This window comes from Miscanthus floridulus, chromosome 5 (genome assembly GCF_019320115.1).
Source record: "Miscanthus floridulus cultivar M001 chromosome 5, ASM1932011v1, whole genome shotgun sequence".
Classification (NCBI taxonomy): Eukaryota; Viridiplantae; Streptophyta; class Magnoliopsida; order Poales; family Poaceae; genus Miscanthus; species Miscanthus floridulus.
In genome coordinates this window covers 4453292-4524014 of record NC_089584.1, presented here as the reverse complement: position 1 = coordinate 4524014, position 70723 = coordinate 4453292, and the positions used below count along the sequence as shown (strand labels likewise).

At 46.9% G+C, this 70723-nt stretch overlaps 5 protein-coding genes and 1 pseudogene across 5 annotated transcripts; 1 reads left to right on the top strand and 5 right to left on the bottom strand.

The window, feature by feature from the left end:
• Window positions 1-16192: 16192 nt before the first annotated feature.
• Window positions 16193-17608, bottom strand: LOC136454155 (uncharacterized). Its single transcript, XM_066454690.1, has 4 exons — window positions 17503-17608; window positions 17275-17433; window positions 17074-17198; window positions 16193-16384 (listed from the first exon to the last, which is right to left on the bottom strand). The coding sequence occupies exons 1-4, from the start codon at window positions 17606-17608 to the stop codon at window positions 16193-16195; spliced, it is 582 nt and encodes a 193-aa protein (XP_066310787.1).
• Window positions 17609-27331: 9723 nt separating this feature from the next.
• Window positions 27332-28967, bottom strand: LOC136451375 (GDSL esterase/lipase At5g45910-like; annotated as a pseudogene).
• Window positions 28968-30988: 2021 nt separating this feature from the next.
• On the top strand, window positions 30989-36230 carry LOC136454154 (UDP-glycosyltransferase 86A2-like). The gene is made up of 4 exons (XM_066454689.1): window positions 30989-31033; window positions 32373-32384; window positions 35722-35868; window positions 35961-36230. The coding sequence occupies exons 1-4, from the start codon at window positions 30989-30991 to the stop codon at window positions 36228-36230; spliced, it is 474 nt and encodes a 157-aa protein (XP_066310786.1).
• A 219-nt stretch (window positions 36231-36449) lies between these two features.
• Window positions 36450-38360, bottom strand: LOC136451374 (sinapine esterase-like). The gene is made up of 5 exons (XM_066452081.1): window positions 37915-38360; window positions 37585-37809; window positions 37311-37456; window positions 36927-37203; window positions 36450-36770 (listed from the first exon to the last, which is right to left on the bottom strand). Exons 1-5 carry the CDS (start codon window positions 38204-38206, stop codon window positions 36568-36570), a joined length of 1143 nt encoding a protein of 380 aa, XP_066308178.1. The 5' UTR covers window positions 38207-38360; the 3' UTR covers window positions 36450-36567.
• A 4536-nt stretch (window positions 38361-42896) lies between these two features.
• LOC136449396 (GDSL esterase/lipase At5g45910-like) lies at window positions 42897-45371 on the bottom strand. Its single transcript, XM_066449422.1, has 4 exons — window positions 44984-45371; window positions 44668-44883; window positions 44156-44581; window positions 42897-43445 (listed from the first exon to the last, which is right to left on the bottom strand). The coding sequence occupies exons 1-4, from the start codon at window positions 45228-45230 to the stop codon at window positions 43222-43224; spliced, it is 1113 nt and encodes a 370-aa protein (XP_066305519.1). The 5' UTR covers window positions 45231-45371; the 3' UTR covers window positions 42897-43221.
• Window positions 45372-45505: 134 nt separating this feature from the next.
• On the bottom strand, window positions 45506-55436 carry LOC136449394 (histone-lysine N-methyltransferase ATX4-like). Its single transcript, XM_066449418.1, has 23 exons — window positions 54269-55436; window positions 53966-54021; window positions 53686-53893; window positions 53476-53589; window positions 53303-53371; window positions 53154-53219; window positions 52953-53047; window positions 52778-52867; window positions 52231-52366; window positions 52071-52146; window positions 51875-51977; window positions 51621-51745; window positions 51229-51374; window positions 51017-51121; window positions 50558-50622; window positions 50103-50301; window positions 49553-49639; window positions 49411-49467; window positions 49241-49330; window positions 46558-46644; window positions 46163-46237; window positions 45974-46074; window positions 45506-45861 (listed from the first exon to the last, which is right to left on the bottom strand). The coding sequence occupies exons 1-23, from the start codon at window positions 55073-55075 to the stop codon at window positions 45771-45773; spliced, it is 3048 nt and encodes a 1015-aa protein (XP_066305515.1). The 5' UTR covers window positions 55076-55436; the 3' UTR covers window positions 45506-45770.
• Between the last annotated feature and the right edge of the window lie 15287 nt (window positions 55437-70723).

Here is a 70723-nt window from a genome sequence, read left to right as displayed (position 1 = left end):
TCACAGTGAGTGTTTACGAAAGTATCACTGGACACTCGTTTACCGAGTAATTAGTTCTATTCAAACCACTTTAAGCATGTATCTACTTAACTTATAGACAAGATCAACTTACCTAACTTGCATAACCTAAGGTAAAGATGCTCATCTTCAGTTAAAGGCCTAACACCTAGGAACATTACCACAACTTAGAAATAATAAAGGTATATATAATTTAACATTTAAGTTTCATATGCATACAAGTAGTCCCTTAAGTAAATGACAACTAAAGTTCTACAATTCCAAATGACTTGCATGAGGACATGCTGAAAAGCTTATGAAATTCTCTACAATTCATTTGTAAACATCACAGCATGATTCTTACGTGAATCAAACTGAATTCCAGTAAATCTAGAATCTGTCCAGAAATGACAGGGTTACTAACTTAATTATTTAATGACGATGCAAAAGCCTAATTTGACCAAACCAAGTTTACCAACTTGTTGCACACCCCAGAGGAACACTAGAAAGTATAGTGCCAACTTCTAAATAAATTATTTAATACCATTTTCTAATTTATTTAGTTAATTAGGTGATTAAAGCAATATATAGTAAAACTATTTATAAAAATCTACAAAAATTACAGTAGCTATCTCATGCTGCACATAGACCATCATAAAAATTTCAAAGCCATTGAGTAAGTATAACAGTCTACACAAAAATGATAAGGCATACTGGCTTAAAATGGCATAATTAAGAGATCCTAATGAAAAGTGTCAAGCAATAGATTTCACATTTTTCCTAGCATCATTCTAGCATAAGAATAGTACCCACCAAATTTTACCTTCACTAGATCTATAGAAAAATTATGAAAATTCACACAAGATCCACCCATTAATAAAAGGAAATTCTATAACTTAAAAACTACACATGCACTAGCTCTGAAATTTTAACCAGAGACTCTACTAAACCAAAATAGAGGACCCACAAAATTTCATAATTTTTGGACCACAGGAACTCAAGATAAAATTCAAACAAGTTTGCATGCTTCTAAAAACACATTTCAAACTCCTATTTAATTCATCCAATTTTTTCTAAAACATGTGCTCATATACTATTTTTGTTAAATACTAGACAATACTAGGAACTCAACAAAATTAGAACCATGGCATTTGGATCTATATACTAAGAAATACAGATTTTTGAATATCAATACAAATCTATGAAATAATAAAACAAAATAAATAAGGAAACAAAACTCAGCCACAGTTGGGCCGGCCCGAAGGAACAGCGGCCCGCGAAGCGCACTGGCGTGGCCCAAGATGCGGCGTGGCCCGAACTAGGCTCCCGCCTCAGCCTCGATGGCTGACAAGGCAGACCCGCTCGTCAGCGAGACAGGCAGGGGAGCGGAGGACGACGACGGCGCAACTCGCCGCCGGTGGCTCCTCCGGCAAAACCATCTACGCTATGACGTTCGCCATGACCATGCGCATCTAGTGGTGACCTCAATCGGTGCTATGGTGGTGGCTAGAGGGGTTGGCGACTGACACGGTGGCGCACGGCCATGGCATGGCCGGCTCCGACGATGATACGACGTCGCAGCCCTAATGGTTGGCGCTACGGGCTTCGGTGGTGGTCACCGGACCTAGCTATAGGCAGAGGAGGGGTGGAAAGGTCACGCGGATAGCTGGCCGCGTGGAGCGCCAACTCCGGCGAGGTCCCGCCATGGCTGCGGTGGGGGAAAACGGCGAATACGCCCTTACCGAGGCTCAATCGACTCGATTGAACGGTGGAGGTGATGGAGGGGAACACGGCGAGGCTCTGGGCGAACGGAGCAACGCGTTTTTGCAAAGGTGAGCAAGCGAGGCGAAGGCGAAGGTGCGGCTGGCAATGGCGGACGGCTGCGGTGGGAGGCGAGAATGCGAAATGGGACGGCGAGTGCGTCGGGCAGGCGCTGGGGTGGCTTCAAGACGCGGCTGCAATGCCAGGACGTCCATGGCGCATGGCCTGCATGACAGAAGGCCGGCGACGAGTGGCAGACACGCGGCGTCAAGCCTCTAAGCCGGTCGGCCACGGCGACTGACCGTTTTCTGAAAACAAACGCGATTCAGTGTTTATCGGTGATGACTGACAGCACGTATCCGACGATCATCAACTCCTAATCCGTGGTGATCTAGGCCATGCCATAGTTAACAAAGTTGCTCATCTACACGTGAACTACAACTCTTTCCACTGGAGCTCAAGCTGGTTTGGCTCGGTTATGGAGATACATGGCTCCAAACATGTGTACACAAAACTGTACTACACTTTAGGACTTAGAAAAATTTGCTAAATATGAAATCAGCATGTACTTCTGACTTGTGGGCCATGTTTGAGCATGTTCTAGCCATTTTCATGAGTTGGTCATAAACAACTTTTGTTCCTTGCTAAATTAGCTACAACTTTTGTAAAGAGTATACAGCCATGCAAAGCTTCCAAGTTGGACTTTTTAAATAGTCAAACTATGACACTCCTAGGGTCAATTCAAGTCAAACATGCAATTAAGGGCATTTTGGTCATTTTGATCTACATGAACAATGTCCAAACAAGTAACCTAAGTGTAGTTAAGGTGTAATAGACCATGATCAACCATTTTACAAAATTGTTATACCACTTCTAATGATCACATGTGATAAAGAAAGTAAAACAAGCAATTTATTCATATGTTTCAATGAAATGTCTCACATGTTTCAAGACCTTGTTGTCATTTTATAATTGCCACATTACTACCATATTGCCATGTTTCCATGTATGAGAGTTTCATGTTACATTCACAGGTTTCACTACTTCCACTCTAAGCAATCAAGCATGAAACACATACAATTTAAAAATGTTGCATATGTATGTTTCAATGATAATGGCATGATGACATGGATAATGCACATGTTTATGAAATGACATGAAATTTCATGGAAGCCTAAACACCTAGGGTGTTATAGCCCTCCCCCCTTAGAAAAATCTCATCCCGAGATTTGGAAAGCGTACCATTTAGTATAGAAAGTTGGATGATTTTCCTTTAGATAATCTTCCCGCTCCCAGGTTGCATCCCGTTCACTATGATTACTCCAAACTACCTTGTATAATTTAACTATTCATGTACGAGTCACTCTTTCTTGAGTATCCAGGACTTGCACGGGCTTTTCTTCATAAGAAAGATCAGATTTCAAGTTGACTTTCCTTGTTGCTATTCTCTCCTCAGGAATACGAAGACACTTCTTAAGCTGGGACACATGGAATACCGGGAATATAGCCCCCATCTCCCGTGGTAGATCGAGCTTATAGGCTACTCTTCCACTTTTCTTGATAATGCGGTAGGGTCCAACATATCGAGGCTCAAGTTTCCTTTTAATTCCAAAACGCTTGACTCCTTTCATAGGGGATACCTTCAAATAAACATGATCACCTACTTCAAACTCAATAGGTTTTCTTCTCTTGTCAGCATAGCTCTTTTGTCTAGCCTGTGCGGCAGTCATATTCTTCTGTATAGTTCGGACTTGCTCTTCGGCTTCTTTTACAAAATCAATTCCATAGAATCTTCTTTCTCCGGGTTCCACCCAGTTCAAAGGAGTTCTACACTTGCGGCCATAAAGAGCTTCAAAAGGAGCCATTTTGATACTCTCTTGATAACTGTTGTTATAAGAGAATTCCGCGAGAGGTAACCAGTCTTCCCAAGAGCCTTTGCAAGAGATAAGACAAGCTCTAAGCATGTCTTCAAGAATTTGATTCACACGCTCAGTCTGTCCTGATGTTTGCGGATGATAGGCAGAACTGCGGATTAGATGAGTGCCAAGATTCCGATGTAAGCACTCCCAAAAGCGAGCCATGAATTGCGGCCCTCGATCAGAAACAATGGATTTGGGTACACCATGGAGACGCACCACTTGTTGAAAATAAATCTCAGCATAATTGTGAGGATGATAGGTAGACTTGACTGGAATAAAGTGAGCAGATTTAGTTAGACGATCTACGATAACCCAGATGGAATCACAACCCCTTTTGGTAGTGGGTAATCCAACAATAAAATCCATGCTAATTTCTTCCCACTTCCAGCCAGGAATAGAGAGTGGCTGTAATAGTCCAGGCCTTATGTGAATAGCCTTGACTCTGCAACAGTTATCACACCTTGCCACGTAAGCTGCGATTTCTTTCTTCATCTTGGTCCACCAATAATACAGCTTGAGATCTTGATACATTTTACTGCTACCAGGATGGATGGACAATTTTGAAGAATGGGCTTCATCCATAATTTGATTTCTAAGTTCTTTATCTTTGGGTACCACAAGCCTATCATTAAACCAGAGAATTCCCTTGTCATCGACCTTAAAGTGCTTGGTCTCTTTTTCTTTCATTTTCCGTTTGATGTGAAATACACCCACATCCGTCTTCTGGAGTTCGATAATTCGACTTCTAAGAGAGCAATCCACAGTGATATTGTGGAGTACTACAGGATGAAGGAGGTGTGCCAGATGAAAGTCTTCACTAACTAAGGAATTGCAATGGGCCTTTCTGCTTAAGGCATCAGCAACCACATTTGCCTTACCAGGATGGTAGTGCACTTGAAGGTTGTAGTCTTTGATTAATTCTAACCATCGTCGTTGACGCATGTTCAACTCAGGCTGCGTAAAGATGTACTTGAGACTCTTATGGTCAGTATAGATGTTGCACACATTACCAAGCAAGTAATGTCTCCAGATCTTCAGGGCATGAACAACTGCGGCTAGCTCTAAGTCATGGGTAGGATAGTTGACTTCATGCTTTCGGAGCTGGCGCGAAGCATAAGCAATTACTCGGCCTTCCTGCATAAGAACACACCCCAAACCGGTGCCACATGCGTCACAGTAGACATCAAAAGGCTTCTCGATGTCAGGTTGTGCCAATACAGGAGCAGAGGTTAGTAAGGTCCGCAAAGTGTGGAAAGCCTCTTCACACTTCGGAGTCCACACAAACTTCTCATCCTTTTGCAGTAGCCGAGTCATGGGCTTGGCGATCTTTGAGAATTCCGGGATAAAGCGACGATAATAGCCCGCCAATCCCAGGAAACTTCGGACTTCTGTGACCGTAGTAGGTGCCTTCCACTCAAGGACTTCTTGCACCTTAGTAGGGTCAACCGAAATTCCATCACCAGATAATACATGACCTAGAAAAGGTATCTTATTCAACCAGAATTCGCACTTGCTGAACTTAGCATAAAGCTGGTTGTCACGTAACCGAGTTAAAACAATTCTCAGATGTTCAGCATGCTCTTCTTCATTCTGAGAATATACCAGGATATCATCAATGAACACGACGACAAATTTGTCCAATTCCGGCATGAATACAGAATTCATCAGGTACATAAAGTGTGCCGGAGCATTTGTCAACCCAAATGACATGACGAGGTATTCGAACAAGCCATAACGAGTAGAGAAAGCTGTCTTAGGTATATCTTCAGGACGAATTTTGATCTGATGGTAGCCAGACCTCAAATCGATCTTGGAGAATACCTTAGCCTTGGAGAGCTGATCAAACAGAATATCGATGCGAGGAAGAGGGTATTTGTTCTTGATAGTAACAGCGTTTAGGGGACGATAATCCACGCACATGCGTAGAGACTCGTCCTTCTTCTTCACAAATATAGCCGGACAACCCCAAGGAGAAGAACTAGGCCGAATCAACCCTTTCTTCAATAGCTCATTCAACTGACTCTTCAGCTCGGCCAACTCATTGGGTGGCATTCTATAGGGCCTTCGAGAAATAGGGAGCCGTACCCGAAATGAGTTCTATCTTGAATTCTACATCACGGTCCGGAGGTAATCCAGGCAAGTCATCAGGAAAGACATCTAGAAACTCACAGACAACTAGGTAGATCCTTAATGGCTTTGGCTAAGGTAGCATTGGCTGTACTGTGGATAGCAATATCATGAGGTAACTGCACTAGAAAACCTTTCTTATCCACAAGATCCCTCAACATAACCACACGGGTTGATGTATCAATCAACACTCCATTCCCTGCTCATCCACTTCATTCCTAGGATTACATCGATTCCTACCCCCGGTAGAACTACAAGATCCACAAGGAACTCTCGATCCCCGATCTCAATCTTTACATCTTTAACTACTTGGTTAGTCATGATATTATTCCCAGCAGCACTAATACAATAACCCCCCTTGACAATTGTAATCACATTCATCTGATGCTTAGATGCAAAAGTAGAACTCACAAAGGAATGCGAAGCACCAGAATCAAAGAGCACAACTGCAGGGTGATCATTAACAAGGAACTTACCAGCGGTGACCACTTCACCAGCAGGAATTTCCTCCACTGTAGTATAGTGAACACGCCCCTGACGGACGTTTCCTTGAGCATTCTTGGGAGGATGGGGACATCTATTTGCCCAATGACCAGGCTGGTTACAGTTCCAGCATGGCCTGTTTGCTGGTGGAACATTGGAGCTACCCTGCCCAGAGGTATTCTTTGGCAAGGAAATTGTATACCCCTTGCGGAAACCGGTTTTAGCTTGGTTCTTCTTCTGAGGTGGGCGGTACCGGACATTAGCATTGGGTGGACTGGTACGGGGCCTTAGATACCATTGGAGCCTTGGACTGGGAAGCACCAGCCTCAAAGTTCCTTTTACGGTTCTTGGAAGCAGCATATATCTTGTCATTGTTCTCCTGAGTCAGAGTGTCACTGATAAACTCATTGAAGGTGACACACTTGTAGTTGCCCATTGACTTCATCAGTTTTGGGGAAAGTCCCCTCTTGAAGCTAGCTATTCTCTTGGCGTCAGTATCGACTGAACTCAGGAGCATATCTTGCTAGGTTGTTGAATGCCTGGAGGTACTCATTGAGACTCTTATTGCCTTGGGTGAGCTTCATAAACTCAGTATGCTTAATGGCCATGAGACCAGGAGGGATAAAGTGTCCCCGGAAGGCTGCCTGGAATTGGTTCCAAATGATCTCAACGTTAGCAGGGAAGGTGGTCCTGTGATGGGTCCACCAGATGCCTGCAGGGCCTTGGAGCTGGTGTCCTGCATACGTAGCCTTCATGCCTTCAGTCAAACGGAGCAATCCAAATCTTTGCTCTATCGTGCTCAACCATTCATCCGCTTGTAAGGGTTCTTCTGCCTCATGAAAGATAGGAGGCTTTGTGTCCATGAAGTCCTTAAAGCTGCTGTACTGGTTCGGCTCGGGTCCCTGGCGGACATGCCGATCCTCACGGTTAGCCATCTGGCGCATAGCCTCAGCTAGCATGCGCTGACTTTCCACAACTATCTGCATTAGCTCAGCTGGTGTGGGCGGTGGCGGAGGTGGTTGTTCCTCATTTCCCATGCCACGACCGCGACGAAGGTTATGAGCCATCTGCAAAAGGTATAGCCAATGAGCACTGACGATGTGGAAATTTTTGTAGATGAACTGTATAATTATGCCAAACTGAGTCCATTGGAGGGAATGCATTTAATAATCAACAGAGGCACAATCATTCATCACAATCACCCAACTCATCAAGCGCATCAATTGACATATAAATGCGATGAACTTAACCAACAACGAGATCCATAGACCGCAAAGGCGAAATTCATCAAAAGCTCACATACGTGGAGCATAATACGTTCGATAGGTTACATCCAAGCCATAGTGGTTCCAACTTACATCAAGGGTAACATAGGGTTCGATATTACATCCCAACGATTAACTTGCTACAAAGCTACTCGTTCATGCATGAGGATCAACAAAAGACTAGATCTAGCGCATTAGCTCAGTAGTAAGCTAAACTACGCATCGTCCTCGGAGTCAGTGTCGAAGATCTCTCCTCCATCTTCATCACTAGGAGGCTCTAACTCCTCATCTTCCTCCTCATCAGGTGGAGCGTCCTCAGGTCCATTGACCTCCATGTCATCATCACCTTCAGCCATGATGACACCAGAACCCATCTCATCCTCATCATCAGGTGGCAGGAGAGGGTGAAGTTGATTGTGTAACAGGTGGACCTCCTCATGGAGATTGTCATTGTACTCTTCAGCAACTGCCACTTGCTGCTCTAGCTCCATCTAGTCGCGCTCTCAACACATTCTCTTCGTGCCAGGCTTCATTCCGTTGGTTCATCACATGAATCAACATGCGTTCATAGTTGCGGTGAGCAACTGTCAACCTTTGAACCTCAAGGGTCTCTTGGTCCCTTTCCTGTGTTACTTGCTCCAAACGGTGCTGCGCTGCAGTCCTTTCAGCAGTCACCTGGGCCAGCTCCGCCCTTAGCCTTTCCACCTCAGTAGGCTCAGGACGGGGCTCACGAGGAGCCAAACGGTGACAAGGCGCCCTGCCTCCAGCGGACTTGCGAGCGGTGAGTTTCGTGCGCGCCATCTGTAGCAAAAAGTTACAACGTAAGGGGAGAATCATTTAAGGGATACGAAATTTAATTTGTCGGGACAATCAAATTTTTAAGGGAAGGAATAATGCAAGAAATGCCATGCATGCTTGAATCATGATGCATGCACGATCCGTACGTCCTCACAAACCTAAAAAAAATCTTTGGCTAGTGAAATATACGGTGGCATACATACGTTCTCTCATATACGGTAGCTAGTCAATCTACAACGATACGTTGTTAGTGTACCTGCAGAAAAATTCATTTCAGCCCAATAATTTCCCAAAAAGCATAGAAAACAAGTAGTAAACTAAATACCTTCATACATACATCCCCTGATGCATATACTCTACTATCACAGCTACCCATCAGAGATACCCATAATTAAGTACTCTCATAGATACATGATCAAACATGTAAGTATGCGAGCAACCACAACTACTCTCCCCTAGACCGACGGTTGGACGGTCATGCTCTCACAAGCTCCCACTTACCAGAGCGTAGAGGTATTTTGATCCATACATTACCACCCAAGCGGATGGCATCCATACAATAGCACGCCGTATGGACGATGAAACAGAAACAAGCAGGAACCCCCAAATTAGTACTTTAATAAGCCACCTAAGAGTCCTTATTTGGGCATAAGGGATATGACCACTGGCAATACTTAGTATTTAATTTAGGATTTTCACAAATACTTTTGTTTTAAATACACAAATGACGTGTTTAGTGTCAAATCTTGCTCTGATGCCAGCTGTAACAGAACCGACCAAATCATAAGAACGTAAGTACAAAAACAATCACCGAAGCGATCAAATTCCTGTACTTAAGCTCCCATAATCCCGGTAGTCCGGAAATCACGAAGGATTTCAACCAACCCTCGACATACAAACCAAGATCGTAGTGATTCAACACAACACATCATCTGTTACAACATTTCACAAGTAGCATTCGGATTACATCCATCAGAGTTGAAATAGAATATTACAAACCAAGTTTGAGTGTGCGGAAGCAACATAGTTTAGTACAAAACATCATGAATTTCAAATACATTGCCAAGGCTGAGTCATGTCCCACAAAAGCATTATCAGGTACGAGAACTAGTAGAGACCGTGCCCAACGGTCTAGTCTTCATCCCCAGCTGGGAGAAGGCAGTACTTGCAGCAACCAAAGTAGAACTGGTCATCTGCAACAGGTGGGAGATAAACCCTGAGTACGAGAAGGTACTCAGCTAGACTTACCCGACAAAATCAGAAATCAAGGACACCAAGGATCATGTAAGGCTTTTCAGGTGGGCTAGCTAGACACAGTTGCATAAAAGAGCTTAAGATTATAGTAACCAATTTAAACTTAGCGTCAAGCTTATCATTATTTACCTGTCCACTAGATTAGCACCTGTACTAGAGCACTCACTTATTAGGAGCAAACAATATTAACCATAGTAGGTATAATAAGGCTGTCATCATCATATCATCATTTCCTGAACCATTATGTTATTAAGTGTATCTACATTGGAGATAAGCCCGTCAAGTTCTCACTAACCGGGAGAGACGGCGATTCGAATCGAATTACAACTCAGCTGAGGGGGTATTCCTAACTCTCACCCTGGCATACTTAGCAAGAGTAGCCGTGGGTTACCTTTGGTACAACTCAGGAACCAAATTCGCGGGTTCGATCAGCGCCAGCGCTCTCAGGGATTACCCTTCTGCCAGGACGATCAGGACTTTTAAATCACCTGCCCTTGGACTCACGCCTACGGCTCCCTTCCGAGGCGTACTTTATACTTATCGACTCCCGGCCTGAGTTGAGCTACTCGGCTTCGCGGTCGGTCTCCAGACCCGGCCAACTAAGAGAGAGGCATGCGTTCAACATGAACAGGAAAGGCTCCAAGAATCAGTCCTTAAGCGACGCAGACGGAGTCACTGCAAACCGGCAAGCCTCCGTCCGGTCTTCATTTCAAATTAAGACTGGTTCTTTTCCACGATAGCAAATATAGCCAACCGTGCCACATGTATATTCCTATATCTCGCAGGTGACAGGAAATCACCCGACTTCTACCGCGTTTAAGCAGGGCTAAGCACTACTCGAGCCTGAGCTACATAGGATTCAGGGTAACAATATCTGGACAAGGAATTGGGTAACCAATGCAGCAATTGTTTGCATCCAACACCTAAACTTAATGCAACAATATATATATGTAACGATAATACTGTAACTGCATTTCAGAAATTAGGAGGCTTAATATGCTCCGGGGCTTGCCTTTCACAAAGTTGCAAGGACGGTGATCCGGGCACTCAACGGCGACCTCGTCTGGCACTTCTCCTGAAGGCTGCTCCTCCTGAACCTCCGGCGTCGACTGCTGCTGCTCGCTCGGTTCCTCGAATTCTAGCAGGGTTACTCCTTCCGGTACACCTATTGCATGCCGATGCAAAAGATAAATATCATGGATGCATAAGGAATGACATGATGCTCATGATGAATGAATCACAGTGAGTGTTTACGAAAGTATCACTGGACACTCGTTTACCGAGTAATTAGCTCTATTCAAATCACTTTAAGCATGTATCTACTTAACTTAAAGACAAGATCAACTTACCTAACTTGCATAACCTAAGGTAAAGATGCTCATCTTCAGTTAAAGGCCTAACACCTAGGAACATTACCACAACTTAGAAATAATAAAGGTATACATAATTTAACATTTAAGTTTCATATGCATACAAGTAGTCCCTTAATTAAATGACAACTAAAGTTCTACAATTCCAAATGACTTGCATGAGGACATGCTGGAAAGCTTATGAAATTCTCTACAATTCATTTGTAAACATCACAGCATGATTCTTACGTGAATCAAACTGAATTCCAGTAAATCTAGAATCTGTCCAGAAATGACAGGGTTACTAACTTAATTATTTAATGATGATGCAAAAGCCTAATTTGACCAAACCAAGTTTACCAACTTGTTGCACACCCCAGAGGAACACTAGAAAGTATAATGCCAACTTCTAAATAAATTATTTAATACCCTTTTCTAATTTATTTAGTTAATTAGGTGATTAAAGCAATATATAGTAAAACTATTTAGAAAAATCTACAAAAATTACAGTAGCTATCTCATGCTGCACATAGACTACCATAAAAATTTCAAAGCCATTGAGTAAGTATAACAGTCTACACAAAAATGATAAGGCATACTGGCTTAAAATGGCATAATTAAGAAATCCTAATGAAAAGTGTCAAGCAACAGATTTCACATTTTTCCTAGCATCATTCTAGCATAAGAATAGTACCCACCAAATTTTACCTTTACTGGATCTATAGAAAAATTATGAAAATTCACACAAGATCCACCCATTAATAAAAGGAAATTCTATAACTTAAAAACTACACATGCACTAGCTCTGAAATTTTAACCAGAGACTCTACTAAACCAAAATAGAGGACCCACAAAATTTCATAATTTTTGGACCATAGAAACTCAAGATAAAATTCAAACAAGTTTGCATGCTTCTAAAAACACATTTCAAACTCCTATTTAATTCATCCAATTTTTCTAAAACATGTGCTCATATACTATTTTTGTTAAATACTAGACAATACTAGGAACTCAACAAAATTAGAACCATGGCATTTGGATCTATATACTAAGAAATACAGATTTTTGAATATCAATACAAATCTGTGAAATAATAAAACAAAATAAATAAGGAAACAAAACTCAGCCACAGTTGGGCCGGCCTGAAGGAACAGCGGCCCGCGAAGCACACTGGCGCGGCCCAAGACGCGGCGCAGCCCGAACTGAGCTCCCGCCTCAGCCTCGACGGCTGACAAGGCAGGACCCGCTTGTCAGCGAGATAGGCAGGGGAGCGGAGGACGACGACGGCGCAACTCGCCGCCGGTGGCTCCTCCGGTGAAACCATCTACGCTACGATGTTCACCATGACCATGCGCATCTAGTGGTGACCTCAATCGGTGCTATGGTGGTGGCTAGAGGGGTTGGCGACTGACACGGCGGCGCACGGCCACGGCATGGCCGGCTCCGGCGACGATACGACGTCGCAGCCCTAACGGTTGGCGCTACGGGCTTCGATGGTGCTCACCGGACCTAGCTACAGGCAGAGGAGGGGTGGAAAGGTCACGCGGACAGCTGGCCGCGTGGAGCGCCAACTCCGGCGAGGTCCCGCCATGGCTGTGGTGGGGGAAAACGGTGAATACGCCCTTACCGACGCTCAATCGACTCGATTGAATGGTGGAGGTGATGGAGGGGAACACGGCGAGGCTCTGGGCGAACGGAGCAACGCGTTTTTGCAAAGGTGAGCAAGCGAGGCAAAGGCGAAGGTGCGGCTAGCAATGGTGGACGGCTGCGGTGGGAGGCGAGAATGTGAAATGGGACAGCGAGTGCGTCGGGCAGGCGCTGGGGTGGCTTCAAGATGCGGCTGCAACGCCAGGACGTCCGTGGCGCGTGGCCTGCGCGACAGAAGGCTGGCGACGAGTGGCGGACACGCGGCGTCAAGCCTCTAAGCCGGTCGGCCACGGCGACTGACCGTTTTCTGAAAACAAACGCGATTCAGTGTTTATCGGTGATGACTGACAGCACGTATCCGACGATCATCAACTCCTAATCCGTGGTGATCTAGGCCATGCCATAGTTAACAAAGTTGCTCATCTACACGTGAACTACAACTCTTTCCACAGGAGCTCAAGCTGGTTTGGCTCGGTTAGGGAGATACATGGCTCCAAACATGTGTACACGAAACTGTACTACACTTTAGGACTTAGAAAAATTTGCTAAATATGAAATCAGCATGTACTTCTGACTTGTGGGCCATGTTTGAGCATGTTCTAGCCATTTTCATGAGTTGGTCATAAAACAACTTTTGTTCCTTGCTAAATTAGCTACAACTTTTGTAAAGAGTGTACAGCCATGCAAAGCTTCCAAGTTGGACTTTTTAAACAGTCAAACTATGACACTCCTAGGGTCAATTCAAGTCAAACATGCAATTAAGGGCATTTTGGTCATTTTGATCTACATGAACAATGTCCAAACAAGTAACCTAAGTGTAGTTAAGGTGTAATAGACCATGATCAACCATTTTACAAAATTGTTATACCACTTCTAATGATCACATGTGATAAAGAAAGTAAAACAAGCAATTCATTCATATGTTGCAATGAAATGTCTCACATGTTTCAAGACCTTGTTGTCATTTTATAATTGCCACATTACTACCATATTGCCATGTTTCCATGTATGAGAGTTTCATGTTACATTCACAGGTTTCACTACTTCCACTCTAAGCAATCAAGCATGAAACACATACAATTTAAAAATGTTGCATATGTATGTTTCAATGATAATGGCATGATGACATGGATAATGCACATGTTTATGAAATGACATGCAATTTCGTGGAAGCCTAAACACCTAGGGTGTTACAGAATGCTAGACCATGTACTTCGATGGGTCCCTGATGAAGACCGGGGCGGGCGTGGGTCTGCTCTTCATCTCGCCCCTCGGAGTACACATGCGCTACATGATTCAGCTCCACTTTGCCACCTCCAACAACGCAGCTGAATACGAAGCCCTTGTCAACGACTTGCAGATCGCCGTGGAACTCGGAGTACGGTGCCTCGACATGCGAGGCGACTCATAGCTTATCGTCGATCAGGTGATGAAGGAGTCAAACTGCCATGACCCCAAGATGGAGGCGTACTACAAGCTGGTACGATGCCTCGAAGACAAGTTCGACAGTCTCAAACTCAACCACATCGCGCGCAAAATCAATGAGGCCATGGACGAACTAGCAAAGATGGCGTCGGTGTGGGCGCCGGTCCCCCCGAACGTCTTCGCCAAAGATCTCCACAAACCTTCCATCGACTACGCCTCGGCAGCGGAAGAGGGCCCAGCGATCAAGCCCCCCGCAGGGCTCGGGCCCCCCTCTATCGCTGAGACTCCTTTGGTCAAGCCCGATGTCATGGAAGTCAACACGGGGTCTCCCGAGACCAACCAGGGCACAGACTGGCGAGTCCCATTCCTTGATTGCCTCGCCCGAGGAGAGCTTCCCACTGACAGGACCGAAGCCCGGTGGCTTGCTCAGCAAGCCAAGACTTACATCCTCAGCGGCGGTGAATTATACAGGTGGAGCCCATCTGACGTCCTCCAACGATGCATCACTACCGAGGTAGGTCGAGCCCTACTTTGGGACTTGCACGCAGGAGCCTACGGGCACCATGCGGCACCTCGGACGCTCGTCAGAAATGCCTTCCGCTAAGGGTTCTACTAGCCAACAGCGGTTGCTGACGCCACCAAGCTCGTACGCTCTTGTGAGGGGTGCCAGTACTATGCATGGCAAACGCACCTCCCGGCCCAAGCCCTCCAAACCATCCCTATCACATGGCTGTTCACCGTGTGGGGGCTCGACTTGGTTGGGCCTCTGTAGAAGGCTCTCTGGGGGCTACACCCATCTACTGGTAGCAATTGATAAGTTCTCCAAGTAGATCGAGGCTTGTCTGATCAATCGAATCAAGTTAGAGCAAGCGGTGCTCTTCTTCACTGATATCATCCACAGGTTCGAGGTTCTGAACACCATCATCACCGACAATGGGACACAATTCACTGGCCAAAAATTCCTGACGTTCTGCGATGACGACCACATCCGTGTGGCTTGGTCAGCCGTAGGACACCCTAGGACAAATAGCCAAGTAGAACGTGCCAATGGCATGATCCTACAAGGTCTCAAGTCAAGAATATACAACTGGCTGAAGAAGTTTGGCAAGAAATGGCTTGTCGAACTCCCATCAGTCATCTGGAGCCTAAGGAATACCCCGAGCCGAGCCACGGGGTTTACACCGTTCTTCCTAGTCTATGGGGCCGAGGCCATCCTCCCCACTAACTTGGAGTACGGTTCCCCGAGGCTTTGGGTCTACAATGAGCAGAGCAACCGCACTACCCGTGAGGACGCCCTCGACCAACTGGAGGAAGCCCAAGACGTTGTGCTGCTACATTTGGCCAAATACTAGCAAGCTCTACAACGCTATCAAGCCCGACGCATTCGAGGCTGAGACCTAAAGGTGGGCGACATGGTGCTAAGACTGAGGCAGAGCAACAAGGGCTGCCACAAGCTGACCCCGCCATAGGAAGGGCCGTACATTGTTGCCCAAGTGCTAAAGCCCGGGACTTACAAGCTAGCCAATAAGAAGGGAGAATTCCTCACTAATGCTTGGAACATAGAATAGCTATGTCACTTTTACCCTTAAATTCCCAGGCATTGTGTATATTGTTTCCCGAAATACAAGTAAGAAGCGTTCTTTAATTGTTCTAATTTTTTCGAGAAACCCGCCGAGCCCATCGTGGGCCTCGACATTACAATAACACCATAAGGGAGACTCAGCTCCGCCTCTGCAGAACCGAGCCTCCCTCGGGGGCTAGAAGGGGGGACTCCCCCCTAACTCCCACGCACCATTTTTAGTCATTTTTTGAAAAAAAATTCTACGCCAAACTCTCTATTACGCTCTGACAAGTCAATTGTAAAAGACCTAAGGACCAAAAGTCTGTCTCAGGGCCAAAGGGCCAGCTGAGTCGCGAGACGGCTTACACCTCCAGGCTACGGCACTCTCTCACCACCTTTTCACCCTAGGGATAGCTTAGGCTCTGAGGAAGGCCTTTGCAAGTGATATGCTCAGAAACAGGACAGAGGGAAGAGGCTCGAAAATACAAGGAAAAACGATTAAAGAAGCGTAGATGCACGATTACTTTAACAAGGCCTCGATGGCCACCAGCATTACGATATGGTAACATAATCCCTAATCTAATTACATAGCCTCTTGGGCCTAGGTCAAGCCTCAGGGTCTCCAGCATCGGCGGACGGCGTAGGAGGGACCACCTCCTCTTCGAACAGCTTGGCCAGCGTCGTGCCGGGGCCCTCCGCCGCCTCCATCAGCTTTGCTACCTCCTCGTCGGCCTCCCCGTCATCATCAGGTAGGACATAGCCATCGCTGATGGCCTTGAGGTCGACGCTGATGTAGTGCTAGGCGATGACGGCCAGGGCACACTTAACGCCCATATGCAGCGCCCCTTAGAGTTGCTTGCGCACTTAGCCGCTCAACGCAATCAGGCGGCTCCTGAGGGATAAGCCTGGGCGTTCGGGTTACTCGATTTTTTCGGGTCGGGTAATTCGGGTAATTCAAAATTCGGGTAATAAAAATTGCTACCCGATATTACCCCCGAAAAAACACTACCCGCAAATTCGGGTACCCGATAATTCGGGTTCGGGTTCGGGTATTACCCGATATACCCAAATTTACAGAAAACAACAAACTATACTAAATTTCAGTAGTGATCTATACATAATTTCAGCAGCAATTTATATAGAATTTCAATAGCAATTTGTAGAGAATAATATATTACAGTCACTCATTCAAATAGAGAGAATTATATTCTAATAAAGTGATAAGTTAAATGGTTCAGCTAACAACATATGATGAATACAAAGACAAAACAAATCTTTGGGTAGTTCGGGTAGTTTGGGTACTGGGGGATATTACCCGAATTACCCAAACTAATTTCGGGTAATCAAAATCGCTATCCGAATTTGGGATCGGGTACCTCGGGTTCGGGTAATTCGGGTCCAGGTTCGGGTAATTCGGGTACGGGTAATGGGTATCGGGAATTTTGCCCAGGCTTACTGAGGCAGCTTCCTGACTGGACCCCCTCGACCTCTAGGGCCTCGTAGGCGGTATGGGCGGTGCTCTTCAGCACGTCGTGCTCCTCGATCTCGGTCTCAAGCACCGCTTGCACGGCGATAGAGGCCTCAGCTACCCGGGTGACCTCTGTCTCCAACCCTGTGCCAAAAAAGCGGAATGGGGTTGAGCGCAAAGGAAAACAAGCCAAATAGGGGAGGACGCCTACGGAAGTCACCCTCGGCCTTCTCTTCCCAGCGTTGGGCCTCGATTCGAGAGGCCTCAGCTTTCTCCTTCCAGCGTTGGGCCTTGACCTGAGACACCTCGGCCTTCTCCTTCAAGCGCTGGACCTCGACCCGAGAGGCCTCGGTCGCCCTAGAAGCCTCTCCCTCCAGCTCTGTATCACACCAAGGAGTTAGGGGCCAAACACAAGAAAAATAAATAAAACAAGGGGAATAAGACTCACCCTCGGCCTTTCCCCTCCAGACCACAGTCTCGGTCCGGGAAGCCTCAGCCGCCTTGAGGGCCTCATCCAAGGCACCTTTTGTCAGCTGGTGCGTACCCTGCTCCATCCCCAGCTGTCCAGTAATGACCTTGACAGAGGCCGTGGCTTCTCCAGCCTAGGACCTGAAGGCATCCCAGTCACCGGCCATGCGGGTCAGCTCCTCCTCCAACTCCTTGACCCACGCCGCCAAGGGGGTGACCTACTCCTAGGCCACCGCTGCTGCAGCAGCCTCCATATCGGTACCGCATAGGTGGAGGTCTTCCACCTCTGCGCTCTGCGCCGACAGAAGCTCATTGGCACGAGCGAGTAGTTTCTTCTACTGCTAGAGCTGGTCCCAGACGTCCCTCTCCTGTCGGAGGAACACTGACTTCCCAAAGGACCGTGCCTTGAGCTCCTAGATAGGCAAAACAGGGGTCATTCACTACAAGAAAACTCAGAAAAAGACGACACCACATAAGAAAAGAAGGCGTGAACCTGGGCGACCCCGGGTAGATCATCGGCCACCACGGACAGTGTCGTCCATAGTGACCACTCCGCCAGCTAGCGGTATTGCTCGAAGGTGTCCTAGCGCCCACCCTCGGCCGCATCCTCAAGGGCGAACAGAGGCTCCCCCTCAGGGTCATCCCAGCTCTACCACAGGACACGCGGGTGATCCCACCCATGGGGCTCGGGTCGTACCCACATGAGGGCTGAGCTTTCCTCGCTCGAGGTTAGAGCCGGCTGTTCCACGATGCCGGCCACCTCGGCGTCGACCACCTCCTGCGCCCAAGAAGTATCGTCGGAGGAGATTGGATGGACCTCCGCCTCCCGGGCGCTCTCCTGCAACAGCGGTAGGCCTTGGACCAGGGGCGCCACCAAGGCCTCCGCCGCCTTCATCTCCACTTCCTGGGCTGCCAGCTTCACCGCACTCATGTTGGCCTCCGCCACCGTGGCCTTGGTGGCCCCAGAGGCTCTGGCCCCCACCGCTATGGCCTCGGCGGTCCTAGGCACCCTGGCCTCCGTTGCCTCGGCCTCGGAGGACTGGAGGGGCTCGACCTCGATGGCCTCGGCAACTAAGGGTGCCTCGGCCCTATCTGACTCATGAGCCTCGGCCCCATGAGGTAGAGGCGCTCCCTTCCCCATCTATGTCGGGGTTGCCTTGGCAGTCCCTCCTTGGGCGACCGGCTCCTTCGGGTCGGCCCTCGCCGACGCCACGCCACGTTGTATGGCGGCTTGTGCCTCCACCACCTAGTGGGTGGTGGAGCTAGGGCTCCCCTTGAGCGCCTTGAGTGGTGCTAAGGTGGGCACCTCCGTAGGACGCTTTCGGCTGAAGATGAGATACTTACAGGGTCAGCATGTGACCAAAGGACGAACGGAAGATGCTGCAACTATGCCAAAAAAACGCTTACCTCGAGCGGGGCTGCAACCACTTCAGCACGGCAACCCTCCTCTATGAAGGCAGTGGCAGCGGTGGAGGCACAGCCTCTGTATCCGCCGATGCCGGCCGATCCTCAACGGACCCCGGCACCCCCCCTGGTCCTCGGCGGGGACGACGCAGCTGCCCCCACCGCCACCTGCTCCACCTCTACCGTCAAGCCCACCGGGCTGACGGCATGCTTTCCCAACGCCCGCGCCTTGGGCGTGTCAGCCTCGGCCCTGGGGTGGGCGACCATCGGCCCCGAGGCATCTCCTCCTCCTCCTAGGAGCGTCAGGCCGCTCGCCGATGCTCCGAGCACCGTCTCCCCGACGTTAGGAAGATGGTCTAGGGGACCCCGCCCCACCTTGCTCTCATCATCTCCATTCGAGGCTTCCGTCGACAGTGACAGCGACGGAGATGACTCCACCGAGAGACCGTCCTACCTCTGCTGTCGGCGGCGCTTCTCTAGTCCCTCACGCACAAGGATCTTCCTTGTGCGCTTCACCACCTTGGCGTCCTTCCGCTTCTTCTGTGCCTCGGTGTACGCCCAATTCACCGCCCGCCGCGCTGCGTCCTTGGGAACGGGTGGCAGGAAGGCTCGCATGTCCCTTATCCCCTACCGGGACAACAAACATGGGTAAGGGAATAGACAACAGTGAGGGATGGGGAGGCCTCGGGGGCTACAGTGGCGCGTGACTTACCAGGGAGAGGAACCCCCACGACAGGCGCATCGCGATGGGGGTCGGGCCACCGCTCCTCAGCTTCACCTCCACCGTCTCCCTCACCCAGTGAAGAATCTCCTCGTCGGAGAGGGTAGAGGCAGACATCTAGATGCCCTCGATCGGCTCATCCGACCTCATCTCGAACAGGCGCTACCGCCGAGCCATCAGCGGTAGCACCCTCCAGCGATGGAAGGCGGCCACGACAACAGCCACAGTAAGGCAGCGACTCCGCAGCCTCTCCAGCCCCTCCAGGGGCGGCTACAACTTGGGCTGATCCTCCTTCAGGATGCCATACTTCCACTTTTCCGGACAGCTCTCCACGATCCGCCCAGTGTAGGGGGGAAGCCCGCCGTCATCATTGCGAAGATAGAACCAGCTGGTGTACCTGTGATGATTGGTTGACATGAGCTGGGCCAGGATGTACAGGTGCTGATGGTCCTAGCGCACTTGGAGAGTGCAGCTGCCAGCCCTCACTGCCTTCCTCGTGCTCGACATGCCCATCAGCTTGGTGGTGTGCCCTACCCAGAAAAGGTGGAGCCATAGCTCCCAATGGGAAGCAATCCCCAGGTACCCCTCACAGACAGCGACGAAGATGGCCGTCTATGCGATGGAATTAGGGTTGAAGTTGTGGAGCTCCACGCCATAGTAGTGCGGGAGCGCCCGCATGAATCGGTTCGCCAGCAAGCCAAGGCCGTGCTCGTGAAAAGACACGAAGCTCATGACGTAGCTGTCACGGGGCTTTAGCTCTAGCTCGCTCGATGGAGCAGTCCACTCCGACCTGTTGGGGTCAGTAACCGGGTGGAGAAGGCCATTGTCGACGAGCGACTGGAGCGTCTCCATGGTGACGTCAGATTGATCCCAAGGGTCCGTGTCAATGACAACATCGCCGGCCATGGGTGCGACAGAGAATACGACTATGATGGTGAGCCTCTCTCGCTCTCTCTACCTCGCCTCTCTCTCTCCTTCTCCCCGGCGCTCTCTGTTCTAGCAACGGCACAAGGGCGGCAAAGGCGAATGCAGGCAAGGTAAGGAGGGGAGGGGCGAGGCTCGTTGCGTATTTATGCAGGAAGGAGGTGAAATGGGCGGGCAACAAAATCGGGAAAGTTTCCCCCAGATCCGGCATAGTTAATCCAGATCCAATTTTACCGCCCACGTACCCACCTTTCCCTCATTAATCGTGTGAACAGTTACGTTCAATCCGCTGACACGGCATCACGACCGACCGCTGCAGTGGCAGGCGCCGTTCTGCCTCCCCAAGAAAATCACCTCAAAAGGCGTGCCTGCTGTTGTCGAACCGATGGGAGGAGGGAATATCCCCCACCCGATTTCTTTTAGACAAAGGAACTGGGCACCGAGCCCGCTATGGTCTAGGGGTTCAAAGGCTGGGCCCCCGAGGGTTTCGACGGCCGCCCTAGGGTAATAGAGTCAGGGACGACTACGGGCGAGCCCATACGGGGCTGAGACCCAAGCAAGCAAAATGCTTGGGACACCCTAAGTCATGTCCGAGACCGGTAGGGAGGTCTCCAAATGGGATCCCACCGTAGGGAGGCACCGATCCACCAGGGCCCAGCGAACGGTCCCAACACCCACTAGAGAAACCCTCTGGTACTCTTGGAGCGCATCTCTAGACTGCTAGCTGACCCCTATCGAATAGGGCATGGGCCTCCACTCGGACTTACCCGATAACAGCTCACCGGAAGTGCCACCACTCGCGCCCATCGAGGGTAGCCTGGCATATTCTACCCCTTCTTCTGAACGAAAAGGTTGCGCGAGGGTCATACCAAAAGCCAGGGGAACCCCTGACGGCCCTCTCGCTCTGTGTAGAGGCTAAGGGGCTCTTCCTGCAACCTTGCCAAGCCCCAGCGACCTAGGATCGCACTCTAGGGGGCTTGGCAAACAACCCCTCCTTCTGAATGAAAAGGTTGCGCGAGGGTCATACAAAAAGCCAAGGGAACTCCTGATGGCCCTTTCGCTCTGTGTAAAGGCTAAGGGGCTCTTCCTGCAAATATGCCGAGACCCCGTGACCCAGGCTTGCACCCGAGGGGGGCTCGGCAAACAAACCCTCATGCGTGAGGGGCGCACAAAAAGCTAGGGGAGCTCCTGATCACCCTCTCGCTCCATGCGGAGGCTCAGGGGCTCTTCCTGCAACTTTGTCGAGACCCAATGACCTCGGCTCGCACTCGAGGGGACTCGGCAAGCAACCCCTCTGTCTGAACGAAAAGGATGTGCGAGGGTCGCACAAAAAGCTAGGGGAACTCCTGACCACCCTCTCGCTCCGTGCGGAGGCTCGGGGGCTCTTCCTACACCTAAGATGAAGACAAGCAACCCAAGCTTGCACTTGAAGACTCGGAGAAACGCAATAAAAGGGCATCGAGCCTGTTACGGTCCAAGGGTTCGAAGGCTAGGCCCCCGAGGGTTTCGATAGCCGCCCCAGGGTAGTAGAGTTAGGGACGACTAGGGGTGAGCCCACGCATGGCCGAGGCCTGAGCAAACGATCGCTCAGGATGCCCTAAGTCATGTCCAAGACTGGTAGGGAGGTCTCTGAATGGGATCCCACTGTAGGAAGGCGCCGAGCCACCGGGGCTCATCGAACAGCCCCGACACCCACTAGAGAAACCCTCTGGTACTCTTGGAGTGTGTCTCCGGACCGCCAGCCGACCCCTAGCGAACGGGGCTCAGGCCTCCACTTGGACTTACCCGATAACAGCTCATCGGGGGCAGCACTGCTCGTGCCACTAAGGGTAGCATGGCACCCTCCACCCCTCCTTCTGAACAGAAAGGATGTGTGAGGGCCGCACAAAAAGCTAGGGGAACCTCTAACGGCCCTCTCACTCCACGCAGAAGCTAGGGGGCTCTTCCTACAACCTTGCCGAGGCTCAGCGACCCAAACTCACACTCATGGGCCCAGCAAACGCAATAAAACCCCTGGCGGCCCCCAAGGTGTAGCTCACAACTCGCACTCATGGGCCCAACAAACGCAAGAAAAGCCCTTGGAGGAGTAAATCCACTCCTCCAGGGCCTCGGGGGCTACACCCACCGAGGCATCGAGTATAAAACACCATCCTGCCAGGAGCTGCTACAACCCGAGCCTCGTCAAAACCTCAAAGAGAGTGCTCACACTCTCCCTGAGGCTCGAGGGCTACTGTCGGGTACCACGAAAAGGGGTCCCCTAAGCAACGATAGAAAAGATCGCTTAGAACCCATCAAAATCAAAGCCAAGGGACAACTATTAGCTAAACACCAGACATGCCCGAGGTTTAGCTAATCTCCGCCTCGCTAGAGGCCTCGCGCGGAAGGCCTTAGACGGCCTACTAGTTTTCCGTCTCGCTCGAGGCCTCACGCGAAAGGTCTCGGCCGAGGAACCAATTCTCTGTCTCACCTGAGGCCCCGCGTGTACAACCTCAGACGAGACGCCGATTCTCCACCTTGCTCAAGGCTGGCTCAGCAAAACAACCCCGTTGCCTCCGCCTCGACCAACTTCTCGGACAAGACATCATGTCCGACCGGCACGGTCGACCGCTCCCACGATATCAGCTGAACGACGGCTCGACACAGCGGCATGGCCGACTGGGCGCTAGTCATATCGAAGCCATGCCGCCCGGGTACCATGCCCACGACCGGCGCCTGTACTGCACTGTGCTACCTAACCCTTGCTCTAGGAACAACGCGGCGTATAAAGTCAAGTCTAGGTTACTGTAGCCTCGGAATCAGTGTACAGAACCAACTGCTCCCCCATGTCTCGGCAGTCTACTTTAGGGTCTCGGCAACCTTAGGATTCACGCCTGCCGAGCCCCCTATGACGGCTCGGCCTTGGCACCAACTGGGCCTCGGCTCTTCACGTAGCCAACACACAGCAAGCAGCACATCGCTCGCTAGGCCCTGCATCCAGCCATCACTGGAGCTCCCACGTCACACAAGTTTGAATGTGACCGGCATGTCGCTCCAGCGCCTCAAGGGCAGGACCACTCCATCAACCATACCGCCATAATAATAGGTTACAGGGCTCGGACATGCCGCCTCTGTTTGCACGGCGCCGCATAGCTAACACATGTATCACCCCTGTCCCCCCCCTTCAACTATAAAAGGGAGGGGGACGAGTTCACGAGGTAGACGAACACACTTTTCACATTCTGTAACACACACGCTTCTCCGCTGCCTGAGATCAACATCTCAAGCAATCCACACTGCTCCGCGTAGAGACCTGGGACTAGCTCCCTCTCTCATCCTGCTTGTAATCCCCTACTATGAGCATTTTAGTGCAAGGAATACAAGATCGATTTCTCAGACTGGACATAGGGCGCCCACTGCCCGAACCAGTATAAACCTTGTGTCTCTTTGCATCACCATCTGGGATTAGGGGCACGCAGCATGTTTTTACTAGTTGGTTGAGGGCCCGCTGGTCCAAAACACCGACACTAAGGCACTCATCACTAAGGGTCTCTGTGGAGAGAGCTTTTGATGCACTGAAGAATAGGTTTCGTATCCTAGATAACAAGCCCTTTCACCCATACAAGACTCTGGTCAAGCTTATATTGGCCTGTTGTATTCTACACAATTGGATCCTAGGTTTTGGTATTAACCAAGTTGTGCCACCTTAGGAGGGTTTCACTGGCAGGCAACCTGACCCACTTGATAACCTATCCAATAATGAGAGCCAGTTCCAAGACTCCAATGCCATAGCACTTAGGAGGGATGCCATCTGTAATGCTATGTGGGAAGGGAGGGGTACCTCTAGGATCTGATTATGTAGTAACTTTGTTATTAAATTCAGTTTGTTTACCCTGCTATGGAACTCATGTTTGTGTGATGTTTATGTAATAATTTATTGGACAAGCATGAGACCAAGTTTTTATCCTACTCAACTATTTATTGTTTGGTTCATGTTCACATTTCATCATCTATCACTATTTCATGGTCTCTAGCCATGAAACTCAGCCATACAGTGGTAGCAGCATAGATGAATTATGCTGCTACTGTTGCATGGTTGTGTTCCATGGCCACAGCTTATGTGTACATATGATTATGATATTATTCTCCTACTTTCTAATTGGAATACCAAATAGGATGGCTCCACTCCCAGTTGATGTGCTTGGTGCCTAAGGTGGGTTTGTGGCTACTTCTGATGTAGTCAATGGGCTGCTGCTATTGCAGTTGGTGCTAGTGCAATAGTTGCAGCTGGTATTGGTGCTGCTGGTGATGGTGCACCAGCTGCTGCTCTTGCTGCTATTGCAGCAGTAGGTGATGGTGCTGCTGGTGCTGGTGCAGGGGGTCTTAGGGCCATGTGGTGGAACAACAACACCTCTGGCTTTGTCCTTAGGAGGATGGCTTACCTTGTTAGCGATGGTAGTAGGCCTGACAAAGTCTTCAAGGATAAGGATGTTAACCATGTTGCCAAAGCCCTTAAGGAGTACAGTTGGGAGACAGTGAGCCCAACTCAGGTGTACAACCACCTGAGGAAGTGGAGGCAGAAGTGGTCTAGGGTCTGTAAGCTCAAGGACCTAAGTGGGGCACTATGGGATAGTGACACCAATGCTATCATGCTTGAGCAGGAGCACTACCTTGGGCACTGCAAGGTAGAACTTTGATTTCTTTCCTATGTCTCCTTGTACTTGTCTTTCAATTACTTGTCTAAAACCGTACCCCTCCTTCCTCCCCCCTTAATGCAGGACCATCCTAAAGATGCAGAATTTCTAAATTGCCCTATAAGGTTCTACACTAAGTGGAGTCCATCTTTGGCCATGCTATGGCCACTAGTAGGTTTGCACTTGCTTCTAGTGAAGCCCTAGGGCCCAACCAGGCTAACAGTGTTGCTGCTAAGGTAGATGGTCCTTCCTCTACCCATGTGCCTGCTGAGAAGGCCCACACTAATGTAGGATGCAGTAGCAAGGCAACTGAGCTCCTCTCCTCAGCTGTGGGTGGAAAGAGGAAGAGAGACAACTTCAGTGAGGATGAGATGCTTATGTTGACCAATATGTCTAATGTTGTGAATAATGTTGCTAATGCTCTTAGGGAGACTGGACTAGCCCATGTTGATGCTGACCTCTACCTTGCTATGATGGAGATGCCTGGTTTTACTGAGGAGGCACTGATAGTTGCCTACACCTACCTGCTGGACAACTAGGCCCAAGGCAGGGGCTTTGTTGGCACGAGTAACAACCATAGGGACATTTGGCTCAGGAACTACCTAGCCAAGAACTACTACATGTAGTTCCTATACATGTTGGCAAGCATGTGCATTGAGGGGGTTGACTGTAGAGATGTATAGTTCCTCCACCTTCCTCACCCACTCTCTTCTTTTGACTATAGTTGAGTTGTAGGTATTTTGTGCAGCTTACTTAGCTGACTCACACCGTCCTTTTGCTTTGTTTACTAGGAGGGAGGCTAACTATTTGTGCTACTGGGCACCATGGTAGGCATTTGAGCCTAGAACTATTGGGCAGAACAATCATGTTGTAAGGCACTATTTGTAGCCTATGTTGGCTTCTTTATTTGAGATCAGTTATTCCTTATTCTCTTACTTTTGAACTGTTGGTTTTGTTTCTTTTGATTGGTGGTAACTGTGGGAAATCTATAAGGCCTATGATGCAAACAACATATACATGAGGTGGTTGCCTTGTTTACTTGGTCCATTCCCTTAGCAACAACACCTTCTATCTTATGCTGATGGCAGTGAATGCATGTGCACACTAGGGTTCCATAGCAACCATGACTTTGGATTTGCACTTGTTTGGTTTTTCTATTGCCTGCAGTTTGTAACTTGCTGTTCTACTAGTTTTTTTTGTATGGCAGCCACCAATGATTTCAACTTGATGAACACCACCAGATTCTAAAGCTGAGGCCAATCTTTTCTTACAATGCATGTGATGTCATAACTGTTGATTTAAACTTGATGATGCTAGTCATCAGTGAGGGACTTAAGATCAACAATTTGTTTCATTGCAAACCGTAAATCTTTAAGTTCCACACTCATGGCTAGTTTCATGCATTACATTTGACTGAGCCTAAACCACTGTTTCATTTTACAGAAATGACAACTTGCTATGTGGTTTTATATGGGAGACTCCAGGGATTTACCTGACTTGGCATGAGTGCAATAAGCAAGTTCTTGGGGTCAGAAATGCTATATACAAGAAGTATAGCAACTATGAGCAGGCTGTTAGAGATTTTCAGACAGCAATGAGAGATGTGAATTCATCTCATGGAGGAGCAGCTCCCCTCCCCTATGATCTGGTTTCTGATGATGTTTTTGCTCCAATCATTGCTCCTTCTGATGGTAATGACAAGGTTGGTTGGTGGAAGAAGGTGTTAATCACCTCACTTGTTATCTTGTTGTTTGGACTATGGATGAAGGGGGCAATACTGGCTGCTACGACTGCCCCACTTAGGCCTGTGATGACTACAACTAGATGATGGATGAGCTGCTGCCGTGTCTTACTAATTTCCGTCATCCATTTCTGTTACATATCTCCTATGTGTTGTTCAAGGACTGCTGCTTACTGATTAGGCTATTGATGTTGTTATTTTGCCTTGCTTCATTGATACTTTTATAAAGTTAGAGCAGCCATGACTCCATGGTTCACTTGTCTGAGGCCTAGTGCTGTTAACCGCACTAATTGTATGGTTAATTTGGTCAAACCTGTTGCGATGGATCTCAAACTATTGCTTATTTCATTGCTATAACTGTATTTTTACATTTATGGGCCTGGTCGAGGCAACCAACAACCAAACACAATCTCGGTTTGACAGTTGGAGTTAGTTGGCTCCTCAGCCTGGCTGCATGTGTGCAAACAGACACAATCTCAAATGTACATGACTCGTTTCACATTGGATACCAAATAAAAGCTGTTGCACCACTTAGGGCAGGCCTAGACTGGCTTGGGTCAGGCGGGCGGCCCAAGCCGGCCTCAGCCGCCCTCCCAAACACGCCCCATGCAGATTTTGTCAGAAAACGCACCGGTCCATTCCAAAAGAAAGAAAAAGACAGCCGTGAGGTGTCGAGGATGGGCGGGTGAGCGTAGGGCCCCTGAGCCAGCCATCGGCGACGCGGCGGTTCGCCGCCTCGGTGAGGTGGATGCCGTCCCAGTTCACGTACGCCGACGGGTCAGAGCACGAGCTCACGCCGGGCATGCCGCACGCCGCGGTGAGGTTGAAGTTGTACCGCCCGCCGCCGCCGCAGCAAGTGTTCAGCGCGCCGTCGGTGCCGTTGAACCCGTAGCGATCGGGAGACGTCGCGAAGTCAACGATGGGCGCGTAGAAGTCGGCGTAGATGAGCCTCACGCCGGGGCGCGTGGCCCGGAGCCGCTCCAGCGCCTGATGGAGCTGCAGGTTGTGCTCCTTTGACAGATGGTTCAGCTCCTTGAGGCACCCCGTCGCCGGCTCGTAGTCGTCGGCGCTCTTGCCCGCGAAGAGCGCGAGGTTCCCCGTCGCGCACCCCATCGGTGTCAGCCCCGACACAACCACCGTCTTGCCGCCTGCGACGAGCAGTCTCTGCGCACGCAGCCATGGATCAGACGAACTGTCTTCGATCGATCACGCACGCCTTGCTTGATTCGGTCGCGTACCTCCGTGGCTGCGCAAATCGTCCCGACGACCTCGGGCACGTGAGGCCGCGCTTCGTCAACGCTTTTGCGAGCGAGCAGCATGAACCCGTAGTCGTTCCAACCGAACTCCCCGACGACGAAATCGCAGAGCGAGGGCTTCATGGCGTCAAACCACCCGAGCTGGTCGCCGACGGAGATGTTGTACGGCGTAACAGCTGTGTCGCCGTCGTTCACGAAGAACGCTCGGTCCAGCGCCGTGGCTCCGGCCACCGCGAAGTTTGCACCTTGCTTGAAGCTCTGGTTCACCGCCATCGACGGCGGCAGGAGCGGGAACCCCAGGGCTTCAGCTGCGCGTACGTGCACGTTAAGCGCGTAAGTCGACGTGGCCTCGGTGCTGCGAAAGAAGGGAACTTACCGATGAAATCGATGGCCAATCTACCATCAGAGATGCGGCCGGTGGGGTGGCCGAAGAAGATCATCCCGTACGGCGGTTTGGTGATGAGCAGGCCTGGCGTCGTCGGGCCGGCGATGATGGCGAAGTTGCTGGTGTCGGTGAAGGAATCGCCGAAGCTGAAGATCGAGGTGTACTGGGTTTGGATCGGAAGGGAGAAGCTGGAGAGCAGCAGCCGGAAGGCCAGCGAGAAGAGGAGAATGGGCTTCATTGCAGTTGTAGCTTCCATCGAGATCGCAGGTTTCTGCTGCTTTTCCAAAAAGAAAAAGAAATGCAGCAGCAGGTTTAGTTTCCTGTCGTGTTTCAACTTGCATTGCAAGGTTGCGATCTGTGTTTAGGTGTACTTTCTGTGTTTAGATGTACTTTAGCAGTACTTTTCAACGAACCAACAATGTTTTTTTTTTACAACAAATTAGCATAGACAACATACACCTGTACTTGATTGCCAATCAGGCCACGTGCAACGTTACTCATCAATATATATACCATTTTGTATGGCGACATCTTATGCTACTATTTTTTTTAACTTAACCGGAGGCGCAACATAAAAAAATATAAATCTAAAAATTGTCATAAAATCAGAAATGTTTAGTTATCTATTTGGTAGATTCTAATTAACATTTTGAAGGGGATGGGCAGAACAGTTGTTCACCATCTCCTCTCAGCCTGCCGAGTGAGCCTCTGTGTGAGCTGAGAGCCCGAGTGGCTTCCAGCACCGGCCCCCTACTCTTCTTCTCCGGCGAGCTCGCCGGCGTCGAGAGTAGGTGGGCCGGCCCCCTCTCCCTTTCAGCAGAGTTTCCTTAGTGGAATAAGTCCCTAGATGGGTGTTTTGAGGACTTCAGTCCTCCTCACCATCGTCTTCTTGGAGGTGGGCAGGCTTCTTGCGGCCATGGTGGCCGGAGGGAGCTTCTTTCAAAATGACGAGGTGAGTCCTACAATAAAGCCCCCTTTTTCCTCCAGTGCTTCTTCCTTGTCTTCTCCATGGGCATGTGGGATGCATGGTGCCGCCCCCATCCATTCAGCGCCAAGGCAAGTATGCTCAGCAACAACTCCAACAACAGTGACGTCAAGGTCACCTACATCGACGACCTCGTGGCCGCGCCGGTGCTCGCAGAGCTCTTGCGACGCGAGTATGCCGGGCTGGACGTCGCCACCCGCCGCGCTGTGCTGCGGCTCAGTGCCGTGGTGCCTGCGGTGACCGCTCCGGGGCCGAGCCGGGGCTGCGACGAGCCGCGCCAGGGCCGAGCGTGCGGGCTGCGGTGGCCGCTCCAGGAGCACGCCAGGTCCGGGAGGAGCTGCGCCCGTGCCGCGAGTGGCGCCTGCGGTTCTCGCTCCTGGGCTGCAAGGTCGAGCCACCACGCCGATGCGCTCGTGCGGGATGCCACCTTCCAGCTCTACGCGGGCCGCCGCCGCCGCCTCGCTCGTCGGAGCGCCAGTGTTTCATGGTGGGGCCGAATTGATGTGTTGTGGGGCCCTGCCGCTGTACAGAGGGACACGCCTACGCTACATGTGAATATGTGATACATGCAGGAAGTTGCGATGTCCTTCTCAGTTCGTGGTGGGGCCCTCCTACTGCACTGTACGGACCAATAACTGCGCAATGGGCCTCACCGGTGCAACGTGGGCCTCCTTTAGATTGCAAAAAAAAATTTCAAACCGATAAATAGTAGCACTTTCGTCTTATTTGCGCAATGGGCCTCACCGGTGCAACGTGGGCCTCCTTTAGATTGCCAAAAAAATTTCAAACTGATGAATAGTAGTACTTTCGTCTTATTTGACAAATATTGTCTGACCAACTAGGCTCAAAAGATTCATCTCGTGATTTTGAACTAAACTGTGAAATTAGTTATTTTTTTTACCTATATTTAATACTCTATACAAGCGGCTAAAAATTAATGTGATGAAGAGAGAGTGAAAAAACTTGGAATTTGGATGACATGCCGTGGTCTCCGTGCAAGAGGATTCGGTGCCCCTGCCTCCTCCATCACGTGGACACGCGCTGGCCACGTCAACACCGATTCCGTTCACGGTGGCGGCAGCCAAACGACGCATACAGAGCAGGCTTCTTTATTGTCCTGCTTTTCCGTTTAGGGTGCGTTTAGATTAAAATTTTTTTTTGGATTTTGACTCAATGTAGCATTTCGTTTGTATTTGGTAATTAATGTCTAATTATGGACTAATTAGGTTCAAAAGTTTCGTCTCGCGATTTCTCGACCAACTGTGTAATTAGTTTTTTTTCGTCTACATTTAGTACTCCATGCATGTGCCGCAAGATTCGATGTGACAGTTACTATGCAAAATTTTTTGGCAACTAAACGGGGCATTAGTTTACCTAGGGATGGAGGTGGTAAAGCAGTCATTGGTGTTCGGATTGACTGTCAACGTAAGTTGAAGCAAGTCTTCAGATTTGACATTGGTGGTTGTGGATCCAATTTCATGAGCCCAGTGAAGCCTCTATCCTATTTACGGCTTAATATTATTTATCCTCGAAGACACAGATCGATTAGATAGTTGAGGGGAGCGTCGGCTGTACTATCGGAGTGCGAGAATGAGAGAATAAGGACCCTCGATGCTTCTATCGTGGCCATTTCTCGTGGGCCCTGTGGCCCCGACGGGCCACGCGCCCTGATAGAAGCATCATCTATGTCTAGCTTTTACTTGTCGGTGCTCTCTAATATGGGAATTCTGTTCCCACACTGATATACTATGCTTTAACGTTATATATTAAAAGTTGTTGTTGTCAAAAAACATCATTTTGAAGCCACCGGACTTGTTATGTTTTATGAAAAAATTATATTATATACAAAATATGATAAGAAAATATCGGTGGACACGACACATGAGAGACTATCAACTAAAGACATGTCAAACACATAGAGAGATTTGATGCAAATGAGACAATATAATAATTAGGATGTGAAAGGAGATAAAATACTTTTAACCAAAGCCTCAAAAGGGATAAAGAAAATATTTATCAGTGAACATTACCTGAACTACATAAATTAAGTTGAGGGAATTCCTTGTGTGCCACTAAAAAAGATTGCAATGCCTTGTGTGCCCCTGGAAAAGTTCAGCGGTCTTCAGCGCTACTGCTCTAACTTTTTTGTGCCCTCCATGCCACTGTCATCAGTTTGGGCTCTAACGCCGTCAAACTGCAGGTGTGAAAAGTCAAAAATACCCTTATGTCTAAATATATCATTAATTTTTTTTGAACATCTTAACGACTTAAAATGAAAAAAACTCAAAACTAGAAAGTTATAGATCTCGTCGAGATCTATAATTTTCATATAAAAATTATTTTCATTTAATTCTGCAAAAAAAGATATGATTTTTCTAAGATATATTAATCATATCAAATCATTTTTTTTGCGGAATTAAATGAAGATAATTTTTATATGAAAATTATAGATCTCGACGAGATCTACAACTTTCTAGTTTTGAGTTTTTTTATTTGAAGTCGTTAAGATGCTCAAAAAATAATGACATATTTAGACATAAAGGTATTTTGGAGTTTTCACACCTGCAGTTTGACGGCGTTAGAGCCCAAACTTACGGCAGTGGCAAGGAGGGCACAAAAAAGTTAGAGCAGTGGCGCTGAAGACCGTTGAACTTTTCCAGGGACACACATGGCATTGCGATCTTTTTTAATGGCACATAAGGAATTCCCCCAATTAAGTTCGGGTTTTTACAGTTGCTATCCATAATTATGATGGGTATTTCAGGTTCAGGTTCAAGTAATTTGAGTTTAGGGATTGGGTATGAGGTATTTTGCCCACCCCTGGTTTGAGTTCAGTTCAAGGACCATCAAACTTAACAGGTAATGTAGTATTCCTTGGAATGATGTACATTTTTTTTAATTAACCTCCCCTTTATTGTTGTTCCTGATTTTTTTTTGAGAAACTATTGTTGTTCCTGATGAGTTGTATCTTTGATCAAGAAGTCATTTACAAAACTCTGGAGGGGGCAAGCCCAAATCTCAGCATGACCCAGGTCCCATCCTGACCCCAAACGGGCCAACCCATGAGCTCAAAAATTACATGCACGAGGCGAGAAAGAAATATCAACATGAGAGAAATCAAAAGGTATAAGAAGACGTAACTCCCTAAACAGGACACCACCTGGAGCAAGGTCATAGTCTGACGATTTAAGGGATGTGACTAGCGACAAAGAGTCAGTTTCCACATATACATGTGAGATCCCAATGCGCAATTTCTACTTGTAGACCTGCAAAATAAGCTTCTTTCTTTGCACATAGGGCATCGCGTGCTCATGGTCGATTATTACCAGTGGCGGATCCAGGATCCAAATCCTGTGGGGCCAAGCTTTACACAGATATACACAAGATCAATTAATTGCAAGGAAATTAACAAGTGTTATGTAGGGGGTTTAACATGTTGTGGCAAAACCTGTGGGGTCAGGGGCCGTACAGCTTAAGTGTAGATCCGCCACTGATTTATTACCAGCTCCTACAAAGAGGCCAGTTCCTTCGTGGTCCCGAAGTACAAAACCCCAACCACCAGATTTGTTTGCAGCCTCAAAAGCGCATTAGTTTTATTTCTCACATCCCACTAACCCCATAAAAGTAAGACAATTAGCAGTTTAGTTTGATTCTCCATTGAAATGATGGGCATGATCACACCTCTTGGGGCAGTCAAACTGAAGGAGTTTTGTATACGTAATAAGTCTGACTTAGCATCCTCCCAACTTGTGAATCCAACGTGGGGGGCACAAGCCCCCCCCCCCCCCCCCCCCCCCCCTCGACCACAGCTCATAATACATAGTCCGCGCTCCAATCGTGTGGCTTGGCCCACGCCTCATAGAGCCAAAGTAAAAATTTCGGCATGCACCGGAGTCAAACACGCAGCGTGCGAGGTGAAAATTCTTCTCGCTCCTTGTCGGTGTTTCGTAAACCGGACTAGTAAATTTATACGATTACGCTGCTCTAGAAAGACGATGATAGCATCCAAAAGACACGAGGATTTATACTGGTTTAGGCCGGAGCCCTATGTCCAGTCTCAGAGATGAACGAGTGCGTGTTCCTCGCTTGAATGCTCTGAAGTTCTTACAATAGGGTGCAAGAATGGTAGAAGAACCTAAGCTAGGTGACGGGCAGCTCGAAGAGAAGCTTCAGGAGCCCTGCTACAATGGAGAGTGAGTGAATGAGTAGGGGACTCAGAATCTCTAGAAAGGGTGCCCTGGCTGCCCTTATGTAGAGTTCGGGGCCAGGGCGCATACAAAGTAATAGGTTCTCTCGATCGAAGGGTCGTGAGCCTGAGGGAGGCCCTAGCTAACTTGGCTTGCAAGCTACGTCGTCTTTCGAGGTGCGTCCGAGCGTGGCTGTCGTCATGGTCTTGTGGCCACGTCTCGGCATGGTGTGGCATGGTGCTACTGTGTTGGCCGTGGTGGCACTATAGGCACGATGGTAGTTCGCCAGCTGTCCTATGCGACGTGGTCTCGGCCGTGATCTTCGCCATCGTCTTCTGGTTTCCTGGGGCATCGTACAGGAGTTGATGGCTGCCCCTGGGTTGTTGGTTGCCTTGTTGTCTTGAGGAGCGGGGGGCATGATCCCCATCGTTGGGGCCGTGGTTCCCGCCAGCCTGGATGGCCTCTGAGTCGAGGCCCTCACCGTGGATCCCATCCCATAGTGAGCAGGATCGTACTCTTGTCTCGTCGGGCCATATCTGGCCGGTGGTCATCGTACCTGTCGTCACCGCTTTGGGCGGTATTGTCTTGTCTGTGCGGCATGGCACAGGGATGGCGTCTGATCGGACCGAGGTGACTGTTGTCCCCTCGGTCCTTGCGGGGTCAGTGCGGCGTGCTCGTTCCTGTCAGAGCGAGCGCGCTTGGCCGGGCTTGACCTATCTTCGTTCCTTCTAGGGGTCATGATGGGAGAGAGGTTGTGCACCTTTCCAGTGCCGTGTAGCTAAGGCGCAAAGGAGGGGTCGTGGCTAACCCCGGTCTTAGCGTCCGACCTGGTTCGCCTGGCTTAGCTGGGCCTCGGTCGTTCGGGCCTTCGCTAACTGATGTGCTATAGGCCGCTCGGCCTGCTTAACTAATTGGTGTCTTGAGACACCAGGTTATAACCCCGACACTCCTTTTCTCTTTGCACGCGCGGGCGCGCCCATGACTCCTCGCTCCTCTCCTAGATCCACTCGTCCTCCCCCAAATCCACTCGTCCTGAATCTTCCTCCTCCCAAATCGTCAGTCCCCACCGCCGCCCACGGCGCTCCTCTCCGCACCGTAGCCCCCATATTCCCCCTCCTCCTAGATTCCTTTCTCTTCTTGTCTATCCCCCACCCCCGAGATCTAGATCCGCCTGCAGATAGTTGCAGCACAGCGGCAGCCGGCGACGAGCACGCAAGGAGAGGAGCTCCCCATGGAAGTTGAGGCGTGCTAGCAGATTGGGGAACATCAGTGCAGTTGTGGCTTCTGCCAGCTTACGGTGGCGTTGCGGATGTGGTAACGCAGACGGCGTTAGCACCCACGGCTGGAGGTTCATCCGGCGGCAACTGCAACCCACACCCAGGGTAACAGGCAGCAGAAGGCAGTTCATTGTGCAACAGGCAATCCATTTTTACCTTGTTACTGCCTACGCTATGTGCTAGAGTGAAAGGTCGTTTAGGAAGTTGTAGCTTCATGTTGCTTGCTTGACTTAGGAAGATAGTAGTTTCATACTACCAGATGTATGACTTAGTTTAACACCCCGGGTGTTTAAATATTAAAAACAGGACATGTCATCATATGCATTGCAAGGCATTGGTCATATTGCAAACTTTGATATGCATTCACTAAAACAAGTTTACATTTATGTTATGAGTGTTGAATTGAATTGTTTGAATCAAGTTCAAAATTTGGTTTGGATTTGAATTTTCGAGAAAACCCTGATTTTCAGCATTTAAATTCTACCCTGAAAACTCATTTCAAAATCTAAGCATATTTTGGGGTTGAGCCTAAAAGCAAAAGTGTAGAACTTGTCAAGTTAGTTTGTTTTTGGAGTTTTCAAAGTTTTTATGAAAAATTTGAAGTAATTCGAAAATCTAAGCATATTTTGAGGTTGAGCCCTATGTGCAGGAGACGGACACCACCTCCGTGGTGCACTGCATCATCTTCAAGGCGTTCGACGAGGCCCGCGACGCCGACTACGTCCTGTGCAACACCGTGGAGGAGCTGAGGCCGTCCACCATCGCCGCGCTGCGCGCCGACAGGCCCTTCTACCCCGTGGGCCCATCTTCCCGGCGGGGTTCGAGTGCAGCGCCGTGGCCACGTCCATGTGGGCCGAGTTCGACTGCTCCCGGTGGCTGGACGCATAGCCGCCCGGCTCCGTGCTCTACATCTCCTTCGGCAGCTACGCGCACGTGACCAAGCAGGAGCTGCACGAGATCGCAGGCGGCGTGCTGGCCAGCGACGCCCGCTTCCTATGGGTGATGCGCCCGGACATCGTCAGCTCCGACGACCCGGACCCGCTGCCCGAGGGGTTCGCTCGCGCCGCGGCGGGGCGGGGGCTCGTGGTCCCGTGGTGCTGCCAGGTGGAGGTGCTCTCCCACGCCGCCGTCGGCGGCTTCCTCACGCACTGTGGCTAGAACTCCATCCTGGAGAGCGCGTGGGTGGCGTGCCCATGCTGTTTGACAAAATGCACAGCCCAGTCATCATGCCACATCAGCATGAAAAGCCAACGTGGAGAAGTATGGATTTAAGTGATACGGCATATAAAGCTTATGGACTCAAAAAGCCACTTTGAAAGTTGATGGACCTAACCGAAACCTCCTCACAAGTTAATGGACCTCTGATGCATTTAACTCTTTGTTGGAAATAATCATGCTACAAGTGTATAAGTGCTTGCATGTAGCACAGTGGCAACCGGCCAGCCAATCATTTGACTGTTATATATAGCAGTACGTATAAACCCATTACAGACGGCTAGTGTTTGCAGTGGTTTATGCTGTTAAGCCAGCCGTCGGCAATGTAGCGGTGGGCTGCTTCTGTGAAGTGGCCATCCCAGTACAAATAGGCCGACGGATCCTGGCACACCGTGGAGCCCGGCATGCCACAGCCGGCGCTGAGGTTAAAGTTGTACTTGCCGCCTCCACCACAGCAACACCTCAGAATATCTCTGGTAAACCCTGCAACAGTACAAGAGCTGACTTTTTGTAGAAGAATCATTTGCATTGTACGTACCCTTAGAATTCTGGAACACTGCAACTGGTGCGGATAATGACTAAAACGATCGAGATGGAAATGGAATTAGGCCGAAAGCGACACATCACATACATACTAACCTAGCTTTGCCGGGGACTCAACGATGTCGATAACCGGAGTAAAGAAATCGGCGTAGATGACTCTGACGCTCCTGTGCTTCGTCTGCACGTCGCTGACGGCCGCCTGTAGCAGCGAGTTGTGGTAGACGGCCAGGTCGTTGAAGCCCTTCAGGCAGCCGGTCCTGGGGTCGTAGTCCGCCGGATCGGCGCTGGGGAACATGGCTAGGTTCGGCGGCGAGCATCCCATCGGCGGGATCCCGGAGACCACCACCGTCCTCGCCCCCTGCCTGATCACTTCCTGACGAGCGACACGCAGGACATGCAGTCAGCAGCCCATGGCACGCACGTAGTACGCATGCATGTAACGAGAAAGAGTAGTGGCCGGCGTCTCTGATCAGTTATTACCTCGGCTGCTGTGGAGATGGTTTTGACGACTTCCGGGACGAAGGACCTGATCTGCGACAGGTTCTTGCCGAAGACGGAGAAGCTGTAGTCGTTGACCCCGAACTCGCCCATGAAGAAGAGCGCGTTGTGGAACAAGTGCCGGCAGTCTAGAAGTAGAAGGGACGACAGGCACACGCGCCGTGAGGTGGACAGACAGGCACCAAGCACTCGATGTCTCGATCGGAGGTGAGAATCGAAGCAGCTGTGTGCTAGCAAGTGCGTTAATTATTGTTACCTTGTTGATCAGGGTGGCACAGCGATGGCTTGAGCGATTGGAACCACCGCAGCTGCACGCTGGAGCTGGTGTTGAGAGCGAACGGGCCCACGACGGGGATGTCTCTGTAGAAGCTGGCGTCGCGGGCGAAGGCGCCCGCCACCGCGAAGTTGGAGCCTTGCCGGAAGCTGCTGTTGCCGTTGTGCTGCAGGAACGGCGGCAGGAGCGGGAGCCCCAGCTTCTCAGCTTCGCGCCGAGGGAGCACACGACTCAGTCTGTCAGTACTCAGTGTAGACACCAACGGATGGAGACGACCTGCAGCGTGTGCTCTGCTCAGTGCTCAGTGCTCACCGATGAAGTCGATGATGAGGCGTCCGTTGGAGTTGCGGCCCGTGGGCTTGCCGAAGAACGTCATGCCGTATGGGAGCCGTGCCGCGGGGTTGGCCAGCGAGTTGGCCGCGAAGACGACGATGTCGTTGCCCGTGTCGGCGAAGGAGTCGCCGAAGCTGAAGATGGAGTCATAGCGAGCGTAGTTGTCAGGGAGGGTGGAGGAGGAGACCGCCGGATAGACGTCCACCAGCAGCATCACAACGGACGTGAACAAGAGAACCGACGACGAGAAGAAGACGCGGAGCAGCTTCATCGATCGTTATTGGTTGTTACTTGTTAGGGAAAATTCGAGATGGGCATGGCCGGCGGCGCAAGCGGTGCATGCATAGAGAACTGAATGAACATATGTATGCCTACATATGGTACTGTACCTCTGACTGATCGGGCATCAGGAGTAGTTGCGCACGTCCATAGATCGAGTCGATCCTTGACTTTGATCCAAGGCTAATAATACAGACGGTAGCTGGCTGTATGTATCTTTACAGCTTCTTTTCTAGTCTATCTATACAGTTCTTCACTATTAATACATAGTTCAATCTCTTCTCTTATAATATTTCTTGTTCTTTACATAAGCTTCTCTTTCCTTCACTTGAGCGTTCAGCTTATTTAAGCTCCATTTGGCACGGCTCATCCAAAACGGCTTCACCGGTGAAGCCAAAGCCGGTGAAACCAGAAAAACTAGCTTTTTCTGGCTTCTAGTTCATTTTAACCCTAACTTACAAAACGGCTTCATGCTATAGTGCCTCGATTTACGTAAAATAGATAAAGCCGAAGCCAGCCTAAGCCGTGCCAAAGAGGTCTTTATTATAGTTGCTCAGACAACTCTTCGCTGACTTTGCTTAGCGTGGTACGTAGCGCCGGATGCGCATGCGCCGCCGCCGGTTTCTCCTAACTACTTTGCTGAAGCAAAGTCACCGGCGGATAGTTTCATACGTGACCGGAGGCGGCAAGGGGGCGTCGTGCACGTCCACGTCACCCCGCGGTGGACGCCGATCGAGGCGAGATTGGCACACCGGAGGAGGGCGTGCGAATCTTCTCTCTCTCCTCCTTTTTCTTCCCCCACAACCCTTGGGCTACGCTAGGTGGGTCTCGTCCTCTCTCTCATTTTTTGGCGTGTGGCCTCGACGTTCTTCGCATGCTGTCCTGCCCGCGCCTGTGTGGCGCGACTTGCTTGGTTGCATGTATGCACGGCGCACGGGCTCCTTCATCGATGGCGCAGTACGCAGGGTACGCCATCCACGAACATGGCGGCACCACTCTCTAGGTAGGCACTGTAGTACTGGATCGCCGCCACTGTTGTATGCTCCAGGACGGCCTCGCGTCGCGCGAGCGTGTGGAGGGACCAGATCTTGACCGGCCGTCGCGCGTCGCGCCGCGGGGTGTCGAGCACGTGCGTACGCACGCCACGCTGCCGTGGCCGCGCGCCCCCACCGATCGGAAGGAACGCCAGCCGCCCGGCCGGGACGAGCAGTAGTCAGTCCCCCCACGCCGACGGCGAATCCTTGTGCGCCGTTAACACGCCGGAGTAGTGCCGCAGCCGCAACAATGTTTTGCTGGTTCATCCTATATCTAGGAGTGAATTAATAAGTGAGAACCAACCCAACAAAAGAAACCGATGAAGCCATTCGTTGTTCTTAATCTTGATCCCGGCCATAGATTTGAGTTCAGAAGCACTAGCTGCTGGTAGGTACTTGCTAAATAATATAGAAGACATGGCGGTCAGAACAACAAGAACTTGGACTTGAGCTGCATCTGAAGGGAGCGCCATGCCGTTGGGCCAGAAGAAGCAGATATGGCACGCGAGCCGCGTCCACTGGTTGACGGCGACGAGCCCGGCGACCTTCCAGCGCGTACTGGCCTTCCCCTCCACCCCGAACGGCACGACATCGTCGCGGAGCGCGGCCTCCATCGTGGCGCTCCCGCCAGTGCCCAGCAGCAGCACTCGAGACGCGAGAAGGTCTTTCGCTTTTGTTAACATAGGTGTGCCAATCCAACGGCACAGTGCGTAGGGGCATATGCCCTTAAGGACAGATTTAACTTTCCCCTAGCTAGCTAGCTAGGAGAATTTAACAAGCAAGTGTACTGTTTAGAGTTTTATGGGTGTACTGTTCTCTTAAAGAAACAAATGAACCCATTAAAGAGTATTAACTTTGATAAATGTGATCGATGTAATAGAATGCCTAACCTTTTCCATGATCTAGTGAGCTTATACTGTATCCCATGATCTAGTGAGCTTATACTCTATCATCTAGAAGTAAAAAAAACCTCCATACTGTTAAGGTATGTTTGTGTGCATCCATGGCGGGTAAGTGAGTTGTATACTTGTACACGTTCACTTGATTAAAATTTAACAGACAACAAGTATCCGTGCGTTTGCGTGTAGGTACAGTGGTACGTAGCCCAGTTCAGCTCCATCTACAGCGCTCTGTTCCTGCCGGCAGGGGCCGGGGCATGCCATGTCTACGAAGTGCGAGCCTGATGAATGCCAACCATTCATGCCTGCCCGTCTTTCGTCCCCCTGCGTGCGCAGCCGAGTAGCTAGACGACGTGCACACCATCCTCCAGTCGACCAGTCCACGGCTGCAAGCACCCGTACGCTTCGAAAGGTACAGGCACAGAGTAGCCTTGCATTGCTGGGCATGCTAAGCTCTAGGCGTGTCCTGGATGGATGCCGTCATGCCGGACGCATGCCATGCCATGCCAGCCAAAGTAATAGCCACAGCTACAACACAGATGGGAGGGTCGAGCTCAGTCCGTCTGTTGCATTCATCAGCACGCGTGTTAAAAACGGATTAGCCTACTAGCTCACATCGTTCAATTCAATCAGTGGCGGTGGTTGCCAATATTGCCAACGATCGGTCGACCTGCACTGCACCTGCCCTCCCTCGCTCTGATCCCCTCCCCTTGGTAGGTTCTGTAACGTTCTTGGCGCGGAGTACACAATCATGAGAACGATCGATCGATCGATACTATATATATATCAAAACTCGCCGATGCGTAGCGTGTGCGGGTAGGCTGGTGACCTCGCCGTATCCCTGTTTGCCTGCCCTTAAATAACTCGCATGATTGCAGCGCGCTGCCGCTGTGTACTTGATGAGCACCGCATGCCATTCAGCAATCAAGCTGTGCAGTGCAGCCCGTGCGTCGTCGATCGTCGTTGAGGAATCGACTTCAGCAACTATTCACGCCCCGGTTGCATGTGTGCCGTTCGCTTGTGCAGATGCGGACGAAACAGGCGTAGGCGATGGTCCCTGCGAACTTGCATCCAACAGTACCCCTCGCCCTGCCTAACCGGCTAACCTGTTGTTCGATAGCTTAGGGATCGCAACTGATGACGAAACTTGTAAGAAAAAGATTAACAGATGAAGCTGACTGGTCAGTAACTAGCTAGCTTGGCTGGCGCACGGGTGCTCTCAGTGCAGTGTGCTCCCGATTGGAAGTCGAGGTGGGTCCGTGCAATGAAAATTTCAGTTTTGCAACGGCGACAATGGAAGAAGGACGACAAAAAGAAACTGCCGCAAGATTGTTCCAAAAAGAAAATGGCGACATTGGGCTGATTACGCTGTGCACTGTGCAGTGCTTCTCCTGTCGCTGTCAAGACGAAAGATCAGAGGGCGTGCTCGCATTGCATGGCTGCAACGACAGCCGCAAGCATCGACTCCTCTGCCACTCACTGTGCAGTTGCGTTCTCGGGAGGTCGGTCCCTGCTTCGTTCCGGTATTTCTTGCGGATGTTTCTGCAGAAACTGAAATATAGGAGTGCGTATTGTCGTTGCGGGCCTCCACGCGGAGCGAGAGTTGCACATCGTCCAGCGCCCCGAGCTGGTCGTACTGTATCGTGTCCGGGCACTTTCGCTTTTGTTAACATAGGTGTGCCAATCCAACGGCACAGTGCGTAGGGGCATATGCCCTTAAGGCAGATTTAACTTTCCCCTAGCTAGCTAGCTAGGAGAATTTAACAAGTAAGTGTCATGTTTAAAGTTTTATGGGTGTACTGTTGTCTTAAAGAAACAAATGAACCCATTAAAGAGTATTAACTTTGATAAATGTGATCGATGTAATAGAATGCCTAACCTTTTCCATGATCTAGTGAGCTTATACTGTATCCCATGATCTAGTGAGCTTATACTCTATCATCTAGAAGTAAAAAAAAAAACCTCCATACTGTTAAGGTATGTTTGTGTGCATCCATGGCGGGTAAGTGAGTTGTATACTTGTACACATTCACTAGATTAAAATTTAACGAACGATCTTTTTTTTTTTTGACAAAACTGGAGGGGCCGCAACCCCTACAGAAATTTTATTAAAAAACGGTAAAGAAGGAAAGAGTTACAAGAGTTACAAGCTCAGTTCAGGAGACAAAGAAGGAATTAACGAACGATCTGAAAAACTCTGCGAGTTTGTCTTTCTTAAAACATTCATTTCTGCAAGTTTTCATTTTTAAAAAGCTACAAAGTTATACTCATAACGTTTATGTATATCATTTTGCTGCATGAAAATTGTCACCACAACTTATTAGCATAACTTTTGTAAAGACAAACTCGTCGTGACAATTTTTAGAATGAGGTTTTTCTTAAGGAGAGGGATCTATATGTTACTCATAATATACATACGTGACACAAACTTGAAATTAGTACGAGACAAACTTATATGCAGGTTTATACTCCCAAGTTATGTACAGAAGTTAATATAGCACAAACTTAAAAACAATCTCCTACTTAATGCAAAGATGCGCAGACCTTCTGCGTATTCGAGAAAAAAAAAATAGCACAAACTTATGTAAAATTTATATTAAAAAATTAATATGAGCACAACAAAAATTCTTATGCGAAACTAAAATATGAGTCCTCTGAGTTTTCAAACACACCACACGCCCTGACCATGCCGGTCAGGCAGGCCCAATGCTAGATGCACGTATAGTCAGCTGAGATGGACACAAATCAATATTTGCAGCATAAAAACCCATACACCATATAAAATAGCTTACTGAGTTTGAGCTTTGAAGTATATACATACAACATGAAACGACAAAATAGTCGGCGGTACTATACTGTATGCATGGTGCATGCCATAGGATGTTTAACAAAGTTACTCTATATTAGAAAAAAAAAGGATATACGTAGGAAACAATTCACAGCTACAGCGATTGATACGTACAGAGGCGCCTATTTGTATGTGTGTATATATACGGTACCGGCCTTCCGTACCGTATCCGTATGTGGAGGATGTTACAGCCTTTGACGGCGGCTGTGGAGACTGCAGAGAAACCTCAGGGGTGGAGGATTGGTGGGTCAGCGAAAGGCCCGTAGAGCCAGCCCTTGGCGATGTGGCCGTAGGCTGCCTCGGTCAGGTGGGCGCCGTCCCAGCTCCAATGGTTGGAGGGGTCCTGGCACGCGTACGCCCCCGGCTCCCCGCACTTGGACGTCAGGTTGAAATTGTACTCCCCCACGCCCGGTGCACCGCAGCAGGCTCGTGGCATCTGCTTCAGCATCCCTGCGCAAAAAAAAACACCATTGATCAGAACATGTGGCCGAAGCTCAAGTTAAAGAGCAGAGCAGAGGCCGGAGCTGCAGGCTTGGGCCACCTGCCGGCCGGACGATAGAGGGTTCGTGCTCGTCATCACCCCGTCTGTTGATTACTCAGTTACATCACCTTTAGTTAGGTGTCAGTGTCACCTTCGATCACCTTGAGCCAACGTATGCAAGGCGAGGCAAGCTCCGTCGCGTCGCCACCGCGGCACCTACCTACTACGCGAGAGCGAGAGCGAGACCAGCACGCAGCCGCTGCCGGCGTTGCTCAGTCGTCACTCGTCAGCCGCTGCCGGCCGGCCAGCGAAGCCCGCTGGAAAACTCCGATCCGGACCGGCAATCCACCCTTTTCCTATGGTATTCTCTCGTGCCCGTTCAAACACGAAACCTCGCTTCAGATACCCAACCACCTTGAGGTTTGCTGTTCGCCCAGAAACGCACGCGTCGTCCCTGCCCGCGTCACCCCTGTGGATTTTTTTTCCTCGGACTCACTGTCTCCTGGCCCGGCCGGGCTGCTAGCCGCTGACACGGGAGCTACCCGGCCGCGCTGACGTAAGGAACCGAACTTGCAACAACCTTAGAGGCAAACAACTGCCGTGGCCACGGGGGCGCCGCCGGCCCGGCGCCGGGGAAGAGAGGAGGAGGGGCCAGCATCATCGAAGTATATGCGCTCACCGTACTCCTCGGCGTGGAGGATGAACTGGATGGCGGGCGTGTAGTAGTCGGCGTAGACGATGCGCACGGCGGGGTGCCTGGCGCGGAGCTCCTCGACCTTGCGCTGCAGCGCGGCGTTGTGCACCCACGACAGCGTGTTGAGCTCCTTGACGCACCCGCTCCGGGGCCCGTACGCCGCGGCCGGCTTGTCACTGAACGTGGACAGGAACATGGGGAAGCAGCCGGTGGGGAGCAGCCCCGGCACCACCAGGTCCACGGCGCCCTCCGCGATCAGCTCCTCCACGCCCCGCGCGATGGCGCCCACCACGTGAGGCACCAGCGCGTGCACCTCCTCCAGCGGCCGGAACGAGAAGATGGTCGACCCGTAGTCGTTGCCCCCGAACTCGCCCACCACGAACAGCGACCGCCGGAACAGCTCCCGGCACTCTGGTATATATGTACATCATGCGTCAGACACGCCATAAGTGTGTGAAAGATGTCAGGTCGGCCATCGGAGAAGAATTCATGGAAACCTTGCGGGGAGCTGCAGATGCTGGGCTTCATGTCCCGGAACCACCCGATCTGGGTGTGGAGGGAGCCGGAGCTCCACACGGCGCGCGCCAGGCCGTGCTCCTCGAAGAAGTCCATGCCCAGCGCCGTGGCGCCCGTGATGGCGAAGTTGGCGCCGCGGTGGAACGTCGCGTTCTTCGCCTTGGACGGCGGCAGCAGCGGCAGCCCCAGCTCCTGCGCTGCTCACCACGCATGCAGAGGACAGACAGACAGACACGATTCATCAGCTCCTGCGCGCGCGCGCTCGGGACCGGGAAAGCGCATGAGTGCGTTGCCTACCGATGAAGTCGATGACGACGCGGCCGTCGGAGACGCGCCCCGTGGGGTAGCCGAAGTAGGTCATGCCGTACGGCGACCGCGCCGTGGCGAGGTAGTCCGGGATGCCGTCCACGCAGAGGTTGCCGGTGTCCGACAGGGAGTCCCCGAAGCTGAACACGGCCGCGTACTCCCGCGCCACGGCCGCCCGCGGCGCCACCAGCACCAGCACCAGCAGAGCCAGGCACGCCAGCAGCAGCCGGCGCCTCATGGTGCCGCGACGGTGGCTTCAGTCCGTGTCGACGGCCGCCCTGCTCGCCCGCTTAAACTCTCGTGTGCGGACCGGGTCGTCGGACGGGGACACGGCCGGCCGGCTCGGTAAAACAAGCATGGATGATGTTGGATTGGAGGGCAAGAAGCAAGATTAGTACCAGTTCGTCGGTTTGATCAGGTCCTCTGGTGCAGACATGGACACGATGGGGTTGTTCAGAAAGGTCAAAGCGAGTGGTTCAAATACTTTGATGTCACAGACTCACAGGCAGTCGATAGTATCAAGTTGAGTTTTTCTTCTTTTCGTTAAAAAGTCAGCATTCTTATACTATCTTATTACAGCAATGAAAGAATTTAGAATGGATGACTGACTATGGCTGCCCTAAATCGCAATTCTAAACAAAATGGTTCAAACCTTTGGGTAGCCACGAATTATAAACTTTTGATGAGTAATATAAAACGAGAAACTAACGAAAGAATTCTGGGAAAATTGGCCGGCTTTTGGCTTGTGTAAGTGAGACTGGTTTACTCTTCTAGCCTTCTAGTTCATGTATCCACGACAGTTAAGAGCTCTGCACAGGCATGGAACCTTGCAGTCTTCGGATTCGTCAGGGTCAAACAAGTAGTCATACCTGCACGTTCAGAACCAGCATTAGATGAAACGGTATCATTCAGGATCTCGTGCCACTGAAATTTCAGAAGTTGTGTACATATCAGAAGAAAATGGCAGAGCTGAGGAATTACGTCAGTTCTTCTCCAGCAGAGACATCTGTCTTGGCAATAAGAATTATCTGGTTCCTGTCACCGCTGACAGTCATGATCCTAGCATAGCAGTTTGGCATACACTGAAAGGGCAAAACGAAAACTTAGTTGTCATTTTGTCAGGCTGTTACATATGGCAAGAAGATGCAAAATTGACGTATGAAGGTTTACCGAGTGATTAATTAGGCGTGCTATGTTTCCTTTGTCAGTAGCATCGATGACAACATCTTCACTTATCTTGAACAACTGCACAAGCACGACAGAACAAAAGAGAGTCAATGAAAAAGAGGGGCTGCCAAATGTTCGGTATCGACCATACATAGGTTATGCTCGCTCTTATTACAACAAATTGCTTCTGCAGCCTCTTATGTTTTCACCAAAATTCAAGACTTCAAGTTCCTATTCTTCTATATATATGCTCTTCCTTGAACTTTTAACTAGATTTGTATTGTAAGCCTCAAAACTTGAAGAAAGTATAGCAATCAGTAAATTCTATCTAAGTATCTATTTTTCCCACTAATAGCAGGCAGTAGCAATACATGTAAGCACAATAAGTGATAACTCACATAGCAATCCTTTTTTTCTCTATGGTACTGTGCTTCCCTTAAATCAGCAACACACCGCCTAACTTGTTCACCACGATACTCAATAACCTGGCACAAGATTAATTAAGCTGTCAGCTCACACATTTTATTTCTCAAACGAGTAGGAAAACTGGGCACTATTGCATTAGAGAAAGCGGTCAGATGGCACATTAAGGACGAACTACACATTTGCAATGAATGGAGACCAAGCAATTCTATACAATTGTATTGTATGGATATAAATGTTAGCACCGATTATCAGTTGCTGAGACAAATGAGATCTATTTGGGGGGTTTATTAAGCTGAATACTCAATTGAGAAATAAATACTCCCTCCCAGCAACCCACCATGCTCTTGTCACCTAGGCAGTTAAGGCATGGCGGGAAGGCAGGCAAGGCGGACGCCAATAGTGCCATACATACAGATAAGTCAAAAAGGAAAGGAACAATAAACCCCCCTCAATGGGCTATAACCACAACAGCAAATGATCCTACTAGCTTATTAAAGCCCAACCCAAGTCAGCAGCCCACAATGACCCCTGCCCTCAGGCTCCCATCTCACGCTCCCTACCTCTCGAGAATGGAGCCCTGCTTGACCCACACCCCCACACCCCAAAAAAGGCAGGGTAGATCTGCGCAGGCCATTGCGCTGGAGATTGGCAGGCAGAGCTGTGTCAGCCATGACGCCAGAGCCTAGGATGGAAGAAGCACGAAACAGAGACAGCACCGATGGCCCATCTTCCTTCTTTCCTCCCCTCTTGTAGCTATAGGGGAGACAACTTGACCCCAGGGAGCGCCTTGTCGCCTAGGCGACACCTTAAGAGCCATGCTATCTCCATCCACAAATGTAAGCATTTATATGATTTTTAGGATAGATTAAAGCGGAGGGTAAATAACTATGATGCCCCTCAATCACACAGTTAACACCTGCCTTTTCATATAACCAAGGCTATAAATGGCAGGCATCAAGCCATCAAATTAATGGTGAGGGAGGGGATGCATAAATTAGGTAAAAATGCATACATTTGTGGACAAACTTTAAATGTTAGGAATGCATACATTTGTGAACAGAGGGAGTAGTAAATTACAGAATCATTTCATTTGGGGCCTGCTTGGGAAGGTGGGATTTCGATCACACTAGGATTTAAATCTGATGTGAAGTCCTAAAATTAATGTCAGGAACAACTTCCCTCATTCAGACACTCCCTGAGAGGTATGTCTATCTCTGGATAAATAGATATCATATATCAATGCCAAGCAGTCAATATTCATTTGATGGAACACAAGCTCACAGATTACCAACTGCACTCCTGTTGCCTAGACACATGAAAAGGTTATTTGGGACACCTAACCTACCTAATGATAAAAAAAAAACTTGTTTTCTTAGATTTGAGCACACATCAATGCCAGAAGCAATCTTCTTAATAAGACAGGTTATGGAGCGGTTTAGAGAGCAGAAGAAGGACCTCCACTTGGTTTTCATTGACTTGGAAGGCTTATGACAATATACCAAGAAATGTTATGTGGTGGTCTTTGGGCAAACATAAAGTCCCATCAAAGTACGTGACCCTCATCAAGGACATGTACAATAATGTTGTGACTAGTGTTCGAACAAACGATGGTAACACAGATTACTTCCCGATTAAAATTAGACTTCATCAAGGGTCAGACTTAAGCCCATATCTCTTTGCCTTGTAATAGATGAGGTTACCATGAACATACAAGGGGATATCCCTTGGTGTATGTTGTTCGCTGATGATGTAGTGTTAGTGGACGAAAGCTAGGCGGAAGTAAATAGAAAACTAGAGTTATGGCGGCAGACCCTTGAGTCTAAAGGTTTTAGATTGGGTAGAACTAAAACCAAATACACAAGATGCGACTTTGGCGGAGTTGTAGGGAGATGTGAGTTTGGAAGGTCAAGTAGTGCCTAAAAAGGATACCTTTCGGTATCTGGCATCGATGCTACAGAGGGATGGAGATATTAATGCGGACGTTAGCCATAGAATCAAAGGAGGGTGGATCAAGTGACGACAAGCTTCTGGCATTCTCTGTGACAAGAGGGTACCATAAAAGCTAAAAGGTAAGTTCTATAGAACGGCGATTAGACCGGCTATATTGTATAGAGCTGAATGTTGGCCTACAAAGATTCGACATGTTCAACAACTGGGTGTTGTAGAAATGCGTATGTTGCGATGAATTTGCGGTCATACAAGAATGGACCGAGTTCGAAACGATGATATACGTGATCGCCTAGAGGTAGCACCAATTGAAGAAAAGCTTGTCCAACATCGGTTGAGATGGTTTGGCCAAGTCCAAAGGAGACCTCCAGAGGCACCAGTGCATTGTGGAGTCCTAAGCCAAGCTAATAATATGAGGAGAGGTAGAGGAAGACTGAAATTGACATGGGGGAGGCAATAAAAAGAGATTTGAAAGCTTGAGATATACCTAGAGATCTATGTTTGAATAGGAATACTTGGAAAGCAGCTATTGAAGTGCCTGAACCGTGACTTGGGGCTCTTGGTGGGTTTCAACTCTAGACTACCCCAACTTGCTTGGGACTGAAAGGCTATGTTGTTGTTGATTATTTGATATACCTAATGAACTGACTGGATAAGCTATGCAAATAACTAAACATAATATAGATAATACAAGTCAACATGCTATACCATTTGCCCCTCCTGAATATTCCTTGCAGCAAAGAGCCCCCAACCATGAATTCCAGATCGACCACAAGAGACCCTCAAATTTTCAGTTTTCTGCGACCATCAGTTTGTTTATCAGTGTGCTGACACAACCTTGTAGTATCTAATGAACAGCAATTACTCAGAGACTTCACCTGTAAATACTCAAGCCGCTCTTTAAATGTTGAAAAAGATTGATCGTCCTTACGATCCTGTTAACAAGGAACAGGAAATAAGGTGAATAAATGAATCTGCATTCACGCTCGAGAGTGCTAGCACTCAGAATTAGACAAGTACCATGCACGCATTAAGGCCATCAATAAAATCCTGGGAGTGGTGTCGAGGTCCCATAATCCGGTGGGCAATAGCCTCTCCTGGTTCTTTCTGAAAATTGGAGATAACTTAGTAATTAGTATTTACTGTTTTTTAGTACAATAGCCCCAAAGGCTTAACAGCAGGAACCAAAAATGAGACCAAGACAAAGATCCATAGGACACAATAAACTAGCAGTAATTGCAACAATGCTCAATGATAAGAAAGCATGTGATGCATTCATGCTTGTAAAATGATTGATACCAATGCTAGAGAACCAGTTGTTCCAAATACAAGCAATTGACAAAACCAACTGCCACTAACAGTTTATTCTTGAACCAGCAAACAAGCCAAGTAGTTGAACAACAAAGAAATTACTAAGAATGTAATATACAACTGATGTGGTAGGAAATAATTAGTAAAAGTAAATGTTTAAAAAAGAATTCAAAATTCATCCATGACAATAAGCACCATCTTTTCTCAAAAATTAGGAATGAAGATAATTAAGAGCAATAAGCAGATGCAAGAAAACTACCTTGTATTTCAACATTTCATAGGTCAGGCACTTTGCGACTAGACAGTCAGAAACTATAGGAGGAAGCACTTTCTCCTGGTGATTTTCCTTCCTGATGAGTCTTGCAGCTGTCTGTTTCTCACCATTTTGGAGAAAAAATTTGGTAGAGAAAACACCTTCAGGTGTCTTCATTGTCAACACATTGTCTGGGTCAGGAGTACTACAGGGGAAACAATTGCATATCAGGTGTCAGCCACATATATTTGTGGTATTTACTACTTCAGGGTATATTGCCACTTTTACTTGTTATAAGATCACTATGAAAAAGGCCTGAAAGAACACATCTACATGGTTGTGACCCTACATTAGAGTTACTTTTGTATATATATATAAACAAAAAGAACCACCAAGTGAACTGAAATGATTTGACCATAACAAGAGAAAAAGAGAATCTGGGATTGGAAAGAAAATGTTACCTGTGAAAATCACAGTAGGAAACCATTTTTGTAATGTGCCTGCCACTTCTTTCAGAGTATTGCAGCTACAAGAACAAAAAGATGACAGTTTAATGACCTGTCTAAAAATATGGAAAGCGAATAAATATTTCATTTTAAACAAATGTACAAATCATGTTTAAATTACTCTAAAACCTAGCTGCAATGGAACTATTTAGGCAATAATAAAAAAAACGAAACATGCAAAAAAAGGTAGATTTTACACAACAAAATAATGATGGTTAACAATACCACCATACAGTTTGAGACACTGCCTGACAATAATATAATATCAACCTAATAAGCGGACACGGCTCAAAAACTGTACATCATATGTCAATAACATTTTGCATTAGGATTAAGCACTGTAAATTAATGAAACAAGGAAACACACAATCTTTTTCATCAAAAATAGCCACTGTAAAATGTGAAGCATTCAACCTCCATGCGATATCCAGCTCTTGATGCACACATTGCGTGGTAATACGTAGAGCACTTGTAGCATTGTGTGCAGGCACCATGCATTTGCTTGCATATGACACAAGTCTGCAGTTAATATGAAAAAATGCAAATATTATGTGAAATTTGAATGGAAAGCACAGGAATTGAGATTTTGGATGCAAATTGTGAAAATATCAATTAAAAATCTCAACCTTCTTAAAGTACTCTACAGGGATGCTCATTATTCCCATAGCTGGCTCCATAGTCTCCTCAACCGGAAAAGAGACTTTAGGCTGAAACCAGGCACATGTAACATGAACCCACAGTCCCTCAATATCTGTTGGCTTGAGAGCACCCCCTGTGTTAACAGAAATTCAGTAGTACAAGTTAATAGCTTCAAACAACAATAACAGACAGAACATCTGAAACAAATTTAAAGCACCAATAGAATATATTAAACAAGGAACAAAGTTTATCATGGTACAAGTGTCACTGACAAGCATCACTACAATGAGATTATTTGAAGAAAATAATCTTTAATGGCTGGTGAACGTAGTGAAACAGGAGTATATTATAGGCTACAAATTCCCATTATAAGCAATACCTTTGACAGGACATAGGCAGCATTCTCTTTTCTGTTGGCGGAATTCGCATGCTCGACAAAGCCATGTTGTAAGATCTTGTACAGCTCGTGCACCATAGCATTCCTGGTGAACAGCTATTTGGCACCTGAGCAAATAAATATCGGAGTGGTAATGCAGTCAATTATGAGTCAAACATCAACATAAAGGTCACCTTAAAACATACGGTGAAATATAAAATTAAGGGTGCTAAACGAAGCAAGGCCAGCAAGAATACCTGTTGCAAATTATAATTTTGTTGTAGTCCCAATCCTCAACCCATCGACAAACAGCACAGCGTTCAGTTGTCCATTTAGCACAGACAGGACTGTAAGCATTAGCTGCAGATATCAAAGCAATCAATTACATAAGGACATAAGGTCATGTTGCAACTGCCAGCTACACAACAAACACAAACTCAAGCAGAAATGTACCTTGCAATTGTAGCAGCTCTTCTTTCTTAATGCCTGGGTTAGAAGACTTTGATGTCCCACAAGGAATATCATCCAGCTGCAGGTAAGTTTAAGAGATCATGTGTCAGTTGGTCTTGGTGCTTGATTGAAAAAAAGGTTGATGAAGATCTACAGGGCTTACCAAATTAATGAGTGGCTCCCCTGTGCTCTTTTGTCTAATACTCATCTTCCAATTCTTTTTCCTTGAGCCAGTATGCTTCTCCCACTCATTCAGACTCATCATCCTTTCCTTGCAAGACTTACATTGACATAGTATCCTGCCAGCAATAACTCAACTCAAATCAGCTTACAAATAGTAGCATGTAGAATCATTGTAACACGCAGACTGCTAGTATTTCTCGGATGCAGGAGAATTGTGCATCATTATATTAAAGTTAGTTGGGTGTTTCTGGTCTACATATTCAACATTACAATGCCCGTCACCACTGACCCATTAAATAATCCTTCAAAGTGAGTATTACAATAACAAAATCACATAACACAGAATGTGAGCCTACTTTAGCCTGCTCTCACAACACATTGAACGATGTTCTAAAATTTGTGTAAATCGAATTGAGCAAAAATAAGACACAGTTAAATAACGTAGAGTAATTGCAATTAAGCAGATTTAAATTAAAATGCTACGTTAAGATTCGCAGTGAGATACCACCAAAATACCAAATACTTACATGTGCTTCTCAGGTACATACAGTGCCTCCTCGCCGTTGCAGCAAACAGCTATCATTGCGGTCAGTTTTTCCTTTGAAGTGCTAGCACATCTGTGGAGAAATACATTACATATTGAAGTGCTTATTTACTCAAGTAGCTTTGTATCCATAGGTTAGAGAGCAGTAAACGACTTACTCTGAACTGATGGAAGTATTCATTTTTTCCATTGCTGGAACTGTTTTGCGTTTTGATTTGCAATCCGGACAGTAGTAATCTGCCTTTTCCAAATCCTATGACAGAATGCCAAGTTAACAAAAGATACTCATAGAATAGTTGCATATAGATACCAAGCAATAAGGACATCAAAATGTCATCAAACAAAGGTAAGGAAATAACCTCCACGTTGTTGCATGTCAGGTCACATTCAACGTGAACCCAAATCTGGCACTCATCACAACAAACCTGGCACAAAGTGCCTTTCAAGTCAGTACCCAGAATATTCAAGAGGATATACAACCAGAGCATGTATTCTTCTAAGCTCTTACCCAGTTTCCACCATCTGTGTGGTGCCAAATTTTCTTGCATATGCCACAGTATTGTTTCGACTGCAATAACTGCAGAGTAATAATGCTTATACACATGAGTCATCGAAAGGAAGAAAGGATGTAAAGAACACCAGAGATGAAGTATCTCACAACTCAAAAGGTTAGCCACATACCTTTTCACAGTGCCTACAAAGCACCTGCTCACCGCCTTGCTTCCTTTTCTTTGAAACCTTGGATGGTAGGCGATTACCACAGCTATCACAAGACAGTGCTGATTTGCCAACAACCTGCAATTCGGCGAATTACATTGCAGCCAGCTCAAAAGATGTATCAAGGGAAGTAGCTTCACATTGAACTTGTACAATTTCACCGTATTCAGTTACCTGAGACTCGGATTGGCACTCCTGCTCATTATTTGAAGCAGCCTCTTCCTGAAAGCCATTAGGATCAGACTGCTTATTTACAGACTTTCGCGGTGAGCATATCCCATCCACTTCGAGATAAAAAAAACCACGTTCAGCAAGAAAAGCCTCCTCAATTGCTGCACGGAATTTGCTTGGTCTGAGCTTATACAGAGGCTGTCCTTGAAACCTGACAGAACAGAGGAGCATCAGATACAGACCAAATTAGGAACACAATGTTCAACACATTCCAGAATTTTACCTGTCTAGGTAGTCCACAAAGGGAAAGATCATTCCTTGCTTAACCCATCCATAGTCCTGCAAACGGATGTGGCAGGGTAAGGCGGTAAGGGCATGCAACCGACAAAAAAATGCTTGGTTTTCCAAGTATATTTAGTACCCTGTTTCAGTTACATCCTGTGAAAGTCAAAACCTTTGTCGGTTTTCGTAAAAAATCAAAATTATATATCTTTGGTGGTATTTATATATATCCTATTAAGTTGCGGATTCGTTATTCGGTAACCAAACAGCCAACAGAAAGCAGCACAAGGAAATGATTAATTACCCTGCCATGCCCGTTAGCGGAATAACCGAAAAACATGACGCAGAGGGCACCAGGAACGCAGGAGTTGAGCACTACTTCCGGCGCATGCAGCATGGGATCAATCACCAGCGCAGGCCACGTCGGGGACTTCTTCCCGGACCTCGCCCACACAACATCCCCAAGCACAAAATCCTCCAGCCAGTAGAAATCCTCTTTCTTATCACTGGCCTCCCTCTTGGGCTTGCACTCCACCACCGCAGGTCTCCCCTCCAGCCCACCATTGCCACCAGCACCACCTTCCAAGGCGGCATTGCTCACTCGAACAGTGGTGCCATTGCCACCAGCACCACCATCCGAGGCGGCATTGCTCACTCGAGCAGTGGTGCCATTGCCACCAGCACCACCGTCCGAGGTGGCATTGCTCACAGACGTGAGCACACTACCACTGGCAGCTCCCCCAAAGCTGCCGCTCTTGCTTATGTTACGGCACGCCCGGTACAGGTCGGCATCCGTGAGTGCCGGCCGCACGGGCGTCCACACCGCGGTCTCCACGGGACCAAAGGAGTCGCCTTTGGGCTCAGCCATTAGCACCTCGACGTTGTACACCTCCCCGTCCCTGCTCTTCACCCCCAGCCCGCCGCCCGGCGCGGGCACCGACACGACCACCGCGCGCTTCTTGGCGGGCGGCGGCATCGAGTCCCTGAACCGCGACGGGACGACGCGGTCGCGGCGGCGCTTGGCGGGCGGCATGCTGACAGCGGGGCCGGGCTCCCCCACGCCCGGGACGGCGGCGCTGCAGCGCTTGAGCGGGATGCGGGACGCGGGCATGGCACCGGCACCACGGGCGGCGGAGGCTACGGCATGGGAAACCCTAGAACCTGGAATCGGGCGGGCGAATCGGGGCGTGGGGAGGGATCCAGTCCAGGCCTTAGGGTTCCGCCTCCCCCGCGAGCGCCGCGTCGGGATTTAAGCAAGCGCGGTGAGGGGGGTTCGGGGCCGCGAGCAGGGGATTGGGGATTTGGAGATTTGCGGGGCGGTGGGTGGGAGGTGGAGACGACGCGCCGACGCGGGGGCGAAAATTTGGGTTCCCTCCGCCCGAGTGTCGGAATCCGAGGAATTGGGGGGTTTTGAAAATTTCGAACGCGATGCGATGGTCGGGGGAGACAGGGAGGGAGCGAGGCGAAGATGTGGTGTGTGGGGGGTGGGGGTGGGGAGGGAAGACGACTCGGCGGCGCGAGGTGGGTCAGAGGTGGTGAGTGAGACTTGGGAGTGAAGCGAGGCGGCCAGGTGGGGGGGGCCGGAGCCTGGAGGGAAGGAAAAAGTTTTCGCGCGGATCTGGAATTCTGGATCAGGTACTACCACCGGCTCTACTCAACGCGGCGTTTTCCTTCTCGGATAAGGCATTTCTAGGGGTTCGCTCCTTAAGAAAAAATGAGACCATTTTGTACTCTTAGATAATCTAAGTTATATTTGAAACCAACAAAATTTAGGATCAAACTGAATCCAGTCATGAGAGAATAAAAAACTAAATCTACGTGTCTATTTTCATTCTCCCCTTTGGATAAGGCATCATTTAAAGCCATGTTCAACCATTTTAGTTCTCGTTTCTAGATACGATATTTTTGAGCTACGTGCAACAGTTGCTCTAAAGAGTAGCTAAGACCACTTTTGTCGTTTTATAAATTGATGCCTAACCATTACAATGGATAGAACAAAACTAAGAAAGGAAAACATGATATAAAGGCATCGGACGAAGAAAGGTCTAAGAGAATAAAAAACTACTCAGTGCCAGGCTCTTAGCATGCCGCCCGCGCCACGTACAATGGAGTAGGTATCTACATTAGCGTGTCTGTTTTCGTTCTCGATTTGGATAAGGCATCTTTAGGACCACATGCAATTGTTATCGTTCTTAATTTTGGATAATGCATATTTAAAGTCAAATGTGACATTGTTCGAAAGAATAACTAAGACCACTTTTACCTTTTAGATTCGTAGCTAGCCATTGCAAGGGAGAAAACGAAACTAAGGAGAGCTATGATCAAAGCAAGTCCGCACATCAACTTTGGTTAAGGCGCATTTAGAGACATATGCAAACATTACTCAAAAATTCTAAATAGGAATTAAGACCACTTTTGCACTCTAAGACTCGCATATAAGTATATAACCATTATAGTGGGAGGAACTAAACTAGTGTTAAGATTAGAGCAATTCCAGTCATCCAAGAGAGGAAGAGCTAAGAGAATAAAACCAAATGGGAGAGAAAACGAACGGGGAAAATGAAAAAGATGACTTTTGTTGTGGTGGTTTTTGTTTATTGACATGAGTGACTATCCCTTGAAGCCATGTTGGAAACTAACCAATGGGGAGAAGAATAACAATCTAGTGCCTAAATACTTGTGTTTCGGTGCTAGTGTACGTGGCCTTAGGAGGCTCTTACGATGTAGGTTTTGGAGACACCTGTTGCGAGGATTTTCATTGGATTGTGTTGGTTTGGAACTTATTGGTATTCTTTCTCAACCATGAGAGGGCTTCATTGAGATTATGCGCCCTGTTCGCTTGGCTTATAAGTCGTACTTTTTCAGCCAACGAACAGTATTTTTCTCTCACAACAAATCAGTCAACAGTACTTCCAGCCATGGCTTGTCAGCCAAGCGAACAGGGCAATGGTGAAGACCTAGATTTAGGGAGTCGAGAGTTTAGTGTGGCAGAACCGTCTAATTTAACATAATCCCAAGTGTACTTGTCAGCCATTTGACACTAAGTACGTAAGAGACTAAGCTAAACCTAGTAGTCTGTCGAGCACACCCGGCGGGAGAACTCGAAAATTCGCGTTTTCATCAGGATCATAAACAAGTGAATAAAACTTACATCATTTATTAATCATTTCATACATCGCAAGATTACAAAAATCAGAGTTTGACAGAGCAATTTCATAAAAGCGACGGAAGAAAGATCATTTTACAAAAAAAAAAGCGGAAGTAAACATTTTGAATATTAAAGCAGAAGTAGAGCTATAAGAATAAAATGCTACGATCACGACGATAAAGAAAGTCTCGCTGAGCCCACCAGGCGGTGTCCACACACAGCAACAGTTAGCTCCAGCATCTACCTGCTACCTACAACAGGGGGATAAAACCCTAAGTACATAATGTACTCCGCAAGACTTACCCGACTAGGTGGGAGTAGTCTCTCGACTCTCAAGGATATGCTAGGGCTATTTGGCTAGTTGTTTATTTATTTTTTTTTTGCAGAGAAGCTTACTAATAGTGCATCCTTGTGTTCAAACTTTTTAGTAGTCACATCAAGTTTATTACTTAACCATTCTAGGTAAGTACCTGAACTACTTTCAAGCATGTGGTAAGCAATCAGAATATATTTCATGATCTGGCAGTAGCCTCATCAGCATCGCCATATTCCAGTTGTTACTACGATGCTAGACAGTGGCAAGTGGTATCCATATCCGAGGAGGACGGCGATTGCAATCGATGTACATCCAGCTGGGCAATCCCAAACACATACCCATACTTCTCGAAGGAGCAAGTACAAGGCAACATTTCCTCTCGTATGACCTAGGTCTGAAAGCGACCCAACCATCCTAGGGAACCCACCCTATGAGGCCCGCCCCGCCAAGCGGCAATGGGTTTCCCCCTCATAAGTTTTACCATGGACATTCCCCGCCTCCTAACAACTCCTCGAATGGCCAGTGTAACACTCCAATATACTTTTTGGGGACCCTGAGTCGTAGGAAAGTACTTAGCTTCACAGTCAACTGTAACTCAGGGCCCTATTATGTGTTCGGTACCTTCAAACTTAATCAGTGGTCTAGCAAACGATACAGTCTTTGATCGACACAGGCGGGGCTAATGCAACTAGAGCCCCCACTCTGTTGCCCAACCAAGTCCACATCCAAAGTCCCTAGTCCTGCCCGGTCTCCAATTTATTATCCATCTCTAAATCCAAAACCCTGTGATAGTAGTGGTATAAGGACCTATCTCTCGTGAGTGACAACCCATCACTCGACTTCAACCGTAAGTCCTATAGCATGGCATACTACACGATTCCTATCATACTAGTAGGACTCTTAGGATAGAATATTTATGCAGGTGGGTTTCAATCAACTCCTGTAACTTAATGCACATCAACATAATAACAAATGCTTATAAAATAAGGGTTATGCACTGGGGCTTGCCTGGATAACTTATTCACACTAAGTTAGTTGGCTCCATCTTCCACATGATCAACCATTATCTTTAGGCTGGCCACCATTACACTATCTTCCCGTTAGACGCCAACATCCTTAAGAGGATCCATCAATTCTTCACCATTCCTAAATGATATGCATGAATGCAATGCATGCTTAAGTCAAACAAGCATATCAAGGACATTTACAAACATTAATAGACAAGCAACACGTCATAGGGTGACTAATGGTATACAATGTTTTAGGTCGAACTCTCATCTTCTCCACAACGACTTATTTACGAGTTCACTAATATCAACCCAACACAAGTGAGCAAGACAACCATTTGCATTTAAAACATACAAGTGAAAGCTTATCCTAACATGCCAAGCACACTTCTACTTACTAAATACACTCTGCCTATACATCATGTAATACAAGTAGTATAGACAAACGTATATTAACCCTAATCTAAACACCTAACATATATAAAAGCTTTAATAATTATAACCAAGGAATAAAAAGGTGGCGCACCAAGCATCTCTTTTGGAGGTAAAAATTTTATGGAAGTCATATCTTAACTAAACAAAGCTAGTATATGAATTTCATAATTTCTGGATAAGCAGATTATTTACTAGCATTTAATTATGACTTAATGGTAATAAAAGCATGTGACACGTGATAAATCAATAACTCAGGAAATATGCATTCACTGGACATGAAATTTTTACCACAGCACACAAGTGTTATCCTAAACGCTAAACGGTAAACAGTCGGTCACCTACCGTTTAGCCCATTATTCGGGCAAAACAGGTGTTTAAACGGAAAAACGGCCGTTTAAATGGTCAAAACAACCGATTAAACGGAAACGGTGTACCACCGTGTAGCGTTTAAACAATGTGTAAACGGGCTAAACGGCTGTTTAGGCGAACAGTGGCACACACACATCAATAGCAACTCACTATAAAAATTTCACTGCAATTGGATTCATATAACAGCAAATATGAATTTAGCATTAAAAAGCATAGGCAAAAATCTATAGCAAAATTTTTGTACTAAAACATGTCATATTATGTATCTGCTACATAGATCTAGTTGTGAGGAGTGTAACAAAACTAGTTTAGCATTTTTATAATTTTTCTATGATTTACTATGAATTATCAAAGTTTCAGCCGATTTAAACATAAAAGAAAGGAAACACCATAAAAGACAAACACTTTGCACCGAGGCCCCTGAGCTTTTCCTGAATCAACCCGTAGTCTAGAAGTACTATTCATGTGAGTCACAAGATTTACATTGGAAACCCTATAAAAAGCTTCTATTTAAGCGCGAGGTCCTTCTCTTCTTCTTCCATGCTGCACCGAGCAGAGGATGTGCTCGGGTGGCTCGCCTCCGACCGGTGGAGCTTCGACGGCAGTGACTTGATGGACGAAGAGGTGCATGGGGGAGGAGGTGGTGCTGGGTGTAGGTGCAGGAGGCCACAGCATGCATGGCCGCAGCCCGTAGTGATGGGGCCACATGCCGCAGCGGGCACAACGATGGTGGAGCGGCTGAAAGGCAAGGGCGCGGTGCCCGTGAGGTCCATGCGGTAGTGATGCGTGGCTAGGACCGCGGCGTTGGACTAAGCACGGCTGCTCACACGCGCGCCCACGACAGTGGTGGCACGGCGGTGATGGCACGGAGGGACGCGACAGCCCTCCTACGCGCGGTGGCTACGCAGTGGCGGTGCACACACGCAACGAGGAGGTGGCGGGGTTGTCGTGGTTGACTGCAGAGCAGGGCGGAGCGACAAAAATGGTGGTGGCAGGAGCTTAAGCTAGAGCTCGGCGTAGCATGGCGGGTGCTTGCGAGCAACAAAGCAAGGGAGAGGCTGAGGGAGGGAGGGTGAGGGCGAGTGAGTGAGCTGGGCATGCAGAAGAAGGCAGGGATAGGGAGCAGCACGGCATGGGTGGCCATGGGCGCGACATGGATGAGGCAGGGCATGGGCGAGGTCAGAGCAGGGCGTGGGCATGGCAGTGGCCATGTGCCCCTCTTTGACATCCGGTGCAATGAGTTAGGTCAAAAACTAGGTCCCACGTCCTATACAAAAAGATCTTCATGAAATTATAGACTACAACTTTACTTAAGGGACCAAGGTCATTATAGCAGCGCATTAGCAGGTAATTAGGGCCAAAGTTTGCAGTGTCAGCGAAAATGCTAAGCACTTAGATACTTTCCAAGTCTCCCAGAAATGATATTTTATTCAAACTTTGAAGGACTAATTAACCTATCAAATAATTAAACTAGGCATGAACAAGCACTCTACCACAAACTACAATACTTAAGCTAAGTTTTTTCATACTAACACATTTTACAGTTTCTATATAAAATAGTTATTTATTTATCCTCTAGAAAGCTATTGAACAATTAAAACAAGGTAAGGTTTTTGGCATTTTTAATCATTTTCTCCATATTTTTCCAATATGAACCCTAAATAACTTTTGTTCACAGACTCATTTAGAGATGTTTAATCACAACAGCAAGGTTGATTGACATCGCACATATTGAATTTATTCACGAAAGTGATTCAAACAAATAGGTACTTATCATTTTATGCAAGAGTTCATCACCAAGCATAGAAAAATTTATTCATTAGGTTGTATTAAGCCTTGAACTATTGTTAAACAGGTACATAACACTCGGGGTGTTACATTTGGGCTCCAATAGTTTTCTCGATCTCCATTGTTAGGCTTAGAGGAAAGGTTGGTCATGGTGGGCTAGACTGGCGGAGGTGGAAATAAGAGGGGAACAATGAGGAACCTAGGGCCCTAACAATGGCATATTGTGATTTGAAAGTGCCCTTTCTACAATGCTTTGACTCTAGGAGACGGTGAGCTAACACCATCCTCGTGAGGATCCTGCTAGCATACAACCCTACTCCACCACTTCCGTCCTAGCAAGGCCACTACTTCATGCATCACTCGCCACTACTAGTCATCACTCGCACTCTACTATGGCAAGTTATGTGTGATAGATGAAAAATGGCATGGTGTGTAGAGGACACAAAAATAGCAAAAAGAGAAACACCAACAATACACTAGCTCCAAGAGTCTAGGTGGAGAGGACACAGAAATATCAAAAAGAGAAATACCAACAATACACCATCTCCAAGAGTTTAGGTAGAGAAGTATAGACCTCGGATGAACCTCTGTTGGTATATTTAATGTACACAGAAAAATCCACAAGTGCACGGATATCGTTGTAGCTTTCACCCGGAGGTATTCCATGTATCGTATCCATAGGGTAACGTGTGAGGTTAACTATGGTCCAACTTAACCTGAAGTAGCAACAAGACTTAAGAAAGTCAGAGTGTAGAGGAGATTGCTAAGGTCTTCTTGTTCTAATCTTGATAAGCTATGTCTTCTATTGTTCGACTAGGGATATTACTAAGGGAAACACGGACAAAGTATGTTTCCTATAATAACTAAATACTGCTAGTCCTACAAACGGGAGGTGGACCCACAGAGGATTCAATGAGGCTATAAGAGTCACCCTCGCGAGCTACCACCGATTCAGAATATAGGGTACATTCATGAGTTACACGAGTCTAAGCATCATGCCTACACTATGAATAAGACTTTAACCTAAGGCCAATAGATTAAAGCACTCAAAAGAGACTCGCAAACTAGAAGAACAATATAAACATATTACTTACTTAAATCAGAAGTAGATTACCAGAGAAATCTTAGGCGTAAGGTTGACTTTTGCCAAGGTACAAGCCATAGAGAGAGCACCGATAGGCCGGCATCTCCTCCAAACTCTTCCCTCACTCTCCATCTCTCTATTTCTAAAGACTAGATCATATGGAGGTCTAATCTTCTCTTGATAGCTAGCTCTGATCCTCATGAGGAGAATATGAATTAGGGTTTTAGGATCGCTCTGAGGGAGGGGGCAGGGGATGGTATATATATCCCCGAGGGTCCAACATGAGCCCTTGGATCAAACCGACTTAAGCAATGGCTTAGATGCATCCTCAAAGGTGGTGGGGAACCGATATATGAAGCAGGCTGATAGGTGGGGCCCATAGGGGCCAAGCAGCCCTACCTACAGGCTGGCCGGCCCCACATGGCAGTGGGTCGAGCCTCGCTTCGATGATTTGCCTTCTGGACCCTTCTAGAGTCTTCCCACATAGGTACCACGGTGAAAATTCATAATTTCCTTCAACAATTAGGTCCTCCTTGGCGGTTTTCTGGATAAACCCTGTTAAAAACATAGATTCACCAAAACTCTTAGAATTTATTAGTTTAAACCCCTAAACCTTCGTTGGTGATTACATTTATGCCTTATCCATGTTTAATTAATGATTTATAATGGTTGTTAACTACCGTCAACAATTCCCCCAAGCTTAACCTTTGCTAGTCCCTTAGCAAAACTAAACTTAGCAATGGATCAGGAGTTGCTACTATGCTTTCACGCCTCAAAAGTATACAGGTGTTCAATAAAAAATTCTCCTCTGGAGTAGAATAAACTGATCTAACTTTCAAACTTACCTGTATTACCTTCACTCATGGGGCTTCTTAGCCTTCACTTGGGTCTTGAGCAATTAAAAGACAGAACAATCAAGTCAAGCACTATGTCTCAAGTTCTTTGTTCAACCATTATTTCGGAGTTTTTATAGGTTTTCAAAATAAAACTCAGAGATTCTATTGTATGACACTCTCAAGTCTCTCAATATATGTGGTATTTGTGGATCCTCACCAAGGCAATAAAGATGTCATGCCTTTTTCTCTTCCTACCACTAAGGCTTTATGTGGAGTTCATAGGTAGGGAGAAAGATAGGACATACTTGCAATACATATATTGTAAAGTCAAATAACGAATCCAAAGGGAGTTGAGTCATACAATCAAATTAAGATATGCATGTGTGTGGATATATGATGGATATATATGGTGACTAACCTAATTCTACTATGCTCCTCGAAAACATATCTCTCTTTTTGAAACTTAGAAACATTTGTAAGAGAATAGGGCTATCTTATTCATTGCTTTTTTAGGCGGGCATCTGAGTACCCATTGTTTTAAATATCTCGGACACTTTTGTATCCATTTTTTATCATCACCATTTTTCTCTCTCTTTTTTATGAATAACTTTTGCATAGCCCCGTGTCTTCTTTCTGCAATAAAACTTCGAGAGATGTCAACAAGAAATTTGGAGCACTTATTTGGTGAATAAACGTATCAAAAAATTTTTTGGTGTTTTCTCCTAGTGTAGGAGTAAAACATTTTTGGATGGATCTAGATGGAAGGCATGTTCTTGTGCCTACCCCCAGTGTAGGAGTAGTATATATTTGGGTGGTGTGCACGTGATCTTGATTTTAAGAGCATGACAAATCTCTCATAAGGGTCAACAAAGCTTGACAAAACTCAATGCAAAAGTAAGCAGCATATACATGGAAGTTTTCCTAGCCTAAATAACATGTATGGCTCTAGTGGGAATTCAAGCTTTGTCATACAGGAACTCATCGCGTAACATTTTTGTGTTTTTCAAAAAGTAAATCTCCAGAACTTTAGTGTCACTAGAAACAAGATGAATAGTAGCTCGGACCTTCTCATATCATATACGTCAATTACCTAGACTTAGATCAAGCATTCACTACCCACGAGTTTAAAGTTTAGAGTAAATCTTTATATCAAATCAGTCGTATCCAAAACTAAGGAGAATTCAAAGCTGAATACTAGGTATTTGAAAGGAATTACAACAGAGCAACTATTCATCATTTCCATTCAAGAGATTATTCTGAGTCCTCTTTATTTTATTCAACTCTTAAAAATAGAAAACCAGACACATTCTTTTTATTTTGTTTTCATAATTTTAAATCACACCTTATTAATATATATAGCTAAGATAAATTTTTATTTTGTTTTAGTTTGTTATGCATCTTTTTATTTCTTTTACAAATATGAAGCAAACTTAAAAATAGTAGAAGCAAAAAGGGAAAGAAATACTTAGCTAGATACATAGAGGATGTTCCTCACTTAGGGGGTGTAGCAGCGGTTTAAAAGAATGTACTTTGGATGGATGGTGTTACTCTTGATCATTCTACAAAAATACTCCAACAAGAACACCAAAACTCATGGCACAGATTAAGATAAGGGGTTAGCGGTCAGCCATTCAGAGATTTGTTGTCCTTAGAGGTTTAGACAGATTTCTTAATTGATAAAGTCCTAGCAGGATGTCTATTTAATATTTTTGGATTTTTGTTGATATAAAAATGTGGTGATGTGATCAACACATAGCAAGCCGAAAGATCTGAGTGGAACGAGACTAGAGATCTACTTGGCTTCAACACAGAACCAACCGATTCTGAAAACTCAACGACGTGTCAGTCAATTTGACCTACAATTGACAAGGAGAAAAAATCTTATCAGTAATTTAAGGTGGAACATGTTGGTGTTGCACCAAATAGCTCTAAATGTGTGGCTAGATAAACGATTCAATGAGGCTATCGACTAAATAGTCAATATCTAGCGTATTCATAAAATGAAGATCTTTAAATCAAGGATTATCGGCTAATATTAAATGATAATGATACGAATCGAAATAACCGATGCTCATGAAACATCAGAAGGCATCATCGGCTAAATGGAACATGATCGATATAAAAGCGACTGTCTAATATAGAGGAATCTATAAATAGTTTTGAGTCTAATCTGTTATCATTAACAATGATGTTCGATTGGATCGATGCAGCTATGATAATGATAATAAACTAAAGCCAAAGAATCTATAAAACCATTTATATGTTGACGGATTCATGAAAACATGCTATATGCGTGAGAGTATAGGCAAATCGGCTAAAATAGCCGATGCAGTCATAGCAAACAAACAGAGTACATATCTTGATCATGAATAAGACCACTAATCGATAATTTCTAATCTAGTCTTATCAGTGAGGTTCGACTGGATCGATGCAGCTATGGTAGTGTTATTAGATTAGATCTCATTAACTAGTGAGTTTATTCAAGATTGAAACGTGTCTTTGGATGCATACTATGTTTGATTAGAATAGAGATAAAACAGTCAATCTAGCAGAATTAAGCCATCAATTATAAGATTTAATGCGTGACTAGATCAAAAGACGACCAATTAAGATGATACGATGTTGATCTATCTCTATCTCAATCGAGTGATTTTTTTATAATTAATAAAACATTAATTATAGCAAGATCGATAATCGATGAATCAACTAAAAACAGCAAGAAAAATCTTACTAATCTTAGCAGATTCGATAACTGGTGATATTGTATTAAACAACAAGTTATTTAACACAAGATCGATAACTTTGATCTATATTATGATTCGTAAGAGATCAATCAGCTGATGTAGCCTTACAAACTATGATACAGATCGATAACTAACTTATATCATGGCTCATAAAAAATCAATCAGCTGATGCAGCTTTACAAGCACAATACAAGTCGTGACGGTACTCACAAGCAAACTGGAGGTCGATCAGTCGATGCAACCCTGTTTGCTGAAGAACTCATCGAGATCTACAGTACTCCTACTCCTAATGCAATGGCGAAAGCTAGAAAGATTGTATTGATTGAGTGTTCATTTTCTTTTTTACAATAACCAGGGTCTAATATTTATACCCGGAACCTAAACATGAATTCTATTCAAATATGACTCATTACAATTCTTGGAATAAAAAAAAACTTCCTAACTTAATAATAACCTGGACCCCAATTTTCCTTATTTGTAGAGTCCAACACATCTTCCTAGCGCTACTCAAGTATAGCCCATTGACGCCGTCTGCTGACGTCATCCATAAAATAGTCGATTCTAACATCACATCTAAATCAGCTGATACCGATTCACATCAAATCGATTCTTTGATGGCACAATCCTAGAAGCTTCGAGTTCTCGCGTTCTTCTTCTCAAATTTTAGTGTAAACACATGCTCTCCAATTTTGGGATAAAAATGATTTTATTTTTCAAAATTCCTATTCATCTATTCACTGTGTTGCAACCGCTCATTCCAAAATAAATGCATGGCTCTTGATCTCTCGAGCCAAATTCTATATAATACCCCAACAGTATCATTTCCAACTTGCTCGGTCTGCTTATTTTTCCCTTCTTTCTCAAGCAAACTTCAACAGTTAAAACCACCACCACCAAAGCCTTAACCCTAGCAAATCCTCTATTCTACCAAACTGTCGTTCAAGTAACCTTCCTCACACTCAGATCCATTTTGGCTATAATGGCAACCAACGACCACATTCCTGAGGTATGCCTTCAAACTTCTGCTTTTCAAATGTTAGCCGCTACTCTGTATTTTCCTTTTTTTTAAATTCATCCCAACTAGTTTCTAGGAAATGAGGAACAAAATTTTAATTCCATCAGCTGTTGTTCCTAATACCTATTATCTTGGACCCATGGGTGACCCTAATCCATCCAACTTCGTCAATCAAGAAACCAACTGAATCCCATTCAAACAATCTATAGTAGATTTGTATTCTTGGAACACCAAAACTCCCTTTGTTCATATGTAGGCACTTAATTCTCCAGCTCTGAGCTACTCCTTCAACTTTGAAGAATACATAGATAAAAGTGAGATTAGCTCATCAGCCTTTTCTTCCCAAGAGACTTTATCAGATGAGACCAAAAATCAGCTAAAAGACATGCTGCCAATGCTCGAGGGAAATATAGCCGATTTGGTCCAGGATACAGACCCAATGAGAAGAGTCTTCTTGGCCATCAAGGATAATTTGACCCCAAATCTTGCTGCGGCCTTGATACCTATATCCAATATCAAAGACCAAGCTCCCAAGGTGAAAAAGGCTTAAAGAAATTTGATTGACCATGAAGCTTTGATGGCCAAAAAGAATTCTAACAAACAGGAAGCCAAAGAATTAGCATAGCTGCTCGACAATTTAAAGAATTCTTCTTCCAAAATTGAACCAAAACTAAATCAGTTGAGAGTTAGGCATGCTAAGCTTGAAAAAGAACTAGAAAGTGTGAAAGCCACCATCGAACATCATGAGTCCAACTTGACTCAGATCCCCAATGCTATCAAATAGAGGAAACAAGAAATGCTGACCAAAGTCAAAGAAGGCAAAGCTATTCGCAGCAGTCTTGAGAGCATTCCTGGATGAGCCGAAGAAGATAAACAACAAATTGCAGAAATTAATGCTATTTGGCTGAAAGTACTATGAGCAATTCATGATGCTCTTAACTTGTAATTTACATTCTAGTATCTGTAGCACATAAACCTAATGATAACTGTACTTTTTAGTTCGGCTAGAAGAGCCAATTTGAATTAGCCGATTTCCAATTTCTAACTTTACTCTGACTCAACTAAATCTGAAAACGGCTTTTATCACAAAACCCTTTGAATTCTTTCTTAGTCATCAACGTCGCATTCCCCTTGATATTAGTGAAGCGGTGCTTCCCCTTCCATCAATTGGGGTTGCTTTCACACGTCCTAAGATATCTATCGTCTCGCCTTCGTGGCTATAAATATCAGTCAAGAGCTTCGGCCTCAAACACATCTACACCCACAATTGTTCTCATTCTCTCATGTCCTTCTACCTTCAAGAACCATGTAGCAGTTTCCTCTTGTCCTCCTCTCAAGATCTAAACCAGCACCCATGGCCAGCGAAGATAACCACGACAAGCATGCAACAGATGAGATCCTAGATGAGGAGATGCCAATGAACCAGCGCCTCTGCTGCATGAGGTAATACCAAACACCCTCTGCTCATGGCAATGAATTATCCTCTAACTTCTCCATAGATTTGTCTTGAATAACAGACTCCTTCCTCCTCCTCCTAGGGTCGGTGAACCTCCAATGCTATGCCTGCTGCCGTCCCCGTGCCAGACTCATCGTCGAACTCCTCTGACTTGTGTACCGATGATGACGCCTGACGCTTCCTCTAGGAGTGGAGGGCTGCCAAGGACTATTATTCTGAGGCAACTTAGGAAAACGGTCAGCTTGAGATCCGTATCGAGGCCTCCTAGACCACCCTCCTCGCCGTAGAGGAGGAAACCAACGCCGCTCAGGCGAGGTTGGCCAAGTCCAACGCCATGGTGGTAGGTAAGCTTAGTTCCAAGAAAACCCTCACTCTTATCTTCACTGTCCCTTTCTTGATAATCTCCTTACCTCTTTGATTGCTAGCCCTGACGGTACAGTTGGAAAACCTCCAACTAGCGGCGAACGCAGCTATGTCGGCCATCAATGCCCGGGGCCCTCTGCTCATCAACCGTCTACACGACATCCTAGCACGTGCCCAGGAGATTGCCCTCCATGGCATTTGTCATGGCGCATCAGTGGCTCTAGCCGTGGTGCAAGTCCAGACCGAGCACGACCTCTACACCATGGAGCCGGGCTTCCCAATGGCCGATTATCCCAACATGCACAAGGAGCTGATTGAGGACTTCGACGACACCGTGGTGGCCAATGTGGATATCACACCAGCCTAAGATGTTGTGAACAAAGTGTCCAATTAGTTTGTACTCAGAGCAAACAATGAATGAATAAAGTTTTTGCATTTTTCTTATGAATTCATCTCTGAAACCACCATAGTATGAATCATGATTGTCCTTGTGTGTGTTTTTGCTCTATAGGCGATACATATCGTATTGGCTTTTACTCCTTCGGTTTATTTTCCCTCTTGAACTAAAGGCGGTACCCTCTTGATACCGGCTATTAGGGCTGATGACTAAACAAATCGGCTATCAAGCATTAATCCAAACACTAGGATAATACTTCTTTAGGAATTTTCCATTGATTGCTCTATCAAACTCCTCCTCCCCTTCTAGCGTTTCCAAAATATAAGCATTACCAGGCACACAACGTTTAATCCGATAAGGACCTTCCCAATTAGGCGACCATTTGTCAAACCTGTTGTCTTTAGACCCAATCGGCAATCATACTTTTTAAACTAACTCTCCTTCGCAAAACTGTTTGTTCTTGACCTTTTTATTATAATGCCTTGCAACCCTTAATTTACTAGCCTCAATATTTTCAAGAGTGCGTAGCCAATGATAACTTAAGTCCTCCAAATCATTCATCATAAGGTTTTTATAGACTTTGGCTGTCAAATGATTTTGTAATGTAACACGTCTTGATTCAGTCTGAATCTCCTATGGAAGAACTCAATTATGCCCATATACTAACTCATATGGTGATGATTTAATTGATCCATGGCAAGCCATCCTATATGTCCACAATGCTTCATTAAGTGTCAGGTACCAATTCCTTGGTTGCTCTTCAATTTTCTTCTTAATCAACTTAATCAAAATTTGATTGGATGCCTCTGTCTGGCCATTAGCTTGAGCATAATAAGGAGAAGAATTTAGTAATTTAATTCCCATACTAGTAGCAAAATATCTGAATTCCTCTGATGTGAACATTGTCCCTTAATCAGTAATAATGGTTTGAGGAATCCCAAAACAATAAACGATATGCTCCCTGATAAAATCAACCATATTCTTGGAAGTTACTATTTTCAAAGGAATCGCCTCAACCCACTTAGTAAAATAATCTGTTGCTACCAATATAAACTTGTGCCCTCTACTTGAAGGTGGAAAAATCTGGCCAATCAAATTAATTCCCCAGCCTTAAAATGGCCATGGCTTAATTATTGGGTTCATAGCTGATGCATGCGATTTGTGAACATTACCAAAATGCTAACAACCCTGACACCCCTTGTAATATTCAAAACAATCTTCTAATATTGTTAGACAGAAATATCCAGACCTACAAATAACCCATTTCATTTTATAAGTCGATTGATGAGCTCCGCATATTCCTTCATGTACTTCTCCCATCAATACTCTTGCTTTTTCTTGACTTAAACATTTAAACAAAACCCCATCGACTATTTTGTAATACAACTAATTGTCTAACAAAACATACTTAGTCGATTTATATCTCAATTTTCTAGTAACCTTCTGTGATGGATTCTTGAGGTAAATGGCTATTTCAACTCTCTAGTCATTAGCCAAGGTCTCACTACTTAAGATTTCTTGGAACACTTGATAGCCTGACATATTCTGAGCTAACCGATTGTTCTGTTGATTCTGTGCTCTTGAAATATGCTGAAGAGAAGTAAGGGGAAACCCCTCAAGTAACTTTCAACATTCATCATAGTAACCCCTCAGAATATCATCTTTATATTCATACAGGCCGATCAACTGATTTATAACCCGCTGTGAATCTCTAAATATTTCAATTGACTCAGCCTTTACTTCCTGAAGAAGTTAAAGTCCCTTAAGAATAGCTTCATATTCTGCTTGATTATTAGTAGTC

Coding starts and splice junctions, on each gene's coding strand:
- LOC136454155 (XM_066454690.1), bottom strand. CDS start 17,608: ATGGAGCAGGGTACGCACCAGCTGACAAAAGGTGCCTTGGATGAGGCC. Junction 17,434..17,502: donor CTGGAGGGGAAAGGCCGAGG/GTGAGTCTTATT, acceptor GGTGTGATACAG/AGCTGGAGGGAGAGGCTTCT. Junction 16,385..17,073: donor CCGCCTACGAGGCCCTAGAG/GTCGAGGGGGTC, acceptor GTCATCGCCTAG/CACTACATCAGCGTCGACCT.
- LOC136454154 (XM_066454689.1), top strand. CDS start 30,989: ATGGAGGTGGTAAAGCAGTCATTGGTGTTCGGATTGACTGTCAAC. Junction 35,869..35,960: donor CCGACAGGCCCTTCTACCCC/GTGGGCCCATCT, acceptor CTGGACGCATAG/CCGCCCGGCTCCGTGCTCTA.
- LOC136451374 (XM_066452081.1), bottom strand. CDS start 38,206: ATGAAGCTGCTCCGCGTCTTCTTCTCGTCGTCGGTTCTCTTGTTCACG. Junction 37,810..37,914: donor CCTCATCATCGACTTCATCG/GTGAGCACTGAG, acceptor CTCGGCGCGAAG/CTGAGAAGCTGGGGCTCCCG. Junction 36,771..36,926: donor TGAGTCCCCGGCAAAGCTAG/GTTAGTATGTAT, acceptor GTACTGTTGCAG/GGTTTACCAGAGATATTCTG.
- LOC136449396 (XM_066449422.1), bottom strand. CDS start 45,230: ATGAGGCGCCGGCTGCTGCTGGCGTGCCTGGCTCTGCTGGTGCTGGTG. Junction 44,884..44,983: donor CGTCGTCATCGACTTCATCG/GTAGGCAACGCA, acceptor CGTGGTGAGCAG/CGCAGGAGCTGGGGCTGCCG. Junction 43,446..44,155: donor CCTCCACGCCGAGGAGTACG/GTGAGCGCATAT, acceptor TTTTTTGCGCAG/GGATGCTGAAGCAGATGCCA.
- LOC136449394 (XM_066449418.1), bottom strand. CDS start 55,075: ATGCCCGCGTCCCGCATCCCGCTCAAGCGCTGCAGCGCCGCCGTCCCG. Junction 51,746..51,874: donor AAAATTATAATTTGCAACAG/GTATTCTTGCTG, acceptor TTATTTGCTCAG/GTGCCAAATAGCTGTTCACC. Junction 51,122..51,228: donor CTGTAGAGTACTTTAAGAAG/GTTGAGATTTTT, acceptor TATTAACTGCAG/ACTTGTGTCATATGCAAGCA.